Source organism: Mytilus trossulus, chromosome 9 (genome assembly GCF_036588685.1).
Source record: "Mytilus trossulus isolate FHL-02 chromosome 9, PNRI_Mtr1.1.1.hap1, whole genome shotgun sequence".
NCBI lineage: Eukaryota > Metazoa > Mollusca > Bivalvia > Mytilida > Mytilidae > Mytilus > Mytilus trossulus.
Genome location: NC_086381.1, coordinates 50,561 through 122,649, shown reverse-complemented (window position 1 = coordinate 122,649; position 72,089 = coordinate 50,561). Strand labels below are relative to the sequence as shown.

At 31.8% G+C, this 72,089-nt stretch overlaps 2 protein-coding genes across 2 annotated transcripts; both read left to right on the top strand.

Moving 5' to 3' along the window:
- Positions 1-19,928: 19,928 nt before the first annotated feature.
- LOC134683466 (solute carrier family 4 member 11-like) lies at positions 19,929-64,560 on the top strand. The gene is made up of 18 exons (XM_063542783.1): positions 19,929-20,021; positions 44,580-45,043; positions 45,337-45,374; positions 46,786-47,020; positions 47,631-47,715; positions 50,308-50,431; positions 52,612-52,821; positions 53,460-53,544; positions 55,404-55,526; positions 56,481-56,594; positions 57,156-57,362; positions 58,688-58,868; positions 59,437-59,543; positions 60,246-60,420; positions 61,528-61,701; positions 62,447-62,639; positions 63,184-63,353; positions 64,067-64,560. The coding sequence occupies exons 2-18, from the start codon at positions 44,602-44,604 to the stop codon at positions 64,125-64,127; spliced, it is 2,724 nt and encodes a 907-aa protein (XP_063398853.1). The 5' UTR covers positions 19,929-20,021; positions 44,580-44,601; the 3' UTR covers positions 64,128-64,560.
- LOC134684250 (uncharacterized) lies at positions 38,401-42,595 on the top strand. Its single transcript, XM_063543508.1, has 2 exons — positions 38,401-39,264; positions 39,862-42,595. Exon 2 carries the CDS (start codon positions 40,935-40,937, stop codon positions 41,715-41,717), a length of 783 nt encoding a protein of 260 aa, XP_063399578.1. The 5' UTR covers positions 38,401-39,264; positions 39,862-40,934; the 3' UTR covers positions 41,718-42,595.
- Positions 64,561-72,089: the final 7,529 nt, after the last annotated feature.

The window sequence follows — 72,089 nt, the reverse complement described above, 5'->3', positions numbered from 1 at the left end:
CATGTAGTCGTACATGTAATTGCTACCGGTTTAGGTTTTTTAAATGTGCAGACTTCGTTTCTTTATAGATACGTGTGTGTAAAATTCAGAATTTCTGCATGTTATTTATTACATGTATGGTATCATGAAAATTTAATCAATGGTGTTTTGTGGAATCTTTCAGTTACCTGGTGAACTAACAAGTAAATTATTTTCAATCCTTTTCATACAGTGAAAGTTTACTACTGCTAAATCGACTATTCAATTTACATCGTTTTTATTTGTTTAATATAAAAAAAGAAGATGCGGTATGATTAAATGAGACAACTATCCACAAAAGACCAAAATGATAATTAAACATATTCAACATCACTTCAAGATAGATTCCTTTATCAAAGATGCCAGTTTTAATTGTTTGAAGTTAGACAGAGAATCCAGAAAACTGGTAATCCTTGTCAATTAAAATAAGAATCGCGCGCACCTTCCCAGAGAGCGATGATTGAACTCCCACAAATATTTCAACCAGAGACAAATAGTTTGTATTTGCATCTCATGTCAATAGCAAATATTTCTCTGTAAATCTGCTTTATCCATCGTTTATTTGTCTCTCATTTGGTTTTGGTTTGTTTCCCTTATGGGTTTAAAGTTTGATATCTTTAATTGTTTAACATATATAGGCTATAAGATTTTCTTGAGTATATATTTTCGTCTTTCGGTATGCATGTGCTTTGATTTGAAAAAAATACTTTGAACTTAAAATGTTCGGATTTTCAATTCGTACGTTGACGAATAGTAAACTAGTCAAACATTTATATCTTCTTCTTGATATTTGTATGCCATGTTTTCTCTTAGCAATCAATTAAACAGATATAAAAAATGATTTATTTGTATTAGCTCTAAAACAAACAAATGACAGTTCTAAAATAAACTCATCATAGATACCAGGACCAAATTTTATATATACGCCAGACGCGCGTTTCGTCTACAAAAGACTCATCAGTAACGCTCGAATCCAAAAGAGTTAAAAAGGCCAAACAAAGTACGCAGCTGAAGAGCATTGAGGACCAAAATTCATAAAAGTTTTGCCAAATACAGCTAAGGTAATCTAAAGCATAACTACGTATTCACCATTCCTTGATATTGAAAAGCAAAATCAAATTCCATTTAACTAACACGGAATTTAGCAGAAATAAGATAAGAGCTTTAGCTCACCTGAAAATTAAAATTCATTAAAAAAAAGCAACAAGCCCTTCCTTGTTTAAGTAAAGAAGGCTCGCCACTGAAGCCCGAATTGAATACCAAGTTGAAAGGTCTGGTCTTCAAAATGCACATTTATAGATAACATGGAAGTATCAATGATGCAGTATTTAAGGACAGATAAAAGTACTCAAGGCGAAGTCAATTAATTGGTATCAGAAGGGCGACATAAATAAATGTATGTTATAATTTAGTCTTTTAATGAAGTGACATATGGTTTAGTTGCTAAAGGACGACTATCAGACAAGACCATCGGACATTATATAAACAACTACTGGTCACTGCATATCACTCAAGAAACAGTCCAGTGTTGTTTAACATCCACTTGCTGCCAATTAATCTGCGATAAGAATATTCTATCAATCTTGTATAAGATTTGGGAGCTAGTTTTGTTTACCGTTAATCTTTAAATCCTATTTATCTATTAATTTGTGTACTATTTCAAATTTTTCATCGGTGTGAGAAAATATTTCTCCTCACTAGTGAAATATCTATTCTTGGTAAATCATTGGTCGAAATTTAAAGTTTTCTTAGTTTCTTCTGAACTTTCCTATTGTGATATCATGAAAATTCAACCATACGCGATAACGTCATATTACAAAATACACAACTTGAAATCTTTTAAAAGGATGGATAAAAATCATTAGAGAAACATATTTCCCCACTATAACTCGTGTATTGGGATATTTCTTCACTCTCGACAGTTAAATTTTAATTATGTTTAAAGCATAGCAAACTTCGCGCTTTAAATATTAACATTTCACTGTCTCGAGTGGAGAAATATAGTAAGACACTTGTTGCAGTGGTGGAATCTATTATCTAATCGTTATTCAAGATCACACAAAAAAAAGATACTTAAAATTTTGATATGGATACTGTAATTTGGTCATGCACAATCTTCTGCAAATTTTTGTATATTCCATGGAGGTTGAAAAAGTTATTGATATCACAAGAAATAATCTTGAGACTTAATTGAGATAAAACATAATTTCAACCTTTTTTTATTGATAAGTTTTAGTAGCGTTAACACAAGGCTGATTCAAGGGGAAATAATTTTAAAACATCTGATCAATTCTTGGCGGGAAAAAATATAATTTACTTCTGAGTTATCTCACATCGATCATCTATATAATTACTTGGTACTAACAATGACTAATGTGTGTTATGTGTGCAGTGTTTGTAATGGTTGAATCCAAACCAATTTACTGAATAAAGAAATGTCGTGCCAGCATGTTTTTAAACTGGTGTGCTGTTAAACTAGATCTTTCGAAAATTCATAATTCTTTGTCTTTCGGCGTGGACCAATGTCCATCGTACTTCAGCGTGACCATCGGACTTCAGCGTCCCCATCGGACCCCAGAGTCCTACATATGTATGTATTTTATGTAGGCATATGTAAACCTGATTTTATGGGAAACAATGTCTCAATATTCTTAGCAATATATCCTGTTGATATAAAATTTTGAACCATTGAATTCTAATTACCAAATGGTTTATTATAAGTTATCTACGTTCATATCCGTAGATATGGATATTTTAACACCCTGAAGTACATGTACCCCAGTACACCATGAGGCGTAGCCGAAGGGTGTACAGGGTACTGAAGGGTGTTAAAATATCCATATCTACGGATATGAACGTAGATAACGAATTTACCCCCGGTCTTAGTCCGAATCGGGCGAGTTTTATGGAAATTCGGGTACAAAGTGTAACGCGAAAACAACGTTTTTTTCATTATCTAATTTTTTTTTATTGAAATTTGGAAATTTAACATATTTTTTACGGGGTGTAGGGTACTTACCTTTGGTACCTTTGGTAGAACCCTACAGGTAGTCAAATATAAGACGTTTTTAATACGGACACAGAGAAACTGGATTGAGTCAAATTTGGCGCTCAATCGGTTGTGAGCGCTACGTCATAGATGGTGTGACGTTAACGTTAATTTGCATAGCTAGGCCAGTAGTCCCATTCCTTGAAAATGTGGCAGTCAAGTGATGTATTTAATGAAATGAGTGTAAATGATCGGCATATTAGAACACAATCGTTAGTGAATTAAATATTTGATTAAAAACATCATGGATAATCTACATAATTCAATATTTCACAAGAAGCAATCATGGAACTTAGGAAAACTTGCGTGAAGTTCCCCGGGAAAATGGTTAGCAACGTCCGGGGATATGGGTTAGCAACACCCAGGGGCTATGGGTTTTGTAACGACGTGCGTTAACCAATCAAAATCCTAGATATATACTAAGCCGGGGATAATCATCCATATATGTTAATTGTACTATTTTCAACAAAGACTAAATGTATTATATTTCTTTGGTCAAATTCAATACAATTTCAAGTAAAATTCATACAACATTGGAAAAACGCACATATATTGCATTAGACTTCGACTGTATCATAAAAATATACATATTTTAATTTAAACTCATCATAGATACTCGGATTATATTTTGCATTTACGCCAGGCGTGAGTTTCGTCTACATCAGGGACGCTCGTATCCAAAGTAGTTAAAAAGACCAAAATAAAGTACGAAGTTGAAGATCATTGAGGACCACATTGGCAATCACACCACATCTAACTGTATTTCAATTCCTGTGTTGCGTTTTGTATACTGCAACATTGTTTATTTACCAAATTGTTTACCTGATATCAACTGCGCTATAAACGATAGACTTCCAAATTTGTTTTGATAGAAATGTTCCATCTTCAATATAGTCAAGATGGAACATTTCCCCCAATACATTTCGACTGGATAAAAAACAAACGATCAGACTTGCTTTTCATGCATGACTGATTAAAATTATTGTAACATAATACAGCATTTTTCTACGAAGGTTTTACGTGATAATCGGCATAATAGTTCTTTTTCTGAGAAACCATGGTTTGATACAAAGAATGCTATGTTATTCCATTAAAAAGAATCATGACGTACTTTGATCTTGCAAATTCATGCGGATATGGTATAATCTGATATTTTTTTTTTATGTTAATCCATGATTTAAAATCCGCCTCTTTTCTTATGCCTCAATGTGAAGATAGTTGAATGAATGCACGACGACGAGGATTTTGTTTGTTTTACAAATAGGATTGCTACTTTCTGTGAATTCAGTCTCCGCCAGTGTTTCATAAAAAAACAGATAAGGCATCAGGTTCATACTTTTACTGCAGCCAGCGGATTCTTAAAGTTTTTATATAGAAATAACGTTGTGCCCCCTTGTGTCCGCCTGTGTCCCCCTATTTCATATTTTTTTTTTATAGAAATAGCACTGTGTCCAGCTGTAGCTAGCAGATTTTATAAGTTTTATATAAAAATAACGTTTGTGCCCACTTGTGTCCGCCTGTAGCCCCCCATACCAAGAAGTTTTATATAGGAATAGTACTATGTCCAGCTGTGTCCGACTGTAGCCAGCAGATTTTATAAGTTTTTTATAGAAATAACGTTGTGTCCACTTGTGTCCGCCTGAAGCCCCCCCCCCCCCCCCCCCCCATAATCAAGAAGTTTTATATAGGAATAGTACTGTGTCCAGCTGTGTCCGCGCTTGTATCCCCTTATTTCATAACGTTTTATATAGAAATACGTTGTGTCTACTTGTGTCCGCCTGTTACAGTATCCCCTCATTTCTATAAGTTTTAAATTGAAATAGTACTGTGTCCAGCTGTGTCAACCTGTAGCCTGCAGATTTTATAAGTTTTATGTAGAAATTGCGTTGTGTCCACTTGTGTACGCCTGTGTCCCCTCATTTCTAGAAGATTTATATTGAAATAGCACTGTGTCCAGCTGTGTCCACCTTTAACCAGCATATTTTATACGTTTTATATAGAAATTGCGTTGTTTCCACTTGTGTCCGCCTGTGTCCTCTCATTTCTATAAGTTTTATACTGAAATAACACTGTGTCCACCTGTAGCCAGCAGATTTTATAAGTTTTATATAGAAATTGCGTTGTGTCCACTTGTGTCCGCCTGTATCCCCTCATTTTTATAAGTTTTATACTGAAATAACACTGCGTCCACCTGTGTCCACCTGTAGCCATCAGATTTAATAAGTTTTATATAGAAATTGCGTTGTGTCAACTTGTGTCCGCCTGTGTCCCCTCATTTCTATAAGTTTTATACTGAAATAGCACTGTGTTCAGATGTGTCCACCTGTAGCCAGCAGATTTTATGAGTTTTATATAGAAATTACGTTGTGTCCACTTGTGTCCGCCTGTAGTCAGTAGTTTTTTTATGTTTTATATAGAAGTAACCTTGTGTCCAGCTGTGTCCGCCTAAATCACAAGTCTTATAACACTGGACTTCTGTAACCACTACAATAGACATTGATTGTTTATCTGTTTATATAGTTACATTCATACGTGTCCATGTATCCCCGGACACAAAATGCATGCTAACTTTATTTTGCACCGAAAATAGGACAATATATCTTCTTCTAAAACCATCAACATACTGATGTTTACTTTCCGGCGCATGCCTGGTATAATTTTGCAAATTTATTTATTTATAAATATAGTTTAACATAATGTATTCCATATTTTTGTATATATTTGTTATATTAATAATCTTTACAATTTTTCTTTGTTTTTAGATTTTTCGTTTTTATTTAGATTTTTTAAATATTACATTTTTTATTTTTTATTTTTTATTTAAGATAAGGTGTGGATAATTTTTATGTATAAAGGAGCACATCGTGCGTGAGTGCATCCTTGAAGGTTTCTGTGGTGGTGTTTTTTTGTTATGACTGAGGACAATTTGTTCCAGTCTTTAATTGTTTGACAAAAGAAAGAAAATGTGTAGCTGTCCTTGTTACATTGGATTTGTATGTAAGCATTCTTGTGACGGACTGACTCTTCTGTAATAAATTATGTGAAGGAACGGCAATATTTTCGTTTGTAATTTTGTGAAACATTATTAGCCTTGTTCTTAGCCGGCGTTCTTGTAATGTTTGCCATTTCATGGTGTCTAGCATATCAGACACACTGCTGGTGTTGTGATGTCTGTTACATGCATACCTTGCCGCTCGTCTCTATACTTTTTTCTAATGATCGTATGTTTTCGTTTGTATAGGGGTCCAATACAGTACAGCAGTATTCTAATTTGGGTCTTATGATGGTTTGGTATGCTCTTTCTTTAATTTTTTGTGACTGGACTTTGAGATTTCTTCTGATAAAGCATAAAGATTTGTTTGCTTTGGCGGCTGTTTGTTGAATGTGGGTGTTCCATTTTAAATCTGAAGAAATTGTGATACCTAAGCACTTAGCATGTTTAGAGGGTATCACCAGCCCAGTAGTCAACACTTCGGTGTTGACATGAATATCATTAAATTAATGTGGTCATTTTATAAATTCCTGTTTACAAAACTTTGAATTTACCGAAAAAACTAAGGATTTTCTTATCCCAGGCATAGATTACCTTAGCTGTATTTGGCACAACTTTTTGGACTTTTGGATCCTTAATGCTCTTCAAATTTTTACTTGATTGGCTTTATAAATATTTTGATATGAGCGTCACTGATAAGTCTTATGAAGACGAAACGCGCGTCTGGCGTACTAAATTAGAATCCTGGTACCTTTGATAACTATTTACTGAATCTAATGTGTGCCCATACATTATACATGTTGTAGTTGAAGTGGTTGGGAATTCTCTTTGTTGTTAGGTTCATTATGTTGCATTTGTCTGGTGGAAAGACATGATCCAGTCTTGCTCACATTGTATGGCAGCTTCTAGATCTTCCTGAAGCTTGAGGCAGTCGTTTTAAGATTTCATATGTCTGTAAATTATGCTGTCGTCTGCGAAGAGTCTTATTTTTCTATGTTTGATGTATTCCGGAAGATCGTATGTAAATGAGGAAGAGTATGGGTCCTAGCACTGTACCCTGTGGCACACCTGAAGAGATTGGTATTTTTGAAGATGACATGTTTTCTAAAAGTACTGTTTGAGTTCTGTTTGAAAGAAAGGATTCGACCCAGTTTATGATTTGATCTGATATGCCAAAGTATTTCATTTTATATAGTAATCTTTTGTGTGGTACCTTGTCAAAAGCTTTGGCAAAATCCATGATTATGAGATCTGTTTGTATGTTTGTGTCATTTTCTTCGAATAATTCATGCATCAGTGAGATTACTTGAGACTCACATGATTGCTTTGCCCTAAATCCATGTTGTAATTCATACAGTGTGTTATTGTTTTCAAGATGTTGCATCATGCTGCTTGCAAAGATGTGGTAAAATAATTTGCAAGCTATGCATGTTAATGATATAGGTCTGTAATTACATGGGTTGTGTTTGTCCCCTTTTTTGAATACAAGTATGACGTTTGCATGGTTCCAGTCAGATGGTACTTTACTAGGCCTGTTTCTAATGATCTGGTGAATATTAATGTGAGGATGTCTGTACATATCTCAATGTTTTGTTTGAGTACTTTGCCTGCGATGGTATCAGGACCAGTGGCTTTATTAGGGTTTATGTTTTTAATAAGTTTATAAACACCATCCCTAGATATTGTTATGATTGTCATTTTGGAATGAGTACTTGGACCTTTATCTGGAATGTCAGTATTTGCTTCAGATGTAAAAGCTGACTGAAATTGTTTGTTCAGTATGTTCGCTTTCTTTGAGTGCAATGTACCTTCACTTCTTAGAGGAGCTATGCCGGTATTTTCATTTTTGTGGCTTTTAATATAGGAATATAGCTTCTTTTGTGTGTTTTTAAAGCATGGTTGTTCTGGTTCCTTTATTTCAATATCAAAGATCATATTTTCTATGTATTGCCAGTAAGAGTTCACTGGTCCTCGTTTCTTTTTGGAGCTTGGTTTTAATTTCTTGATATTGTTTTTTGTACTTGGGATTTCCTTTTTTCTTTTTGTATAGCTAAACACTGAGACTACTATCATGCGTTATAGTAGTCTCAGCTAAACATCATACTAATTTTTACAGATTTATGATTCTACACAGTCCACACACAGTCCCTCTTTTAGTTATATCAATACAATCTTTGACTTCGAATTTGACTTTACTTATTTGAAAGGCAATGATGTATAGAACAAAGCAGTTGTTCAAAAAGCATAAATAGTCTATAATAAAAAATGACAAAAATAAAAATTAACCTAATAGAAGTTTCTGTTACATTCCGGAAAATTAACTAACCGATTCCCGATTTGAGTCTAAATTACAAAATTGCGGCAAAAATGAAAAAAAGAAAAAGAAAAATGGTCATGATTTTTTACTCTCTAGTAGTAGTAGCTGGATGGAATTGCTTGACAGTGTCATACGATCCTATCGGGCTTGATGGTTTTAAGAATTGTCACAGCAACCTTTGCTGTGTCTTGGAAAGGGGTCCGGAGGGTAATTTCTTGTTTGCATGCTTTTTCCTTTCAAATTTGAATCCAGAATACACTCAGTGATCCTCAGTTAACAAACTAATTAGTAATAATCTATTTGAAATCAAAACGCAATAAGAAATTCCTAGTTATATGATTTATAATTTTCTGAGTATAAATAAGGCAGCAATCATTTGTCTTTCTAAGGGGGGGTGGGGGGGATCTATGGATTTTTTTCTGGACAAACAGAATTAATCTATTTTTTGGGGACAAGTCGAAAACAATTTTTCTCTTTCAATTTGAGCATTACATATACATGTAGTGGCAGCTGAGGGTGAAATAGACAATTTTTTTTTATCTCAGGGTAAAAAACAAATGATTTTTTTCTCCAAAAAATGGAAACAAACCTTTTTTTCCCCAAAAAATCCATAGCCCCCCCCCCCCAGAACATCAAATGGTTGCTGCCTAAGTTCATGAAATTACATTAATTAGCAATGTATGGTTGATGGCTATTTGTTTTATTTACAACCAGTGCCAGTGGCAAGTATTTCAGGATATTCACTGATTCAGCTTAATAAATACCTGAAGTATCTTTAAGGTTTATGCTGTTGTAGGGAACAATATATTTTTTTTTCATAAAATTTTTAGTGGTATGAGTAAAGTGTATCAATATTTGAATATGTACAAGTAGTCCGAGATTACTCTGATGTCCAACGGCTGTTTTGCCAGACAAGCAATTTTCCAATAATGAATACAATTTGTGATATATATGTCATTCCAGAGTTATTGGACTTTGACAATCAGAGAAATAAAATACATGTTTTATACCACTAGCTATATAGTATGCTTAGACCATATTTTTGCAAACTTTACGCTATTGTTTCAAACCTTGATTTAAGTTGCTTTTAATTTTGAAAATTTCCTGGTCTTATTGAAATTTTAACAGTCATTTAACAGTATTGTCATGCGTTTACTTTTCTACATTGGTAAGAGGTATAGGCATGATAGGGGGAGGGTTGAGATCTCACAAACATGTTTAACCCCGCCGCATTTTTGCGCCTGTCCCAAGTCAGGAGCCTCTGGCCTTTGTTAGTCTTGTATTATTTTAATTTTAGTTTCTTGTGTACAATTTGGTAATTAGTATGGCGTTCATTATCACTGGACTTAAGTATATATTTGTTTAGGGGCCAGCTGAAGGACTCCTCCGGGTGCGGGAATTTCTCGCTACATTGAAGACCTGTTGGTGACCTTCTGCTGTTGTTTTTTATTTGGTCGGGTTGTTGTCTCTTCCACAAATTCCCCATTTCCATTCTCAATTTTATATTTGGCAAAATATGTAATAGAGTATCTTCATACACACTTCTCTACACAGTGGCATTGTATAAATTTGCTTCTTATTAAATCATTTAATGCCTTCTGAATATCTCTTTTTTTTTTTTTACACAATTTCAATATACAAGGGTTTTTGGTATGCAAGTTCTTTGCATAGCTGTTTATTATTCTACTTATAATAATAACACTTAGAAATGCTCTATAGCCAAATCCAAATCTTATTTTTTCAACTTTTGTTGGTCAAAAGAATATAATTGAGAAGAACATAATTGTATGTACAGTTATAATAGAAAATGAATGAACTAACATAACAGAATTGAACAAGTTGATTAGTTATATTTGTCAGAAATTAAGTCATTTAATGAATTTTATTGCTTAGGTTTTTTGTTGAGCTTGCGACTTGTCGCAGAATAAGTCGCAGAAAGTTTGACACAGGGAGAGTGATTCAGTGGCAGAATTAGCATGATTAGCTAATTTCCTAAAAGCTTCATATTTTAGTAGATGAAACCCCTGGATGCTTCTTACTTTATATATGTTACAATGTTTCAGTTAGTCACATGTCCAATGTCCTTGACCTAACTTTCATAATTCAGTGACTACTTGAAAAAAAAGTTAAGATTTTTTGTAATGTTTAATTTCTCTTATTATAACATGTATAAGTAATCATGGTAATAGGATAACTATATTTTAGATGTGTGTACCACTACCTTGCAAGGTCTTCATGCCCGTCAGACAGTTTTAACTTGACCTCTACTTCATTTCATGAATCAGTGAACAAGCTAGGTTAATAGTTTTGGTGGTCAAGTCCATATATCTCAGATACTTATTTTATAATAAGCAATAGGTCTAGTATATTCAGTGTACTGGAAGGACTGTAAGGTGTTCATATGTAGCTGGCAGGTGTCATCTGACATTGACCTAATTTTCATGGTTCAGTAGTTATAGATTAGGTTTTGAGTTTTGGTCAACTGTATTTGGTGTATGGAAATATTTTATTATCTATATAATGATATATGTCAGTCCCAAAGTCTTTATTTGACCGTGACCTCATTTTCACGGATCATTACTCAGTGTTAAGTTTATGTGTTTTGGTCTGTTTTTCTTAAACTATATTAGCAATAGGTCAACTTTATTTGTTGTATGGACGAATTGTAAGCTGTACATGTCTGCCTGGCATGGTTCATTTGACCTTGACCTCATTTTCATGGTTCATTGGTCAATGTATACTTTTTTTGGTTTATGTTAAGTTTATATGTTTATATGTTACATAAATTTTGTAATAAAAAAAGCTTTATATTTAGGATTATCAACATAAATTCAATGAATAGTTAAGAAGGCGAGACATTTCAGCATGTACACTCTTGTTTTAGAAAACATAATTGTAATCTGACAAATTTACCTATGATGATGTGTGGGTGTTTAGAGTCCGACTATCCTGTATGGATATCGCGGACTGTAGCAACCTATTCTATAGACTGGAGTCTGTCGATCTTTTTGCCTTCATTTTTCTCGGACTGCGTCTACCTATTCAGGCACTATATATATATATAATTAAATTTTGGATGTAAGACATCTTCTGATTGGCTGACGTTATTTTGTTATGAGCCCATAGACATAATTTAATCAACGTTTTTTCATGGTTTTCTACGGTTTAAAATGGAATTGAGAATTAAATTATAAGAAAAGACTGTAATTTGGCTACGCGCCTTATTCAGTGTGCACCAAATTTTTTATGTTTTTTCTTTATAGACAGAAAAAGTGTTACAGTCATTCCTCAAATATTTTCAAGTATGTATAAAAACTATGAGTTATTTACCCCTGACTGTGTTGTAGCGTGCTTATGTCCTGAGTTTTTTGTTTTATTTACTTGTAATTCTCCCACAGTTTTCAACTCAGATCTTTGAAAATTCATATATTGCATGTGGGGCCTTGGTGGCCAAGTGGTCTAAGTAGTTACTACTGTAATTACTAGCCAGTCAACACTAAGGTTATGAGTTAGAACCCTGCTCGTGTGGGTGCACTCACCTCAAATCATAATTGACTAATGATTGTCAGTTTTCCTATCCAAGGTCGGTGGTTTTCACCAATAAAAAACTGGACGCCATGAAATAGCCTTAATGTGGTGCTTAAAAGTTGCATTAAAACACCAAAAATCAAATCAAATATATTGCATGTATACATGTATACATATGAGTGCACCTGATTACAAAATAATAATTAAGAAATCTTCCTGAGGGCTACTTTAGGCTTTCATACTCAAATTTTGTTTCTCTGCATTATTTACAAATCTCAGGTTTAGTGTTAATCAGCATTGGTATTCTTACAGTTTTTTTTTTTGTTTTCATGTATAAAATTTAGTTGACAGATATACTTAAGCTGCATGTTAATTCAACAGGTTTATCCATTACAAATTGTAGTCATGGTAGTTATAAGAATTAAATACAAATCTGTAACACACATGCAAATACTTTTGATGGAAGTAAAAATACAAAAATCCTTTTGAAACATGATGAAGCCATAAAAAATTGATGAGCATTTGATTTTAATTCATTCTATATTCTTACATGAAAACTTGTAATGCTTATGAAACATAAAGGTCCATATGAAAATAAAGCAATATGTGTTTTCAAGATAATGCAGCTGCAGAGGGACGGATAGGCAAATACTTTTCACACTAAGCATACAACATGTTGATTACTTTTCTATACTATTAAACGAGAAGACCTCATTTTTGGTGTCGCTTCTCTTCTTTCCACAATAAATTAAGCATCATTCCTCTGTGTCCTATGGGTACAGTGCATAATCGCATTTGTCATCCATTCATATGATTATTCAGATTGAGTTATTTTGGGTGAAAAACGAGAAAAAAGACGTCCGGATATATGTTTCCGTCATTGGGCGAAATTTTAAGTCAGATTAGACTTCCGGTTTGCGTTTTTCTGTATACTTTGAACATACATTAATACTACTACAGTGTATGTTCTGTCTTATATCCGTCATTGGACGAAATTTATGTCAGATAAGACCTCCGGTTTGCGTTTTTCTTTTTACTTTGAAACAAATACATATACTGCGAATAAAGTGTTACAGTATTTTCTGTCAGATATCATTTTCAAGTTTACTATCCACGCCGGGCGGTCACAGGGTTTTTTTAATAGAGAGGGTCTGAATAATATATCAATGACCGCTGTGGATCAATTATTAAACTGAGAATTGACTGTAAAATGAAAATACACTTTCGGGACGTCTGGAACGGGTGTTTTTAAGATCAAAATTTCAGGCTGATTGACCATTTCGGGATCCGGGATTTCTTTTTTCGAATTTCGGGATGTAGAGATATTTAATTTGTATAATAAATTCAGAACCTCGGGATTTCATGTTGTTAAGCCCGGGATATTGGGATCAGGACCCCTCCGCAGTGGCGGATCCAGAAATTTTCATACGCAGGGGCCTGTTGACTGCCTAAGAGGGGCACGCTCCGGTCATACTTCAGTGATTCCCTACAAGCAACCAATTATTTTCCAGAAGAGGGGGCGGGCCCCCTAAATCCGCCTCTGCCCCGACTCCCCCTTTAATGAATGTTCATAATATACAGATAGTGCTAAAATTATTCATGTCGGTCATTAAAATTAATAGAGAACAAACACTTATCCTGTCCCAAATTACCTATAACTTTTGAAACCTTTTCTGAAATTCTCAAGTCACTAAATGTTTTACAAAAAAGAAGATGTGGTATGAATGCCAATGAGACAGCTCTCCAAAATGACACCGAAATTAACATTTAAAGGTCACCTTACGGCCTTCAACAATAAGCAAAAGCCGATACTGCATAGTCTGATATAAAAGGCCCCGAAATGACAATGTAAAACAATTCAAATGAGAAAACTAACAGCCTTATTGATGTACAAAAAATGAACGAAAAACAAATATCACTGAACCACTGAATTACAGGCTCCTGACTGGAATGTTCATAATAATGTACACTAAATGTATGTTCATAATGAAATTAATAGAAAAAAATTGGAATTTTGGAAATAATGGAGGAGGGTTAAAAAAAACATGTTCCTGTCCCCAAGTACCTCTGACTTTTGATACTATTCCTGAAATTCTCAAGTCATTAAATCTTTTACAAAATTCTTCCTACAACACTTTACATCCTTTCAAATACGCTTTGAATGCCCGCGATTTCGCGGGTGTGTTCTAGTAAATATAGAAATAAGGAGATGTGGTATGATTGCCAATGAGACAACTATGCAACATATGATAACAGAGTTTAAATAAGTAGATATAAACAATAAAAGGTCACAATATTCATGATATTGTTGATCATGTTGATTAATTCAAATACGCTGGATAACTTTTTTGGTGGATTTCAAGGGTACAGGATCCGGAAAAACACGAATTTTAATTTTCAAATAATTACAATTTTTTTTTAAGGAAGGACTTGGCCAAAACCACCAAATTAATTATCCATGTATATATATATGCTAGTTTTCTTCAAACCTTGAAAATCTGTACCCACGAAAATAAAATAATCCACAGAATGTTAAAATTGAGAGAAACCCATACTGTATAGCAGGCTACACAAGGTCCTGACATAAACAAAAATGGGAAGGAATTTAAACTAGAAAACTGACAGCCTAATTTTTATCAAAACAAGGATAAGGATTATGAGAAATCTAGTAACACATTATATTTATATAGTGGCCTAATACTGAAACGTATTACTAAGGGCTGACAAACACCTGCTTATGGTTCTAAAGACTTTCATTTATTGACTTTTTGTTGCTATGAAAATGAAGGATTTTTTGTGCTGTATATTTTAACCCCTATATTATAAATCTAATAATCTATTTTCAGGTATTTCCGTAACTTATGCAGCAATTCCTATATGCTTAAGATGCATGACGCTAACTATACAAATAAGAAGTTGTCGAATACCGGTAAGTGTTAAAAAGACAACTCTCTTTTCAATAATTATACCCCTGCTTTAAAAAAGATGGGGGGGGGGTATACTGTTTTACCTCTGTCTGTCCGTCTGTCCGTCAGTCAGTCCGTCCCATGAATATTTTTCGTCGCATTTTTCTCAGGAACTACAATACAAGGATTTCTGAAATTTGGTTTCAGGGTTTATCTAAGTCAGCTATACTGTGTGATGCGTTTTCAGATTGATCACTTAAAAACTTCCTGTTTACCGAACACTTGTATGATTTTACATCTGATAGCCAAGTTGAAAATTTTCGTCACACTTTTCTCAGGAACTACAATACAAGGATTTCTGAAATTTGGTTTCAGGATTTATATAAGTAAGCTATACCGTGTGATGCGTTTTCAGATTCATCACTGGACAACTTCCTGTTTATCGAACACTTGTATGATTTTACACATGATAGCCAAGTTGAAAATTTTCGCCACACTTTTCTCAGGAACTACAATACAAGGATTTCTGAAATTTGGTTTCAAGATTTATATAAGTCAGCTATACCGTGTGATACGTTTTCAGATTCACTCGACAACTTCCTGTTTACCGAACACTTGCATATTTTTACACTATTTATATTATCCACTTCTCAGGAACAACAATACAAGGATTTCTGAAATTTGATTTCAGGATTTATATAAGTCAGCTATACCGTGTGATGCGTTTTCAGATTCATCACTCGACAACTTCCTGTTTACCGAACACTTGCATATTTTTACACTATTTATATTATCCACTTGCGGCGGGGGTATCATCAGTGAGCAGTAGCTCGCAGTTTCACTTGTTCATGATGCATGAAGCTAACTATACAAATAAGAAGTTGTTGAATACTGGTAAGTGCTAATAAGACAACTCTCTTTTCAATAATTCATGATGCATGTTGCTAACTATACAAATAAGAAGTTGATGAATACTGGTAAGTGCTAATAAGACAACTCTCTTTTCGATAAGTCATGATGCATACGAGGTTAACCATAAAAGTATTTACACTTTTGGTATTTAGCTGTATTTGTCTCCGAATGACCTTATATCACCTCTGAATAACCTTTTGACGTCAAGCAACAATCACTTTTTAGTCAAATGTTTTGAATTATAAAGTCAAAGTTTTCGGAAACCTGTGTGATGTTATGTAATGGCGGACAAATTTGCATACAAGTGTAAATACGTCTATTATAGATACAGCCTTCAACACAGAGCCTTGAATTACACTGAAAAGCAAGTTATAAAGGGCTCCAAAATGATCTGACCATTGTAAAACAATTCAAACAGGAAAACCAACGGTCTAATCCACATAAAAACTTAGAAACACCTATACACTTCCATGACTACATAGACAAACAACAACTACATGACTTTTTTTAACATAATTTAAATGTATGTATTTTTTAGTGCCATCTCTTTACACTGAAAATGTCCAGAACTGCTAGAACTGGGCAGAATAAGTCTGAGTAAGTAAGACTTAATTTCTTTAAGGTCAGATAATACAAGATGCATGTTTCACATTACTGTAACTTCCCTCTTTTTGCACCTCCCTATTTTTGAACTCAAAAATAGCCTACCCTAAAGTTTTTTTTGTAATTTTTCAATAAGCACAAGTAGTTGTTAAAGTCAGAATGTCCCCCTCATAGACTCAAGGTAAAAAAAATTAGTAAAATAAAAAAAAAATTATACCTACCCAGAGGCGGATTTAGGTGGAGGGCCCAGGCCCGGCCCGGGCCCCCCTTTTTGGGAAAAAAATTGGTTGCTTATAAAGGGAATCACTGAAGCGTGACTGGAGCTGGCCTCCTCTTAGGCAGTCAGTGGGCCCCCACTAATGAAAATTTCTGGATCCGCCAGTGCTACCTACCCTGTTTTTCTTTGAAGATGTAATAGAAAACATACATATTATTTTTTTTGGGCCTAAATATGAAAATATGAAATGAAGATAAGAAAACAACATTTTATTAGGCTGACCAGGCCAGATTGTTTTATGGCCCCAACTTGGTGACTGATTTTGGTTTCATTACACCACCACGGGTCAAATTTTACTAGAATGGTTAGTAGCTGATATTTTTTGTCCCTGTCTACCAATCAATATGTTGTCTAATATCAAATTAGAAAGATAGAACAAATCTGTTTGAGAATGCAAGGATTTTTTATGTCTCATTTCCACCATATTTATTATCTACACTAAGTCTTCTTATAGGAATTACTGGTAATGCAATCAATTTCAAATGGCAATATTTACGGGTACCTATAATTGCATTTCTGCCTTTTATAAAGGTTAGAGTTAGACTATAGATACACAGCATAAAGAATTGGAATTGCATTTACATATAATTCATTTTTACTGAAATGAAATGGAAAAATGACTCATTCTTGGAGTTACTGTCCTTGAATGATGTGTTTAGATCCATGAAGAATTTAACAGCTAGGATTTTCCTCAAAATTGTAAAAATTAAAATCACATTTAAGACAAAATCGCAATAATAAATGCACAGAATAATTTCTGAATTTACTTGTATTCAACGCCTTCAAAAAAATGTTATGGAAAACAAAAAAATATAGTTTTATCAAAATTCAAAAAAATTGCTTTCTGATATATGTGTCAAGTACAATATGCTTACTCAATTAAATGACACCATATAGTTATTATCTCCCTTTTATGATATTATTTGCTCATTTGTTTACGTTTTTAATTGAATCTTGAGAAATGATGACAGAAACTGTAAACAATAAAATTGGTAAAAAAAAAAAATGCAAGATATGTCAAAATGTCAATAAGAGTTATTGCCCTTAAACATTTAGAACTTTTATCATGACAAATATTATCATTGACATTCCACAGAAACTGTAAACAGCAAATTTGAAAAACAATGCAACCATTGGTTGACTATTTTTTTGTTTTTACCTTTTTATGATCATCATAAAAGTTAAACAGATGGACAGAAACTTAAAACAACCAGAATTATCATCATTAAACATGAGTTGATAGTAATTTAAAATAAAAGATTTATTGGAATAATGGAACATTCTGGCATTGCCATATTTGAACTAAAAGTTTAAAGTATTATATATGCCACTGACAACTAGGTCATTAAAATTGTATGTGAGAAAATTAGTAACACGTAATATTTTTATAGTGGCCTTATTGAGACTAGGCCTGACAAACACCTGCTTATGTTTCTAGATACTTTAATTTATTGACTTTTTGTTGCTATGAAAATGAAGGATTTTTTGTGCTGTATATTTTAACCGCTATATTTTAAATCTAATAATCTGTTGGAATATTGGACTAAATAGTATAAATGGGTTAAAAAGTGGGAATTGTAACTTGATTTATCGGTAAAAAAGTATTAAGATTCAAATATTGAAATTGGGAATGCAATTATTGAATAGTTTGAAAATATAAATAGCAGACTAACACATCCGCAATCATTGACAACATCAAAAACATTCAGGTTAATTAACACTGCAGTTTAAACCATTGATTTTGTTTGCCACCATTAAAGGAAGGAGTTACGCCATAACTCGACATTTGAAATTCAATAATGTTGCTTTGATTTTGTAAACGACAATACTTAAAGTACTAGCCTGTAGATGACAATCTTGTCAGCCCACTATAAAAAAAACTCTAATTAAATTGTAACAGATAACTCGAAAACATTTGAAAATCTTTACCATTGCTAATTATACTTGTGAAATGAATGAGGAAAAAATGTCAAAGTAGTATGATTAAAGACAGCTAGAAATGAATAATGGCAAATGTGAAAGAGACCTTTGCAATCATTTCTTGTATCAAAGATAGTACGTCTTGACAATGAATAATAGCACAAGTTTTCATTTTCATATGTGTTTAAGCTTGGTGCACAGAAGCTGCATAGAGATAAATAGAAAGATCATTTGTTAGACTTGCCTTAGCATTTTGTATAGATCTGTTCAGAATATTGGCACTGGATAAGAAACTTATCAGGAACAATTTATTAGACAGTACTATCATTTTGACATATTTTGGAATAACCTGGAAGAAAGTCGATTATCCCAATAAATACTTAAATGTGAAATCTTTGGAAGCTCAAGGTAGGAAACTTTAACGATCAAATTTAATATATTTCTAGAAGTGATGAGAGAGCGTTATAATTCAAATTACATTCTATATTATTCATGTGTTTTATAGGTAATTCTGGATTTGATTATTTAGCTTTAACTTTGATATATTTTATTGTAATTTTTAATATTCATAATATTTATGATTATGGTTCAGCTAGAGTTTAATTAGATTTTTAATGATTTTTTTCTGTAAATGGATCATACAATATATAGATAAGTCATGAGTTATTATAATATGTGGAACTTAAAGTACAAATAGATTGGAATTTTTAATGATGTAATTTCTTCCTTCATTTATAAACATAATCAAAGTAATATTAGTGATTGAAATACATTTTTCATTTTGGAATTTTTAATGATGTAATTTCTTCCTTCATAAACATAATCAAAACAATATTAGTGATTGAAATACATTTTTCATTTGAACAGCTGTTTTTCTCCATAGATAACTGGACTGAAATGATGGGTTAAACAAATGTTTGAAACATTAATGTGCTCAAACTATTCAGATTTTCATAATTTGAAACTGATTTTTATGCTGTTTCTCATTAGAAAATAGCATATTTCAAAGATTAATGTGTACATGAAACTGATTATAAAATTATATGAACTATGTTAAAAACAATTTAAATCTCTTCATATATAAGTTATCTTCCAGCAAATATGTAGAATTCTACTTCTTTAAATAATCAGGTTTTAATTTATTTTGACAGTTGTTAATTTCAGAGATGTTTAATTTCAACTTGATGAGTTTTCGGTGATCATGGTGATTAGTACTTTACAAATGAAATAAACATCATTTCACCATCATATAAACAGAGCTGTTGAACGAATAGGATAAAGATATAATTACCCGGTAGTAATTTACATAATTACTATGGTTCTGTTGTATGGTAGACGAGTGTAATTTACAATGCTACAAACAGAATAATTAGTTTCATTTTAACTCTTTAATATATTGTGGTAATGTGATGTGATACATCTTGCTATTTTTTCTTTGGTTTTACAGGTGTTTTACTAAACGTAGATTATCTGTTTGTATCATTTGGAAAAGTCTCAAGGTAAGAACTTAGATTTATTACAAAACGAAAAAAAAATTAAATTAGACAGAAATTTTGCTTAATAGAAAGAATGAAGAAATTAAGACTTATGAATACTGAAAAAAAGGGGGGACAAAGATTAGATAATGTCAGGAGATTTACATTCTAAAATTCCCTTCATCATGTTCATTAAAAAATTAAAATGCTGAAACAAGTGAAATAATAAAAAAACAGATGAACAATTTAGTAATTTTATAAATTTTGTGTACTGATGTTTGCATGTGTGTTTGTCTTTTTCTTTTACAACCCAGAGTTCGCGAAAACTTTTTTTGATCCGTCAGTCATAGGACTGACAAAGCAAGATTATATGCCGGTCCTACAAATTTTTTGCTGGTCCTACAAAATCTGTCAATTTTATCCTGAAATAAAATCAATAACTTATTTCAACGGAAATTAACTTTATTTATTATATAAGGTTCCACCGCCGATCGTTTGCCAGGAACAGCTCCTTGAACAAATTTGATAGGCCACATGTGGCTCGCCGCCTTGGTCAGTTGGTTTGTTTATAATAAAAATCGGAAACCAGTACTGGAAATTACCGGCAGGTACATCTAATGACCAATGAAAAAACGATCCATCTGATAACCGATGTAAAAAACGTGCCGACATAGGCACTGCAACGGCCGTTTTTGCATCGGTCATCGGGACCGTCACAAGTGGACAACATACTGGTCCGAGCCTCATTTTGGCGGTCAGGACCGACAGGACCGACGGTTTTCGCGAACTCTGACAACCATGGCATTGTTATTTTATTTTCAACTTGTGAGTTTGAATTTCCCTTTAGTATCTTTCCCCTCTCCTTCATGTCCTTTGTGTTTCTGAAAAAAAATTAACGAAACGAATTTACCATACCGTGATCAGTTGATAACAGTTATAGAAAGTTAATCAGTGAAGTTACAAAAAAACCCAAAGGTAATATAAATTACAATGGACGTACAATGCATCTTATCCATAAAAGTATAGTGTCAATATCTCTTATAATCTTTTGATTCATATTTTATCATAATTTATCAGGAACAATTTATTAGACAGTACTATCATTTTGACATATTTTGGAATAACCTGGAAGAAAGTCGATTATCCAAACAAATACTTAACTGTGAAATCTTTGGAACCTAAAGGTAGGAAACTTTAACGATCAAATTTAATATATTTCTTGAAGTGATGAGAGAGCGTTATAATTCAAATTACGTTGTATTTTATTCATGTGTTTTATAGGTAATTCTGGATTTGATTATTTAGCTTTAACTTTGATATATATTTTATTGTAATTTTTAATATTCATAATGTTTATGATTATGGTTCAGCTAGAGTTTAATTAGATTTTTAATGATTTTTTTCTGTAAATGGATCATACAATATATAGATAAGTCATGAGTTATTATAATATGTGGAACTTAAAGTACAAATAGATTGGAATTTTTAATGGTGTAATTTCTTCCTTCATAAACATAATCAAAATAATATTAGTGATTGAAATACATTTTTCATTTTGGAATTTTTAATGATGTAATTTCTTCCTTCATAAACATAATCAAAACAATATTAGTGATTGAAATATATTTTTCATTTGAACAGCTGTTTTTCTCCACAGATAACTGGACTGAAATGATGGGTTAAACAAATATTTGAAACATTAATGTGCTCAAACTAATCAGATTTTCATAATTTGAAACTGATATTTATGCTGTTTCTCATTAGAAAATAGCAAATTTCAAAGATTAATGTGTACATGAAACTGATAAAAAAATCATATGAACTATGTTAAAAACAATTTAAATCTCTTCATTATAAGTTATCTTCCAGCAAATATGTAGAATTCTACTTCTTTAAATAATCAGGTTTTAATTTATTTTGACAGTTGCAAATTTCAGAGATGTTTAATTTCAACTTGATGAGTTTTTGGTGATTAGTACTTAACAAATGAAATAAACATCATTTCACCATCATATAAACAGAGCTGTTGAACGAATAGGATAAAGATATAATTACCCGGTAGTAATTTACATAATTACTATGGTTCTGTTGTATGGTAGAGGAGTGTAATTTACAATACTACAAACAGAATAATTAGTTTCATTTTAACTCTTTAATATATTGTGGTAATGTGATGTGATCCATCTTGCTATTTTTTCTTAATAGAAAGAATGAAGAAATTAAGACTTATGAATACTGAAAAAAAGGGGGGACAAAGATTAGATAATGTCAGGAGATTTACATTCTAAAATTCCCTTCATCATGTTCATTAAAAAATTAAAATGCTGAAAAAAATGAAATAATAAAAAAGAAGTAAACAGATGAACAAGTTAGTAATTTTCATAAATTTTGTGTACTGATGTTTGCATGTGTGTTTGTCTTTTTCTTTTATAACCATGTCATTGTTATTTTATTTTTAACTTGTGAGTTTGAATTTTTATTTGGTATCTTTCCCTCTCCTTCATGTCCTTTTGGTTTCTGAAAAAAATAACGAAACGAATATACTTTACCGTGCTCAGTTGATAACAGTTATAGAAAGTTAATCATGCAGTGAAGTTACAAAAAAACCCAAAGGTATATAACCAGTTTTTTTTTAAAGTTTTGCAGCAGCTACATTTTGTCTTGGCAGAGAAAATTTTGGTGCATTGTGTTATAAATTACAATGCACATACAATGCAAATTATCCATAAAAGTATAGACTAGTGTCAATATGTCTTATAATCTTTTGATTCATATTTTACACCATAATGCCATCAAATGGAATTGGATAATTTGCATATAACATCATTTTATACTTTACCACTCAAAAGGTCAAATTGCTGAATATAACCAGAGCTCTCCTAAATTATTGAAAATCTTAGGCTCATTTTGTGAACAAGGGGCACTAGCTACGAGATATATAAAAAATCTATTTTTTTCATTTTTTTTTCTCAATCATTAATGAAATGCAAATAGTGAAATAATAATTTGCTTTTAGCAACCAGTATGATTCAATTTTTTTCAAAATCAGCTAAAAAACTGATTATGAATTATTCACTTGCAAGTGAATAATTCGACCTCATAGTATCTGAGATATGGCCTTGACCACCAAAACTTAACAAGGTAAGGTTTTGGTGGTTAAGTCCATCTCTCAGATACTATAAGCAATAGGTCTGCTATATTTGGTGTATGAAAGGATTGTAAGGTGTACATGTCCAACTGGCAGGTGTCATCTGACCTTGACTTCATTTTCATGGTTCAGTGGTTAAAGTTACGTTTTTGAGTTTTTGTCTTTTCATTGCTCTGCAGTGTGAAGTTTTTGTGTTTTTGTCTGTTTTTCTTTTAACTATAAGTAATATGTCAACTATATTTGTTGTATGAAAGAATTGTTAGCTGTACATGTCTGCCTGAAATGATTCATCTGACTTTGACCTCATTTTCATGGTTCATTAGTCAATCTATAGTTTTCTTGGTTAATGTTAGTTAATGTGACAGTTGTGATAAAGCTTTATATTTAGGACTATCAATACAATATCAATGATTAGTAAAGAAGGCAGATATTTCAGCATGTTCACTCTTGTTGAATCTAAAGGACTTTTAAAATGAGTAACTTTATTGTTTTTGCCCCAAAATGAAATCAATGTGAATTTTAATTGGTTATGAACTTTGTTTAAGCCAATCATGGTGTTTGCTGTATGCTTTGAAAATATGCAAAATGCATTAGATTTTGATCAAAGAATTTTTTTGACGTCTCTTATTTCTGTGTTCTATGTACAATGCATGCTTGTTACTGTCGTTTTGAAAGATTGGTTAATGGGAGTTTACCAGTTAAACCCCAAAACATGTGTGATTTTTGGCAAATTAGGCTATTTCTTATCTGTACCTTGACCTAGATATTACATATTTTATTGTCTTTTTTTGTCAGAATGTTTCACACCAACTCAATGCCACCTTTATTTGGTTTATTGTTTTAATTTTTTTTTTTTATTATTATAAATGCAAATTCAACTAATATTTCTCCAGATGTTAAATAATACATTCATTTGTAAGATATCAGTTTTTTCATTGCTTTTTAAAGGGGATTTAAATCTTTACATACATGACATAAGCTGCAAATTTACAAAAAAATCATTTTTCAAAATATTTCACATATTTTAATAATAATGATTTTTAGGAAATTCAACATATTATGACATTCATCACTGAACTAGTACATGTACATATATTTGTTTAGGGGCCAGCTGAAGAACACTTCTAGGAGTGGTATTTTCTCGTTGTATTGAAGGCATTTGGTGGCCTTTGGCTGTTTTCTGCTTAATGTCTGGTTGCTGTCACTTTGACACATTCCCTATTTCCATTCTCAATTTTGATATAACCAATAAAAATGATAAAGTACAAATAGTGAAGGTAAAAATTGACCAAATAAAATATATCCCAAACCAATGCAATTTTAGGGCTTTTTGTTGTTTTGCACTTTTACCAAACATTTGCCAAATCAAAACAATCACAAGATTAAAAAAACCTCAATTAATAGGCATTTTTTTGTAAAACAGAGAAATTTGCCTGAAAAAGCAAGTGTTATTACATTAAGCATATTGAATTATGAAATGATTCTGAACCGCAATTAAATTTTTGTCATGTTGCAAAGCTTTTTCAATATTCAATCATTTATGTCAAAATGAGTTATGTCTAATTCACTTTTATGATATTGATGTGTAAAAATTACGTTACAACTAAAGTGGCTCTCTGGAACTGATTTTATAATGTCAGCTTCAATCAGTTTTCTACTTTATTTCTTACCCATAATAATTGATCTATACAGAAGATGTGAAGTCAAATATGATCTTGTCTTCAAAAGCTGACTTTGTTTCAAATGTACCAGTTGTAAAAATCTCCCTGGAAATCTAAATGATACACATTACATAATGTTCAAAGATCTGTTTGATTATTTTTATTGGCTTTAAAAGAAAGATTTTTTTTATTTTAAATTGTATACAGTTTACAATTCTTTAAAGACAAATTTGATTTATGTTGTATATGCATTGGTACAAAAATATATCATAGTATGTAACTTAATTTTGTAAGCAAAAAAAAAAATTTACAAAAATTTATAAAAGTCTTTTAAAATTATTTCTATAATGAATTCGCGTCCAAATTCATTTCAAATAATCTCTAAACTCATTTATTACATGCTCTAAGATTATTCTGAGAAATTCAAAATTGATGCTGCAAATCCAAGGATGCATGTTCAAAATTACTAAAATCATACAAGGATAGAAGAGCACCACCATTACAGCTGATTTCATTGAGTGTGTAGGGAAAGGGAGAATTCTTGATAAGCTTGCTTGTTAATGCTTGTAAAGACATTATAAGGTAAGGTATACTACCCTCCTTTTCAAGTAGTCTAATAAGTCTTTCAAACAAAAATATTGGTTATCTGTCGGACTAGTCTTCTCTTCAAGGAGGAAAGTTTACCATTACCTAATAATGACTTCACGGTTCAGCTAGCATGCAAGCTAACCAAGGATTCTACCTTTCCCAACACACTCAATAAAATCAGCTATAAATACCCTGTTGTGATACCAGCAAAAATTTGAAATAGATGAAAATGACAAAAAAAGGTTGTAAGCTAGGTATAATGCTTCTGCAGCGAAAATGCATATGACGTTTAGAGGTCATGTGACGATAAAATGTGTCAAATTCTTAATCTTTATATGATTCTTATCTTAAAGTTAACACGGGAGAGACTATCAAAGATTAGTTGCCATCAACACCAGTTCACCAAATGATATAAAGACCTCCTCTTATGAAGTGCCGGACTTTGAAAAGGCTCATTTGAATTTGTGGCAGTGTTGAACTAGTTTTGTTGGATCTCTGCTCTAGCTCTTCAATCTTGATCAGCTACTGAAATGATAAAACTTAAAATGAAATAAGAACAGGAAAACCTTGTATTGAAAATATATTTTGGTATAATAGATTACTGAACTTTGATAAAAAATACCATAACAAAAACTGGCATAAATAAATGTATATTTACAGCAAACTTAAATCAGATTGTTTGTTTTATTGTTTGAATTATTTCATATACATGTATTGCTATGTGATGACATGCCACAGGCAAACCCAGCCATTTTAAAAAGGGGGGGGGGTTCCCAACCCAGAGTAAAGGGGGGTTCCAACTATATGCTCCCATTCAAATGCATTGAACGGCCAAAAAAAAAAAGGGGGGGTCCAACCCCCGGAACCCCACCCCCCTTGGATCTGTCAATGCGTGCAGTAAGCTATAGTTTCTTATATATAATAATATCCCAAAACAAAACCAGCTGCAATGAAAGAACAACAATAGTGTAATTACATCTTTTATAGATAACATATTAAGTTACAAAAGAAAAGCAATGTCTTAACTTGTAAGCTATATGTTAATACATATTAGAATACAATTCTTGTGTGTTAAATAACACTTTTCATTAAAATCCTGAAATCCTATTTATATTCCATCAAGTTTTGACCATTTTTTTTGCCCCACCTACGATAGTAGAGGGGCATTATGTTTTCTGGTCTGTGCGTCCTTTCGTCCGTCTGTTCATCCGTTTGTTCGTCCGTCCATTCGTTCATCCGTCCGTTCGTTCGTCCGTCCATCTGTCCCGCTTCAGGTTAAAGTTTTTGGTCAAGGTAGATTTTGATGAAGTTGAAGTCCAATCGACTTCAAACTTGGTACACATGTTCCCTATGATATAATCTTTCTAATATTAATGCCAAACTAGAGATTTTACCCCAATTTCACGGTCCACTGAACATAGAAAATGATAGTGCGAGTGGGGCATTCGTTTACTGAGGACACATTCTTGTTTTGGTTATATATTCATGTTGTAAAAGAAGTCAATGTGTGTAATAGAGTAGGAGGACTTAATTATCCTTTGCTTTTAAAGCTTAGAATTAATGTTGATAGAAAGATGTATATCTAAATATAAGGAAAGGGAAATAAAGTTCAATGCCAAACACCAACTCATAGACATTAGGACACAATAAGATGTGTTTAAATATATATTAGTTCAAATATTCCAATGAAAACTTATTTTTTTTACGATCTAATTATGTAATAAATCCTTGAAATACATAATGTTGAGAAATCTTTGCATATTGCATGTCTTGTAAGAACATGAAGAACATTAACTTAATAAAATGGGTTTCTTTATCACTCTATATGTTATTTTAGGGTTCAAGTTTTCTAAAATAAAATTTACTGCTTCATCTTAGGAACAAGATAAAACAAAGCAATAAAGCAGCTGTTGAACATGAAAGTTACACATTCTAGTTGTAGTTCATTGGCTTGATTACACAATTATTTGTATTTTAATGTCTACAGAAATTAAATTATTTCTATCTTTAGCCTACATTTCAATTTATATGCCAGCCTCAATTTTGGACATATTGGTTTATTCAGAAATTATTGTGTGCATTTATTGTTGGATTTAATCACAAAGAGGAGTGGGGAATAAACTTATGGTCACTCTTGGTTTTCTGCTGCTGCTCATTAAAACCCTTAGGCCAAAGTTTGGCAGGATGTTGAAAATTTGCAGCCTTATCTGGAATTTAGAATGGGAATTTAAATCTGATACTTTGCATGGGTATAGAGAGAATAAAAGTCTGAAATTTAGAATTTTTAAAGTTAAATTAATAATAAGCTCATAGATGTGTGAATATAATTTTACACAAAAACCCATGCAGTTGCTCGGAACATTGATAAAGAGATGAAGTCATCTGATTTTCATATCTTTTGCTCTCTCACATATGTTCTTAAAGTGATCTAATGAAATTGGAAGTTTAAGAGAAACCATTATATGGATAAGTAAATAAATTGCCTTTGATATAAGTCTTTAACAGACTTGACCATGGATCCAAGATCAATACCCGCAAATGCCAATATCTTATGTCGGTTTGTCTTCCTATTTGTCAATCTTACGTGGAGAAACTTAATATCTGACGTTTAATTTGGCTTTTGACTGGGAACGAATATAATTTTGTGTGAAAATTACATCCTTCGGTAATCTGATCATCATATAAAACTTGTAGTGCAATATTCCGTACACTTTATTTCTCATCCTTAAAAACGCTGACACCATGTTGTTGTGACATTTGTGTGTATTTATCTCAGGTTTAGAAGTTATTTCCTCATATAAGAGGGTCAGAAGTGGATGGCATCAAAGAGAAAAATGATTAAAATATACCAAATAAAGGACAAAAAAAGAAAGGAGAAAAAAAAATCAAAGAAATAAAGAATACAGATTATAAATTAAAATGGGATGAAAGACATTAAAAATAGTGAATGATGTGCAAAACTAATAAAAAATAATATAGAAAAATGACCCTTAATTAAACTTTATAAGTAAACAGAATTTGAGGAGTCAGAAGGACTCATTTTGACCCTCGCAAAAGATGACAGTATTGATCATAGAATAAGGATTGGTTTGTAAGTATCATAAATGGTCACACATACAAAGCTAGAGATGATACAATAATGATGTTCTATAGACTTGACTCAAGACCAAAGACAACTATTACTCAGGGAGGCTTTATTACATTAAGTACCAGTAGTACCATGTGAGGCTCATAATTGTCTATAGGTTTTAGATTTAAGTTAAATGATGCTACCAATCCTTTAAAAGGGTCCCCTATTTCTTATTTTTGTATAATTAAAAAATTCCCAAAAACTACGAAAGGTTATAGAGAGGCGTAAAAAAAGGGGGGGTGGGGTATCTGCAGGGATGAACACGAAATAAAATTGCTATGAACGAAAAATTAAAAAGTTCTTGCACGTTGATCTTTTTCCAATTTCATGAAACATGGTGAATTAATTTAAGAGCCTTTTTCATGGCTGTACGTGATATAAAAATGGCAAAACAGGTTGCACGAAAATATCCCTTTCACAACCCTCTTTATACATCAGGTTGATAACTAATTTGTTTTTTTATTTAAAGCTTCAATCATTAAAAGACAATTTCTGAAAAATGCATTGCATACAAAACTTGCTATCTTTTTTTTTTTTAAACAATTAGGTAAAAACACATTATTTTACATAATCAGTGCCATTATATTGGCAGAATAATTAAAAATGAAAAATGTATTAACCTTTGAAAACTAATGTTCTTATCATAAAAAATCTGGGAAATATTTAGGTCTTTAGGTTTTTTTCCCTCAGATATTTGGCAATATAACAAAACTGTCTGTTTAAATTCATGACCTTTATAGTTTTATAATCCTCCCCCAACTTTCTGGTTATTAGTTAAAAAATTTCCTATAAATTTTGGGCAAAACAGATGGGGAAACAAGTCAAAGTTATGCAATTTAAATGCTTACCTTCTAATATGTTAAATTTAGACATTATGAATTTATAATTTTGATTACAAACTTTATGTTTTTTGCATGACTTATTATGAAATAGATTAATGACACTAAAGAGTTTACAATAGTCTTTTTTCTATTATAAATGATTTTCCAGCCATTAAAGAGCACCCTATGAGATGGTTGTAATACAGTGCATGTGGCAGATCTGGTGAAAAAAAAGGGGGGATGAAGGGGTTGGAACCGCCCTTTTTTGGATGATCAATGCTTTTGAACATATAGATGGAACCCTCCTGTATCCTGGGTTAGATACCCCCTTTTATGAATGGCTGCATGGATCCACTGCTCGTCATACCTCTTTTGATCAGGATATATATTTTTTTAGCATAGAATACCAGGGACTGCAAATGTCATGTACTTACTAATTCAGCTCACCAAACTTTTTAAGGTTACACAGAAGAGTCTCCTAATACTCCAAACCATAATGAGGGGCCTGATGGTGGTGGTGGTGGTGGTTTGGAGGGGGGGTCTCATCACGATTCACGAGCAGATTTTTTTGTCAATCAAAATTCACAGAAAATAAATTTCCTTGATCACGGTTCACGAAAATAAAATAAAAAAATCTGTAGAAAAACGGGCCAGGATAGCGAAAATGTGCCGATCATGAAGAACAAAATAACCCATCAGACCCCTCCATAATCCCAGCCCTGTCTTGGTTACATCCCCTGTTTTCTTTTTTTTTTTTTTATGGTAAAAGTGAATCAAAGATGTAGTTGAATTTGTAAAATTAATTTCTAATTAGATAATGACTGACATTAGAACCCACATATTAAAGCAAATGTACTATTTTTGAAACTTTAACATGAAAGAAATTATAATTACAAACTAATAATATCAAATGAAAGTTGAAAAGAAATCTGGATATTTTTCAAATGTAGTTTCTTTGAAAAATAAAAAGTACATATGTATGCAATTTAGTGAGTTGTTGGGAGGTAAATTTATAAATTCCTCAGTGAGAAAATCTCAATTTTAGATGTCTGCAAGAAACCAGTTTGATCTCTATGAAACAAATGATTTTATATACATTTTTTTTCAAGAATCTCTCTCATATAAAGGGAACCGTTTTATGTCATTAATCTAAAACTGAAAAGCTGCCAATATTTAAAATTTAGTAATTAACCATGCAAGGTTGTATGAGTTAGAAGTACATGCATATCTCTTTATAGAATCATAATCTTAATGGAGAAAATGTTTGTATTTTCGGTTGGTACAAGTGTTGTTCAATATATTTTAGTATTTTGTGTTGGTTTTTTTGCTGACTATACCTTATGGCCTTTCTCATGGTTGAAGGCTCTAAGGTGGCCTATAATGGTCACATGAGCAAATACCCAAGTTTCATTTGAACTCTGGTGGAAAATTATATCATTGACAATCACACCAAATTTCATTATTTATATATAAATATTTTAAAACAAATTTCTAAAGTTAATATTGAACAAAAGAACAAAATTTTATAAACATCTCTTCCTGATATTATATGCTATTTGAGAAGTATCTTTTGTTTTTTTATTTAGTTTTATGTATACATGTTTTGTTTTGATTGATTACAGAGTAATATTCTTTCTTAAATAGATTGATTTAATACCTATATCCATTCCAATTGATTTACATACTGACCCAGGTTGCATCATTGACATGTAAATAAAATCATCTTTTTTTGCATTTTATGCATTTTATGCACCTCTGGTTAGCTTTAAATCCTTTCATATCATGTATTTTATTTAAGCTTATAGAAATATTTATGGGAGAACCACTTAAGTGAGCTTAAATGTTATGTTCATGATGTCTGTTTTAAAGAATAAGAGTATGTAATTTACAAGATTTACCTCAATGTATACAGAAATAAATCTTATTTGGAGGAGTTACAACAAAAAAAGAAACAAATCTGCTTCGTTAATTAAAATTCGTTAGATAAGAGATTTTTCTTGATCTGAACACAAGCAATGTCAGAAACTTCTGACATTTTACTGTCATGTTTTTGATAACCTAGTATTTTTCATTGGCTCGATTTACTAGTAGAATTATTGGCAGAGCATCCTTTTTCCTTCAGATTTTATGAACCCCTTGGTATGTGAAATAGCTGCATGATAAATGATTACGAATCTTCAGATTTTAAATTTGTCAATAACTGTCAGCTGCTTGTTTAAGCAGACAACATGACTTGGTCTGATTCAAAATAAGAAAACATCTGAGGTTCTATATATAGGTTTAATTTAAATTCTAATAAATTTTTTGTTTCCTACAATTTTATTCGAAAACAAATGAAAACACAGATTTAGAGATTTTGATGCTTTTATAACAGCTCTTATTTATTTATGAAAGTGTCATGATTAGGATCAAAAGAATGGTCTAAATATGACATTTCTTTAATGGATCATACCTTTTCAAGTCATGAATAATGTATTGGAATAAGAACAAAAAGAGATGCATAATAAACTTTAAAGGGAATTCAAATCTGGAAAGAATACAAATATCAAAAGACATTCATAGGATTATCAAAATATGGGCTTCAACAGTGGCGGATCCAGCGATTTTAAAAAGGGAAGGGGCCCAACCCAGAGTAAAGGGGGGGGGGTCGTGCCAACTAAATGCTTCCATTCAAATGCATTGATCGTCCTAAAAAAGAGGGGTTCCAACCACTGCCATCTGCCACTGCTCTATACATGTATATCTCCATTCTCAATTTTACACCATATATCATATTACATGGGAAAATTATATATATTGGACTTCTAGATCTACATCTAGGGCATTGGTGGTCGAGTTTTCTACCTACTGTATCATTATAAACCTGTCAACACTGGTTGTAAGTTTGGACACTACGTGTGGTAGGTGTGTTTGACTTTTCTACCTATTGTATCATTATAAACCTGTCAACACTGGTTGTAAGTTTGGACACTACATATGGACAGTGGTAGGAGTGTTTGAATCGATTCCTTATTAACTTGCAGTGAAGTGAGAGTTTTTTTTTTGCTCAGTAATAAGAAGGCCTTGGTGTTATTTTGAGATGAAGACTAACATTAAAAACATAGTTCCTTTGCTTTATGTGTGTTTTTTTTTGGTTGTGCATTTACCAAGTTTGTGTTATGGATTGATACCCCATATTCTTTGTTTTTCTATTAGGATTGTCGGTTTTCAAACCAAGGTTGATGGTTCTATCCCTGGCACTCTGGCTTCCTTCGCCAATCAAAACTGACTGCCACAATACAGTCAATAGGCTATTTGCCAATTCCCGTAATTGACCCTGTAATTAGAGATCCCTCTTTCAGTTGTCTCCCTTGTAGGACATTAATTTTCATTGATAATGGAGAGCTAGCAGAACGAGCAAATTTACCTGTGCGTAATGTGAGTAATTTTTGAGGTTTTCAAAACTTTTAATTACATTAATTTGTTGATAATCTAAAGACTTTTGACATCTGAAGTTATTTTTTATAAAAAAATTAGTTAAACCACCGATACATCATTTTCAATTCATCATACTTTGCATTGGCAAAAGCCAATTTTGTCCCGTATGGAACCAGTCTAGGATATACAAAGGGAAGTAATTTGCTTAAAAAGTGTGTAATAACAGAATCAAATCGGTAATTGGCAAATGGACTATTATGTGCTGATAACTACAATAATCAATAAATCTTAAGACATATATATATGCAGACTAAATTAAACTATCATGCATCTCAAATACTTATATGTTAACAAAGTACATCTAACACATCATATTTAGAGAGTGTTGTCTTTATTGATCTTCTATTAACACCTTTAAAGTTCCCTAAGGAAAAAAGTATGGTGATACATAGAAAACCACTTGAGAAGTGTATAGAACTACATTTAAACTAACTATATAGACATCACTAAATCTCTTACTTTAATATATGTAATTGAAGCCAAATGCAGGATATATATTTTGAAACTTATTGATATTAAGGGGGTTCACGGGTCTAAATCATTTATATAGGATTTCTCTATATTTTTCTATAAATGAATTTTATCTTATAGTTAACAGAAAAATAAAATAAAAATGTGGGGTCACCGTTCATATGAGCTCACAATCTGCCTTCGAAAGAAGCATACATTTTTGAAAAAGTGTTTTTTTTCTGTTGAAGTGATAGGAAAAATAAAGTTAATATCGAAATAAAAAAAGAAATTAATTACAGAAATTGCTCAAATTTTACAATAATTTAGTTTAAGTACAGCTTATATGGAAATTATATTAAAAAATATAGGTCACCGATGAGTTGAAAAAGATATTTCAATTTTAAAGCCAAAAAATGGCATGTTTCCACCAAAGGGAGATAATTTGGAACTTTTTCAATGATGTATACATTTCAAAAGTCATCTGGGGCCAATACGAATTGATTGTTTTGAATGATTTTTGTACCATATGATAAAGTAGCAACTAAAAAAGGTAACAAATAAAATTTGTAATGAAAAACAAATGTTTTCTGAAATTTTTATACCCTCGAGCCTCCTTAAGCTTTCAAATTTGATTTAGATAATAAAAGGTCTTGGACCCTTTTAATTTCAATTGTAGCAAAGGTCCTTCTTTAATTAAGAAGTCAACTGTTCTTTATTAAACCATCAATGGAATAAATTTGAGTTCCTTGACCATTGTAATTGAATAATGAAAAATCACCACCTCAGTCTCCTAAAAAGACAGGGTCCACCCTTATTAAAACCCCCTAAAGCCTGTAGTACTTGCCCACAATAAATATGCTATCAGTTGAATATCTGATGGAGTTGTTTGCTTTATTTTTAACCTTAACTTGACAGTTTTTCTGACCAAAAAGGACTGAATGATTTATATTTTAGTGGTTTTTTTTTTGTTTTTTTTTTTGTCAGAGTGGGTATATATAGTATGGGAATTGTGGGAATTATTAACAGAATGTTTGGTGGAAAGCCATACACCTTATCGCTAATCCCGGCTGACCTGGCTGCTTGAACTTTTGACGCATTACAACAATCGCTTTTACTTTATGGCTTCAGATATTTTGTTTTATGACATCAAAATTTTACGGAAACCTTTGTGATATCCAGTAATGGCGGGCAAATAGTGATAAGGTGTATTGTTTTAGGAAGGTATGTATGTACTGACATACAGAATCACATAATACAATGTACAAATGTATGTATAGTGCCAATTTAACTACCTCAAAGTCGGAAGATTAAGGTCCTGCCTTATTTTAATATTGTCAATTTTAAGTCAAGTGCTATTAATAATTCACTATTTCTTGTTTATTTTGAACCTTGCCCTTTTGAAATCTTAGATTATCAGTTAATGGGAAAATCAAACCCTTATATAAAATTATTGATCAAGACATTAATCTAAGGACACTCAGAAACATAATGAGGTCTAAAACAGTATTAAGAAATCATTTGATACCATTAAATTAGTCTTTAATTGACTTCAAAACAGTATTGAATTCCTACCAGGTAATGTGCCATCACATTCAATAATATGGAAATAAGTAGCAGGATTTTGCTTTTAGATCATTAATCTTTGCATCTCCCTGAAGAGAGAAAAAAATATTTATGTGCAAATTATGACTTCTAATGTTACATAGAATTGCTTTATATTTCACTAAATTACAACGTGTTAATAGTCTCACAATTTGTTTGAGAGCTATAAAATATTGTCTTCTTGGCACGGAATCTTAATAATAACAAATTACAGGAAAAAAAAGGTATAAAGGCGTGGTTGATCAATTTATAAAGGTAAAAATAGATTAAATGTTATGAAAACATTGCAATGTTTTTGTCTATACTTAATTCTTTATTCTAGCTGGCTTTGGATTGATTTTGCACTAAGACAAACTTTTAATGAACTGTACATGCTGTATGGTATTGCTTAGCTAGGATTTATCAAGGGATATAGAAGTTTTATATCATGTTGTTCTATGATGATTTTGTTTTCAATATCAAATTGTGTGGATTTTTGATGATTTAGCATTTAGGTAAGGCAAGTACAATGTACATATATATTATGCATTTAAGGCAAAGGAAACAATTTAGGGGTACATCAGTTAAGAAGGTAACAATTTATTAAATTACTGTAATTCAAAAATATTTCATATATATTTAGACAATGAGTAGAAATTTTGTAAAATGCCTAACCCGTGCATTAAATGGGTTAAGGCCCGTTAATTGAAATAAAATAGGATAAATTGAAAAATCTAGGCAGTAAATCAACACTACCAATTTACCAGAAAATGTAAGTATGGAATAAAATCTGAACTTTCCAAGTACATATTTAACAGGGTTTTTCAAAAGGGCAACAGTTTCTGTGCAATAACTTATAATGAACTGTTGACCAATGCTTTTCAAAATATAAATACATGACGTATGTGGTTTAAATACTATATATGTAAAAAAAAAAAACCAACCAGAGGTTAAGCTTAATACAATAACCATTCACTTTTACCTTTCAGGAGTTATGGTCATTTATATATTGGAAAGTGGCAATTTTTGTCAATTCCATTCAATAACATATAAATTCTTCTACTAATGGTTTTCAAATTATGATAATGCCTTCACTGATGTCAAAATGGAGGTCAATTTCAATTACTTTTAGTCTGTTCAGGAGAAATGGTCATTTTTGCCCTTTGAGGAGTAACTGTCCTTGATCATGATATATTTGAAAATAGGCATAGAATGCATGGAATATGACAGGTCAAAAATGCCTTAGAGCCCCTTTTAAAATTTGCTGTAAAATTGACAGCTCATTCCTCAATGTTTCTATTGAATAAGGTTGGTGATGATGTATTTATCTGTTATTATGAAAAGGAGGAATTATGTAGTATGCTAGCTTGCCAATACCTACCGTGCAAGGGCTGTATAGCAAGTCAAGGTCGTTAAAAACTTCCATCAAGGTTGCTTGTCAATGAGACAACTACTCTCTAGAAATTATAGGCAACCATACAACCTTCAACTTTGAGAAAAACCCATAGGTGAAAGTGACCTTTCCAAATACAATTTAAATTCAAGTCTTTTAGTCCTAAAAAACTGTGTGAATATTTATTTAGATGTCCACTTTAAATTTGCTGCAAAATTCAATTGTCTTTTAATATTGATGTTGAACTATGTAATTAAGAACTGCAAGATTATACTTACAAGAAAAGAATTTTGTATTGAGTTTTGTAAATTGGATTACCTTTGTTTGTCTTAATGACTTTGTTAGCTCAAGGACAAAGGTGAATGCTCTGCTGCGAATTTGAAAACCAAAATATCAAGTGTCAATGAACTGCATGTAAACATTGTATATGCTCCTTTTATTTATCAGATATCTTGTATCTACAGTTAATTTCTCTGACCTATGATGTAATATCCTCTCCAAAGTTGTAGGAATATTGTATAATACAATAATTTAAAACTGATCATCATCTGAAAGGCTACTTCAGATATTGGCTAGATATGAAAACATAATTATTTTAGTTGTTGATATAAATACATGTCTTTTATCTATGATGAACTACTTTTTGTCGAGCCTGCAACTTTTGTTGCAGAAAGCTCAACATAGGGATAGTGATCCCGCGGGGGCGGCTACGGCGGCTACGGTGGCGGCGTTAGCTAACTTCTTAAAAGCTTTATATTTTAGAAGGTAGAAGACCTGGATGCATGCTTCATACTTTGTATATAGATGCCTCATGTTACGAATTTTCCGTCAGTCACATATTCAATGTCCTTGACCTCATTTTCATGGTTCAGTGACTACTTGAAAAAAAAGTTAAGATTTTTTGTAATGTTAAATTCTCTCTTATTACATAAATGTATTATAAGTAATTGGATAACTATATTTGGTATGTGCGTACCTTGCAAGGTCCTCATGCCTGTCAGACAGTTTTCACTTGACCTCGACCTCATTTCATAGATCAGTGAACAAGGTTAAGTTTTGGTGGTCAAGTCCATATCTCAGATACTATAAGCAATAAGTCTAGTATATTCGGTGTATGGAAGGACTGTAAGGTGTATGATGTCCAACTGGCAGGTGTCATCTGACCTTGACCTCTTTTTCATGGTTCAGTGGTTATAGTTAAGTTTTTGTGTTTTGGTCTATTTTTCTTATACTATATGCAATAGGTCTACTTTATTTGGTGTATGGAATGATTGTAAGGTGTACATGTCTCGCTGACAGGTTTCATCTGACCTTGACCTCATTTTCGTGGTTCAGTGGTCCAAATTAAGTTTTTGAGTTTTGGTCTATTTTTCTACTACTTTATGCATTAGGTCAACTATATTTGGTGTATAGACATATTTTATGATCTATATCTCTGTTGCACAGGTTTATTTGACCTTGACCTCATTTTCAAGGTCCATTGCTTAGTGTTAAGTGTTTGTGTTTTGGTCTTTTTTTCTTAATTTGTAAGCAATTAGTCAACTATATTTGTTGTATTGAAGAACTATTAACTGTACATGTCTGCCTGGCATGGTTAATCTGACCTTGACCTCATTTTCATGGTTCATTGATCAATGTTTGGTTTCTTGGTTTATGTTGAGTTTATGTGACAGTTGTAATAAAGCTTTATATCTAGGTCTATCAACATAATATACATGATTAGTAAAGAAGGAGAGACATTTCAGCGTGTGCACTCTTGTCTAGTATACTGTCTAAGCCTAAGAACTTGTATAGAGCCTATAGCATGCTCACCTCTATTATTAGGGCATTGAGGTTAAAACCATGTACCAGATAAAAACAAAGCTTCTCCAATTTAACCATTATAATCAAGAGTAAAGACTGGTTAGTTTGTAATCAATCTATAGCTTATTATTTTAAACAAGAAGCAATTTGATTATAGCTTATACTATACTCACAGGTATCGGTATATCAGAAAAATGAACAAAAATTCATGTAAACCATAACAACATTTGAAATACAATCAAAGGCAAAACTATGAAGTATTCATTGTAAATAACTTAAAGGATTGTCCAAATTTTTAATGGGGTATGCATGAAATATTTGTCACTGAATAATAAACAGTTTATTTAGTCTAGTCTGTCTACAGAATCAATCTAAACAAATTGCAACAGAAAAGATTTTTTATATATCATATGAGATTATCATAGCACATTACTGTTACAAAAGTCTAACAAAATCGTACGGTCGGAAATTGGTGAAAATTGAAAATAAAAATATCGGTGATGTGCCTGCCGATTCATGTCAGAAATGGTCCGCCATATTGACAAAGGGAGAAGACTCTTGCATATGTGAATTTATAGAAACCAACTGAGAAGCTGATATCACTGAAAGAATCGTTTACATAAATTTATGTTATAATAAAAGTATGCTGGTAAGTGTTTTTTTAACATACACTTATGTTTTACGTGTATTTAGATATTCGAAAATGCGTCAAGAAATGAATTAGACATACGAAAGTTCTTGACGCAGGTCAAACGACAAAGATCACTTAATGTTTGTTTATTTCAAAGAAAATAAATAAATTCAACTACCTTTACATAAAATCAATTAAATTTAAACTAGTAAAGTCCAAAATATAGCAATAAAAATAATTTAAAGGGACGTAGTAAGACTCATCCCTAACGAAAATAAAAAAGTATGGAACGCCAAATTAACAAAAATGGACAGAAAAAATTGCAATTTTGTCGATTTTGAACTAATTACTATAGCCAAAGCATTTATTCTTATCTTCTATTGCATTTTCTTTAAATAGATAATTTTAAATAATTGTTTCCTTCCTTTTTTAAATGAATTATTGTCGAAAATAACTATTTTTAAATTTTATTTCAGCTTTCACTTGAAGAAACCTATATATGTCCGATTTAGCGTCATGATTTTACTGGAGCTAACCACAGTCACTGTGCTAATTGTTAAGGACACGGATAATTTTTAAATCAGGTACTATATTATATTTTTCTTCATTGCCTATTTCATTGAAAATATTTTATCACAGTCAGGTACCTTGTTCTAGCAAAAGTCAATTCAAACCAAATTCAAATTCAAAATGAATGGTCAACTAAACAAATGAACGGAATAGGTTACAATAAAACACAATCGAAAATTTCCAAGTAGGGAAAACATCGAGCATAGTATACTTTTTTTTAATGCTTTACAATAAAATTGTACTTAAGTTCAAGATGCTCGTTTTTGTGTGTACTTTGTATAGTTTGTCTTGTTTGTCTTAATGTCCTTTTCGTTTTCTCGGACATTATTTAAGCCTATTGATTCAACTTTTCTTGTCACCCTTTTCAAATAATTCATTATCTTCAGTAGTGCTAGAATTCATAAGAAGTTAAGAAATGGACAAATGAATTATAGCGTATAGACACACTAAAAAAGAAACATCACACAGACAAGAACACATTATTCATTAAGAGTCGATGTTGTTTATTCTTTTTGTTCTGAATAATATTTTAATGTGTATTGATATGTTATATGACATATATAATGATTAAATATGTAACAACAAATGATTTGTGTACTATTTCTTTTCAGCTACATCTATACTATGGAGAAATGTATTGTGTGCCTAAAAGATGACCACCCAACAACACTGATCAAATTGCGACAAAAAGGTTGTCTTGGAATCATCAAAGCTAGCCAGGAAAGAGGAGACTGTTTGTCCGCATTAGAGGGTAATTTTGTCCATCAACTCTGCAGGAAAACATATACCAATCCAAATGACATAAAGAAATACAAAAAAGAAAAACTTGTTCTGAGAGAAATTAATACAAATACTCCAAAATTACGATCAAAGTCCCATTTTGATTTTAAACATCATTGTTTATTCTGTGGAAATGAAGCAACAGACGCCAAGAAAAAAGACAAAAATGTATTTCAGGTTCGAACTGATGATTTTGAGAGTCGCATACAAGATGCTTGTGATCTTCGGAATGATCATTGGGCAGCCGAGGTTCGCGGAAGACTGGAGAGCGTAAGCGACCTCCATGCAGCGGATGCTGTTTATCACCAGGCATGTAGTGTAAACTTCCGCACGTGCAAAACCACTCCTGTATTCCGTTCCGTTCCCATATCACCAGACGCAAAGCCTGAAAACAAAAGAGGAAAGCCAGCTTTGCAAGAAGACGGCTTCTACAAAATAGTCGACTTCCTTAAACATCGCGCATGACGACGAACAGATTTCCATATCAGATCTTGTTGAAAAAATAGACGAGATATGTGATGGGAATGCTTATAGTCAGATGTATTTAAAGTAAAGATTAAAGCAACATTTCGGAGACGAAATCATTATTACAGACATACCTGGTAGAAAAAGTGTTGTAACTCTACGTGAAACCGTGACTTGTATTCTTCAGGACTATTACCAGAGACCAAGCAATTTAAATCCAGATGACGAAAAGAGAGCTTTCATCAGAGCAGCTGCCAAACTGATAAAAAGCGACATCCGATATGTAGATACCACAAAGTCTATCTATCCAACTCCAGCCAACATTGCATCAGTTGATAATAATCTATCATACTTACCCGAAAGCCTGCTGTTATTTCTTTCTAATAAATTTTCTGAGAAAGACCCATCGGTGAAAATAGCTTCCATAGGACAAGCAGTAATGCAAGCCTCACGACCTCGAGCACTTATAACACCGCTTCAACTCGGTCTAGAAGTACAGGTGCATCACAACTTCGCTTCACGATTTCTTGTGTCCACATTGAACAGCTTAGGATTTTGTTCCTCATACTATGAAGTTCAGAAGTTTGAATCAAGTGCTGCAGCTGTACAAGGAGTTGACCTTCCAGGCGATATAAGCAACAGCTTTGTACAATTTGTAGCAGATAATGTTGACCACAACACAAGAACAATAGATGGCCTCAACACTTTTCATGGCATGGGCATAATAGCTGGAATAACGCCTGTTACGAAGAGAACACAACCCATTCCTAGAATAGCTTTTTCTACTGACAAAATAAAGATTTGGGACATAACAGAGACAAGGAGAAAAATTGATCCACTTGTTTGCAATATTTTGCCATTCATTCACGCCTTTAGCGGATGCGACACAACATCTCGTATTTTTGGTCAAGGCAAGGGCACTGTTTTCAAGAAAATTAGTACTAACATTAAACTACAAGATCATGCAGCTGTCTTTTGCCAGGAGTCCAATGTTGAGAGCATGCATAAAGCAGGAGAACAAATATTTGTTGCATTATATGGAGGGTTACAAGATGTTGAAACATTAGATATGCTGCGTTACAGAATATTTGCCTCTAAAGTTTGCGTTGGAAATATATATGTACAAGTGCACACTCTCCCACCAACATCTGACGCTGCTAAGCTACATTGCATGAGAGTTTATCATCAAACGCAAGTTTGGATTGGGAAAGGTGATAAATAAGATCCAAAGGACTGGGGTTGGCATGTTGAGGACAATAAATTGCTTCCAATTAGAGCATTACTACCACCGGCTCCCGAAATCTTCTTAGGATAATCCGATGTAATTGCAAATTGAATTGTGACACAGAACGATGCTCATGTCGTAAACACGGAATAGACTGTTCCCCAGCATGTGGGGAATGTCGGGGAATGAATTGTTCCAATACAAGTAACATTACAGAAGCCGATGAACTTTACGATATGTGAATGCATCAATATGCATGTACATTGCAGAGACATTTAACCATACATTAGAAAGACTTATATCAAAATTGTCTGTTTTTTAATCAAAACAAAATCAAATAATTTCAAAGATAAATTTTTCAGAAATTGTATTTACCATTCTAATACTTTTTGATGATAACAAAAGTAACCAAGTTAAAACAAAGTAATCAGTTATTGAACAGTTTAGGCAATTCATAATATTAATTCAATGAATGTTGTAACAAATCTAACATTAATACATTTTATTTAGAAATTTATTTCATTTTTATTTTGGGGAGGGGTAATTTGGGGCTAATTTCGATGACAGATAAATAGATTTTCAGTAAAACTACTGTTTGTTTTCTATTTCCTATTCGCAAATAATTGTACATAATTGTGTTTAATGTTTTTATTTTAAAGCTGCCTCAAAATAAAACGTTTGAAAACAGCCATCTATGAATCTCAAATATATCGATTTTTTGGCATGTTTTGGTGATTTTATCATTAAAAGTGTTAATTCTACCAAGAAGTTTTAACTCTGGATTGTAAATTTTACTTCGGAAATGTTCTTTGTAGTTATTTTAGTCATCTTAATTCGTTTTTGACATTTGATTGGCTAACATAGTGCTAAAATTCCGATTTTAATTTTTTTTTCACAATTTTCATCGATTTTTGGTTAAAATTAATGTTTTTAGCCCAAAATGGGGATTTCCGATCGTACTATTTTTCTAGACTTTTATTATATGATTGTGTCATGCTTTGGTATTATAAAACTGTTGAAACCATTTCTGTTGCAATTTGTTTAGATTTATGCATTATTTGCCGTAGACAGACTAGACTAATTCTGTGCCTTCCAACATTATAGCCTACAGATATTTGGATAATATGCATTTAAATATTTTGAATATCTTCTGTAAAATTTTTTATTATCTGCATGATGAATTAACAAAGGTAAATTTTGAACTGTTTTATCTTTGTTTTTTATCTATGATCATGATGATAGAGATGATGTTAAGATTTCACTAACTTGTAATTCTTTATTATCTGATTTGAGAATCAATTCCTAAAAATCAGCTGATATGCTGTAATTCAAAAGTGCTTTACACATCTGTTAGAAAAATTACTGAAGATGAAGGTTTATATAGCCTCCCAAAAATAAATACATTAATTACGTAAGTCGAGTTTCATTTTACCGTCTTTATCAAAGAAAAGAGCATATATCTTCCAAGATTAACTTTTCCTAAGGCATTTGATCTAAATTTACAGTCTTAATTTCTACAGAAACAGATTTGAATTAAGAATATCATTTTCTTAACACATCATTTAGAATTTCCTGTTTACACATGCTGGTTATTGTGCATCAATCAACATGCAGGTATATTCTGCATCAATCAAATTTTCTTTGAAATGATTTAAAAAAAAAATTGTTTTATAGTACTTTATAGTTCTTTATCATGTGAAGGTTTTTCCATAGCAGGGGAAAGTTCATTCTTTAATTAAGTCTGGCCCTCAATGCATTAATTATAGATTGGTACAGACAACTGTCAGTCTGACCTTTCATATATTTTTCTGTGCAAAATCTACGATAAAGAAATGAAATGAAAGCTGATGGAAATATTTATTCAATAGTTCGAGACGTCTGTGACAGTCTTCATTTTTTTATCAAATTGTTTTTTTTTTTAGGGTTTTGCTATAATAGCAAACTGTTTTTTTTAATACTTTAAAGTATAAGAGAGAGGTTCATTTGCAATAATTTTAGTCAGTTTGAAATGGGTCTGGCTTTGCTTCAGAAGATTATTTTTTAGAGTAGCTGTCTTATATATATGTGAGGATAAAAGCATGAGACTTTCTTGATTCATTTATTTTTGTGGGTACCAATTTTGTGGATTATAGAAAAATTAAATTGTGGATACTTGAAATGTTATTTACAAATTAAAGTCTACATGTATACAATATTCTATAGAATATGTGCACTTCATTTGTCAATGATTAGATTTGTACTTACCTATAAATATTTCATGCAGTGTGTCTCATTTCACCTTGACCTTAAACTTCAAGTTGAAAATATTTTTTTTTACATTTAAGTTTTTTGAACATATAACTTTTTGTCCTTGGAATAGTGGAATAGTTATAATATCATACATGTATATGACACTAAATGGCAGTATCTAAAGGTGATGTTTTGACTACCACCAAGAACTACCACTGACCTTGATCTTTGACCTTCAAGTTCAAATGATAGTATTTTGTGTGTCCATATCAAGCCTAATTAATGTATTCTTGCAGCTTGCCATGGCAAAACATTTCCAAGCAACTAAGGGTTTGCCTCCTTTGTTTGAATCATTGCCTATTATAGTTATAGTTTATAAATATCTCAAAAATTGAATCTGATCCCCATATTATTTATTGTATTAATTGTCTTGATAAGACCTTTCCAGTTCACTATAGGTTTACTAATTCAAATTGACTTCCAGAAATGAAAGGGAGACATTTATGTTTTGGTTCACAAAAACAGTTCAACCTATAGATACACTCTACATTTTCTATTCTAACTATGATTTTGGGCTTTATATATAGTCATAACAGTTAAAAGTTATATTTACCATTTTGTATTTTGTAGGTTGTAGATATTTTTGTTGACAATGGATTCTTCTCCAGAAGAAACTACAGTAGAATTAGAACAAGTATTTATTGTGACACCAACAAGTGAGAGAACTCCGGAAATTCAGTCTGAATCATCAGCATCATCACCACCTAATACACACAACGGCATAGAAAAAAGTGGACATCTTTATTTCAGTAAAATAAATCCAAAAGTTTTAGATCTAAAACAGAATGGCCGATTGTATTTATCCCCATCTGACAACTCTGTCGATTCTGTAGGCCATTACAGAAAAGGAGGATATTTATCTCCCCTTGATACAACCAGTGATGATGAAGGCGGAGGGCGGAGAAGACATAAAAGTGAGGGATCCGTTCAAGTTGCCCCTGTTAGACCAAATCATCTGATTCCAACTAAGAAGAATTCTATGTATGAAAGTCGTAGTACTATAAGTGGAGTAAGATTTGATGATCCTTTTATTGGTAAGTTTATTTTTAAAGGCAAGTTGTTATAAATTAAATAGTCAACAGCAAATTATATATATTCAAATCTTATGAATTGATAAAGGCAATACTAATCAAGGAAAATTATAAACAAAACCTGATGGAATCAATAATGTGCATTCTTTATATCCTTACATTTTAAAATAGATTGTATTAGTTTTCAAAGTATATCTGTTATATAATTTTGTTCAACATTATGTTTAAATGTAGATATATTGTTATTAATTAAACACAAATAACAATTTCAGTTCTTAATATTTTGAATATTTCAGATGAAAATGGGCACACATTGATGTATTCAAGGCATGAGGTAGGTTATTAAATAGAACACATGTATGCTGTGTTTAAAGTGAAATTTACTGTGGGTTCATATATTTTGCTGGGTATCAATTTTCATGGATTGCTGAAAACTTGCATATTCCTTGAAATTTGATTTCCTGGTTTTACCAATCTATACAAAATCTATTGAGAATATATATGCTATTGATTGAACATTTAAATTTTTAGTTCACATGCACTCACAAAACCCATGAAAATTGGTTTGGAATAATAATGAATCCACAGTGTATTAATATATATTCAACCCAGTGATAACATTTGTGATTGCAATAATCCTTCAACTTTTCACCCAAATAATTGTGTATAAATTGTCTTTTCTTTGCTTTAATTATTAGTAGTTTCTGCAACTTGATCTATTCAAGTGTTCAAGCGACTTTAGCTGTCAAACTCATATCACCAATTTGACTCAAAATCCCATGTTTGGCTTACAATATTCATAAACGTATATCCAAATTAAAATAAGTCTTAATAAAACAATTAACAAAATACGGACTTGATAATATGTATTCTATGTTGTGATGTTATGCTATTGTTTCAGAAAAACGGAAAAGGTTTGGATCCATTAAAACATTTAATCCTGCTGCAAATGTTTGCACCTGTCCTAAGTCAGGAATCTGATGTACAGTAGTTGTCGTTTGTTTATGTAATATATACGTGTTTCTCGTTTCTCGTTTTGTTTATATAGATTAGACCGTTGGTTTTCCCGTTTGAATGGTTTTACACTAGTAATTTTGGGGCCCTTTATAGCTTGTTGTTTGGTGTGAGCCAAGGCTCCGTGTTGAAGGCCATACTTTAACCCATAATGGTTTACTTTTTTAAATTGTTATTTGGATGGAGAGTTGTCTCATTGGCACTCACACCACATCTTCCTATATCTATCAGCATTTCATGTGTATTTTTGTCAAGACACCAACTTATTAACTATTGATTTGACCTTCAAAGACTGCTGACAAAAACATTAATGCATTATCCATGGTCAGCTTAGAGGTTAAATTGAATTCACATGAAAAGGGATTCAATGAGGTCGAATTATTCACTTGCATCAGCTATATTGCAAAGTTCATTTTGCCGAATTTGAACCAGATTGATTCTTAATCAGTTAAAAGCAAATTATCATTCACTAAATCACTTCATTAATGATTGAACAAAAAAAATATCTATATTAGTATATATCTTGTAGCTAGTAAAAATGCTCCTCTTACCAAAGAAAAGATTCTAAACACCAATCACATTCATAAAAGAATTATTTGTACATTTGTCAGGAGTCACCTGACCTTGACCTTATTTTCATGGTTCATTGATCAGTAGCTAAGTGTAATTTTTACTAAAGCTCAGAGCTACCATGTCATTTCAACATGCCCAATGACTTTTCTTTTTTTCAGAAAGTGCCACTTAAAGATTTCTCTATGGAATACAGAGCCTCTAAAGATATAAAGAAATTTCTTGATAACTTTGCATTGATACTGGATCTTAATAAAAATGGTGTGGATGAAATCATTGATGACATCGTCAAGAAAATATTAGAAATGAATGAGGCAAAAGCTGTTTTTGATGAGTCTAAGTTAGAGAAAATAACTTTGGACCAAGTCAGATCAGCACTTTTCACACATGACCAGGGTAAATATTTTAATTACAACATATTGAAAATTTTGTTTTCATCTCCTAAGAAAATTGCAAACTATTCCCACATCTTCTCTTGATCAAAGTATTTAAACTTTTGTCAGATCCTTTGTCCGATTACAGAATACTGTGGATTCATTATTATTTGTTGGACACCATTTTTTGTGGATTTTGTGGGTATAGGTGAACCACGAATTTAAATGTCCAACAAATAACAAATTTTCCGTAGAAATGTATTTGGAAATTGGGAAAACTACGAAATCAAATATCTACGAACAAGCAAATTTTGCTCAATCCACGAAAATTGGTTCCCACAAAAATAAATAAATCCACAATATACAAACTAAGCTCAGTGTTCTAAATTCACAACAGAGATTTATGAAGATCTCATGATTAAAGTTCTACAAGTATATGACATCCTTACATTTTTGACCTTGAAATTTGGGGTCTGTCTGTCTGTTGTCTGTTTTTTTCTTTTCTATGAAGAGTGAGGGGTATTCTTTGGTTTACTCAAATTTCAAGTTTTATATACATGTAGGTGTCACTTCAATAGATTTAATATGTGTTGCAATGTTTTTAAGTGTAATCTGGATACTTTTCTTAATAGTTCATATGTTAAGCAGAACACTACAATGTACCAGTATATCTGTTGGAGGAGGTTTTGACTACGACCAGAACTGGATATGTGCTATGTAAGTATACAATGTACTAGTATATCTGTTGGAGGAGATTTGACTACGACCAGAACTGGATATGTGCAATGTAAGTATACAATGTACCAGTATATTAGTTGGGGGAGGTTTGGACTACGACCAGAACTGGATATGTGCAATGTAAGTATACAATGTACCAGTATATCTGTTGGAGGAGGTTTTGACTATGACCAGAACTGGATATGTGCAATGTAAGTATACAATGTACCAGTATATCTGTTGGAGGAGGTTTTGACTACGACCAGAACTGGATATGTGCAATGTAAGTATACAATGTACCAGTCTATCTGTTGGAGGAGGTTTTGACTATGACCAGAACTGGATATGTGCAATGTAAGTATACAATGTACCAATATATTAGTTGGGGGAGGTTTGGACTACGACCAGAACTGGATATGTGCAATGTAAGTATACAATGTACCAGTCTATCTGTTGGAGAAGGTTTTGACTACAACCAGAACTGGATATGTGCAATGTAAGTATACAATGTACCAGTATATATGTTGGAGGAGGTTTTGACTACGACCAGAACTGGATATGTGCAATGTAAGTATACAATGTACCAGTATATCTGTTTGAGGAGGTTTTGACTATGACCAGAACTGGATATGTGCAATGTAAGTATACAATGTACCAGTATATCTGTTGGAGGAGGTTTTGACTACGACCAGAACTGGATATGTGCAATGTAAGTATACAATGTACCAGTATATCTGTTGGAGGAGGTTTTGACTATGACCAGAACTGGATATGTGCAATGTAAGTATACAATGTACCAGTATATCTGTTGGAGGAGGTTTTGACTACAACCAGAACTGGATATGTGCAATGTAAGTATACAATGTACCAGTATATCTGTTGGAGGAGGTTTTGACTATGACCAGAACTGGATATGTGCAATGTAAGTATACAATGTACCAGTATATCTGTTGGAGGAGGTTTTGACTATGACCAGAACTGGATATGTGCAATGTAAGTATACAATGTACCAGTATATCTGTTGGAGGAGGTTTTGACTATAACCAGAACTGGATATGTGCAATGTAAGTATACAATGTACCAGTATATCTGTTGGAGGAGGTTTTGACTATGACCAGAACTGGATATGTGCAATGTAAGTATACAATGTACCAGTATATCTGTTGGAGGAGGTTTTGACTATAACCAGAACTGGATATGTGCAATGTAAGTATACAATGTACCAGTATATCTGTTGGAGGAGGTTTTGACTATGACCAGAACTGGATATGTGCAATGTAAGTATACAATGTACCAGAATATCCGTAGGACGTTTTGACTACGAACAGAATTGGATATGTGCTTAAAGATAAAAAAGGAAAGATCAACAATGATTTGACACCTGTCCACTAGTATAGACAGCACATTGATCTGTTTAGCTGTTTTTAACTGTTAGGTTGCTGCTCTATTGATATATAGCTATGGAGTTATTCTTATTCATGAAGTTTTGTGATTCATTTAAAAGCTGTTGACTTCTAGAGGTCTTACTTGATGTCTCTTTGAATATACTGTTAATTCAGAAATTATTGCATGCATTTTTATTATTGTGTTTGGTCATTTTAGACTAAAATGCAATTTTAATATTTGCGATATTGAGAAAAAATCCTGTTTAATTATACATAAAGTTCAAATTGCGAGTTTAAATTTATAATGCAATTATATAACCTTGTCACATTATTCATAAAACTTTCTGAATTAACAGTACCTAACATTTCCTTTTTATTCTTACATTAGAATAATCTGGTTTATTGTTTATGTATTATCAGTACAAGAAACGTTCATTAGAAAACAGCAGAAGCTATATATAGGTAACCTTTTAAACCTGTATTTTTTCACATCCTTTGTGTTCTTTGGTAGTTGATAACTGTCTCATTAGCAATCATACCACAGATATCTTTTTTAATATAATAATTTTGCATACATCTCAAGAAATTAAATATAATGTTGTTTATCATGTTTATACTATTGGAATTGTATCAAGTAGGTTTTATGAAGAACTCTTAATGTTGTAATTTAATTGTACATGAATTTATACTCATCAAAACATATATCTGCTTTTATGTTATTTGGCTCAAATTCAAAATATTGTTCTACAATTTGGATACGGTGTATTCTAGAAGGTCACAGGCCATACACTTAACTCTGACCTAGCAACAGATGCATTGAAAGCTGTCCCTATGAAATTTATTTGCATGCCCCACCTAGCAGGCATAATGTTTTCTGGTCTGTGAGTCCATTCATCTTTTTATTGGTTCTTCCACTAGTCTGTCCCGCTTTAGATTAAAGATTCTGGTTAAGATAGTTTTTGATGAAATAAAAGTCCATTCATCTTGAAACTTAGTACACATGTACTGCATGTTATGATCTTTCTTATTTCAATGCCTAATTATAGTTTGATCCCAATTTTACGGCCAAATGAACATAGTCAATGAAAGCATCCATATACTTATAATGGAAAAGTTCTTGTTAAGTATATTTAGACACTAAAGGCCCGGTTTATTGCTTATATGATTCACTAGTATATTATAGTAAAATTTATCCTTTGTTTCATAGGGCAAGTATTCCATCCATACAGACTAGACATATTGGAATAGCACGACTGAAATATCCAGCTAATCTAGGCATCAGTAGTGAAGAGGTTTACTTCGTTATTGTGGTTCTCACTCCTATAAAGGAGGTAGGTTTTTTTCAATTGTATTTACAGTTGGTGTACAATTAGTACCAATGAAGATCTTTTACACAGAGATTACTAGACTGTGAAGGTCAATGGTTTCTTCCTTATACTCCAGCTTCCTCCACAAATAGAAACTGGCCGCCACGAAATAGCCCAAAAGGGGCGCTTAAAATTGGTGTTAATACAGCAATCAATCAATCATGTACTTAGGGCAATGATTTACTTTTAAAAAGAAATCACAAATTTTATTTAACTGAAAAAAGTACATAAATGACATTAAATATAAGCTGTGTAAGATAGAAACTGACTATACAAATAATTGTAATAAGATCTGTAAACCTCTTATGGACATTAAAAATCTCTGTAATATCTGTACCTGTTTAAAAATTTAGCTGCTATATTTTAGAACCCTACAAAAACACACAGAAATCATATTTTATTTCCTATTAAAATTTTCCAAAATCATCCAAAGTCTTATAGATATATACATGTACTCATGCACTTGCATTGAAGGTCCCTATCTATCTGACATAGTTTGTATCTTATATAAGAAAATTAATTGAAATAAGAACAGTACGGAGGTACTAATCCTTCAATGTATAATTATCACAATCAAATTTGTATGCAAATTTCACCCGCATGATGACAATTGATTTATGATAGAATACTGCTTTCATCATGTTCATTATAATTATATATCACTACACTAATCTTCTGAAGTTATATGCTCAAAGCTTTACCTTGCGATCAAAGATAAATGCATTGAAGATTCGTAAAAATAAGAATTTATGCTGCTCTTGTATACGTTACATGTAAATAAAACCAAATTAATGAGGAGCCACGTTTTTAGCAAGAAATGTCTGCATGCTTTATGCAGTTGTGATTAATTACTTGCTTTTAATTCCATCATAATGTTTTAAGCTTTCAATTCTAAGATAAATTACATAATTTTACATGTTTTTTTCTTCTTCATGTTTGTCAGAATAGGAAAAGATGATAATTTAATATCATTTCATACTGGCAAGCAAACTAATAAAATAATAGGCTTAATGATAAAACAAGACACACAGAAAGACACACTATAAATAATTCATTGAAGTCATTATTGACATAAGTGTTTAATTGGTTTAAAACAAAATTAAACTATTTAAAATTCAATTTTCTGCTGCAAATTTCAATTTTGGATAAGTTCATTATATGTTTAAAGGATATAATTGTTGTCTCAGTATGAGCCTCCTTTAATTAGGAGCACCACCATGAGTTATGGTGTATCACCTGTTGACTGTAAAAGATAGTTTTACTGCCTCACACATGCTGTTTAATGGGAAATTTTTATGTTACCATATGAGAACTAAAATTTGTAAGATGTGTTAAGTCCTTAAAATGACAGAAATGTAGAATTTGATTGGAAGATCCATAAATTAAAGAGATCACACAAGAATATATCAGCTGCTTTAATTAAACAATGGAGGTCTAAACAATGAAAGCTTATCACAAAGTGTAGCCAACATTGACAAATATAAAAGAAGAAGATGTGGTAGGATTGTCAATGAGACAACTCTCCTCAAGAGACCAAATTTCATAGAAATAGATATACATACTTATACTTCAAAAATGAACACAGCCCATACTGCATAGTCAGCTATATATAAAAGGCCATGAAATCACAATTTAAAACAATTCATACGAGAAAACTAACAGTATTATTAATGTACTAAAAAATCCCATTTCAATTTGTACCATGTCATGTAAAGCAAATTCTTATCAATATATTTATTTTTCGCTTAATTTCGAAAAAAAGATATGCATGTCTTGTCTAGATGAATGTAATGAAAAAAGAATTAAATTGTTAAGATGCTATGAAGCAGAACAAATATCAGTAGGAATGAAACAACTGTTGCCTGTAATTTAGAATTAAAGAAAAAATTGTACTACTGTAAATTCAGAAATTATTGCGTGCATTTATTATTGCGATTTTGTCAATTTCAACTTAAATGCAATTTTAATTTTTACGATTTTGGGAAAAATCATGCTTTATTCAGTTAAAATATTGCAAAATTTGAGTTTTAATTGTTGCGCTTACAACTCTGTCGCATTATTCGCAATAATAAAAACCTTGCAATAATTTCTGAATTCACAGTATTTTATTGTCTTCAATTATTAAAAGTTTTCACTACTTTCAGAAAGGAACGAAGAATGAGCTGGAAACAGGACGAACATTTGCTACATTATTTTCTGATGTTTATTTCCGCCTGCAATTATTGGGAGCTAACACTGAAGAAGAATTCAAAAAATTACTGGAGGATCAAACTAAAGAATTAGCAGACAGACAAAGAATGTCTCACACAGCACATAAAATACCAATACTGGCTAATGAAAAACCTAGTGAGACAGTAAGTATACATATTCTAGATATTGCATTCAGTAAAGTAAGATCTACAAACACATCACCATAGCCAAAACTCAATATTGCTATGAATCCATCTGTGGCCCTTTAGTTGATATGCACATAGACCAAAGTGAGCGACACAGGCTCTTAAGAGTCTCTGGTTTATTATATTTTGAGCTGACATACCTTTGAAGATACTTTAGAAAATTAGGGGAAAAAATCATAATGTTTGAATGAACTTTTAGTAATTTAATGAACCACAGCTTATCCTTAGTTATCGGACCACAGATGAATTATCACGTTGTGATTGGTTAAACGCCGTCACGTGGTGACCCCCTATGAGACCGTATGGGGTTAGTAAGTTTCATATGGGGTTCATGACGCGTTAATGGCGACGTCATCTATTAATGTTGTTGTGTTTCATTGCTTATTTTTCAAGAAAACGTCGTAGAAAAAGTCCAGCGGCCGATAAATTCGTTATACGGTTAACTACTGACCCCCTACGGATCCATAGAGGGTGAATAAAATTCATAGGGGACTCGGCCTCCGGCCTCACACCCTATGGATTTTACTAACCCTCTATTGATCCGTAGGGGGTCAGTAGCGAACCATATAACTTATAATATTATGCTTATTTTTCAGAGAAAATGCAACTGCAGGCTGTTTCAAGGAATAAAAGAAGATTTAAACAGAAGATTGCCACATTACATCTCAGATTATACTGATGGTAGGCTTTATATTATAGAGATGACTTATATATAGAAGAAATACTTTTTTCTAAAATTTTTACTATAAAAGGCTTAATTTAAAAAAAAAAAATGGCATTCCACATTAAGTACCTGGAGACATTATTTGAATATAATAAAGGATGATGGTCTTTTGAATTGAAATTATCTAAAAGTATCATAATAAAAATCAAAAACTACAGTTATAGAAGATTTGTAATCACACAGTTGGCATATTAAAAAAATATCAACGCAGTTTTATGAACCTTAGAACGAAAATGGAAAGCTTTTTTATGGGGGCAATTGTAAGCAATTAGTAGACTAGAAGTATATCATGGTCGTGTTGATATTAAAATTTCAAGCATAGAATATCAGCATTATTATAAACAACTTACAAAAAATCAATACATATCAAATCATTTAAAGATAATGCTTATTTTACACTGTATAGTCGCCGTCAGCTGAAATTCGTAGCGGTTATCAATTAAAATAATCTAAACTATCAACCACGTTCACTCGGGATATAGTTTTTAACATTCCATTCATAAATCCCAAAAAGAAAAACCACCACTGACCTACCTTTTAAGTGATTGCACTGTGATAATCCTGACCTTCACATTTTCCAAGACTATTTTCAATGGTGGAATCCGCCATTGTTTTTTCCGGAAGTGTTCCCCTGGAGTTCAATTTCATAACATTTGCATAAAGCGCGGGAAACCGTATCACATCAATGAAAAGAACATTTCAGGAAACTGCGTAAATGACGAATTTCACATGTAAACAAATGATCCTCATAGAAACGAAGATGGCGGAATTACAATGGAAAACATTCTGGAAAATGTGAAGGTCAGGATTATTACAGTGCGATCACTTAAAAGGTAGGTCAGTAGTGGTTTTTCTTTTTGCGATTTATGAATGGAATGAGAAAAACTATATCTCGAGAGAACGCGGTTGATAGTTTAGATTATTTTTACCGATAACCGCTACGAATTTTAGCTGACGGCGACTATAAGTGATATGCTCTCAATCTATTGTAGTTTTTCAAAATTCTGACCAAATTGCAACTTGTTTTATCAAACCAAATTATTCAACTGGTCAGAAAGATTTACAAACTGTTATAGAAAAGTACAGTAAAGTTGGAAACGTCAAGGTGAAAAATAAAGCGTACTTGCAATCCTTTTAGACTTTAATTTCATGGGAGATAATCTGAAATTATTGATCTTTTGAAATATTGATCTTATCTCCCTTTAAAAATTAAAATTAAAAAAAGTGAATATTTATAGATTATCGTTGATCATCTCAACGAGATTGATTTTCTCAATTGAGCTGGTACAGCGAAAGTGAGAAAAGCAATCGAGTTGAGATGACCAATGATAATCTGTTTATCGCTATTTTACCTATGGCGACGTTGTCAATTTCATGTCAATTTCATTAGCAACGCCACATGGCCTCCTTAGTTTCTAGCGATAATGTTTCCATCTCAAGCGAGAAGCATGATATGAAAATTATCACAAAAAAAAGATCAAAAGAAAAATGCTCAAAATAGCGATAAGTAAGGTTACAGATTGATTAAGAGAAAGCTTTGTAGCATGATTAGGAAAACACAGAACCCAGCTGAAGATTGATTAAATAGTTTTACATTTCAATTGGAACTAAACAGAAAAAAAAGTTTAATATTTTCTAAGAATATATATAAAAGGGAATTTAATAGGCTATAAACTGTTTTCAAATGTTATTGGTTTTGATAATTGTTAAATGCCTGACAGGGTCTTAAAGTTGCTTACTTCTGAATCAGTTAGTCTCTAGTTGTCTCTTTGACAGTCATACCAGATCATCTTACATTTATATTTACTTTATGTAGGGTTTACTGGAAATAAAACAATACAGAAGACGATATCTACAACATTGTTCCTGTATTTTGCCTGTCTGATGCCATCCATTGCTTTTGGTGTACTGAATAATGAAAATACTAATGGTGCTTTAAGTAAGTAAATTGAAAATTTTAAATCTGAAGATACATGTTCTCTGCACAACGTTTGTTAAAAAGAGAGTAGGCACCAAGAGGGCAAGCCTAAGCCATAGTTCCAATAAAAAAACAGACAACACCATTGCTCTCATGGTATCATGTTTTTTTCATCGGTTTATCTCTCCACTAATTGAAAGCTCATTATCAAATTATAAGAAACAATTCAAGATATGATGCAGAAGTAATTAAGATAATCACATCTTCTGATACCATAACAGGAATTTGTTGGATCGTTGTCTCATTGGCCCTTTAACCACATCTTATTTATATAGTTTTAAAAGTCATGTTTTTTTAATGCAAAGATTAAATAGCCTTTAGAAATTAGATTTGTAACATTTTGAGAGAATTTTTTTATCCAAGGGGAATAACTCATTAATTCAATGTTTTAGTTGTGAATATTTTCATAGTATTGCAGTTTTCTTTCTATAATTTGATAATTGATCTACTTATATTGATTATTAAATAAAAATGAATTTTGAAGAAATAGAATTTATAACCATGCAAAGATTCAGTCTTAAAATGAAATATAAAAAGAACATGATAAAATCTTTTGATTAGAATAATAGTGCAATGCATTTTATCATGGAAAAACAGATCTAAAATGAACACCACTACTTCCTTTAAAAAATAAGCCTGTAAATAACTAAACAAATTTCACTGCTGTTCCTTATATTCCATGTGACCTCACAGTCAATAAATGACTGAACAAGCATGAAAATTGTTCTGACATTACACATATTTAATGATCATAATGATAGTTTCTGTAAAATTATTAATATTTTGTCTATGTGTGTGAAATGATGCTATATTTAATTATTATTATTATTTTTAAAGACATATTTTCTGTGACAGCTTTGTGACATTCATGTGTAGCACATATAAACATAATTGTAAATAGGTTTATCTTTTCAGATGTGCAGAAAGTGTTGTATTCCCAGGTATTTGGTGGTTTGTTCTTTGCTGTATTCGGAGGAACACCACAAATTATACTCCTGACAACAGCTCCTTTGGCTTTGTTTACAAAAAGTAAGTTTTATAAATTAACCGCTACTATTAAAGTAATCTTCAATAAAACCAAAAGGAAAAGGCAATTGTTCAGTGAAAAACATGTTAATGTGTGTAAATCTAGAGGTTTTGTGAATAAGAAAGTTGCGATATTTGCACAAGCTTGAATGAAAGATTCAGTGAAAAATTCTAAAATAGAATTAGAAAAAAATCATAGGCCAGGCCTTTCAGCCAAAAAAATATATATGTGCTTGAAACACCAAATCCATTATTTTGATTGGTTGATTTCTTGATGTGTGTACGATAATTGTACTCTAAAGTTTTATGACTGTAAGTCCTGAACACTGATATATCTAAAATTGAAACTTTCATTAAAATTACAAACAAGTCTCTGAAGTTTGTGTGTCAGATTAGTCCATGCATTTTGTCTAGAAGATATATATTTAACAAACTAAATAACCATGAATTTTACACAGTTTTTGTAATTCATATTACTAGTATTAAATCTTCCTATTTGCTTTTCTTCTTTAGGACAGTAGATTTACTGCATGTTTATCCTATCATTTAAATTTTCTGTTTCAGTAATATACAGTATTTGTGAAGACTTTAGTTTGGAATTTATGCCTATGTTTACTTGTGTTGGACTTTGGAATAGTTTTTTCCTGTTCCTTTATTCATCATTTGGATTAAGTAAACTTATGCAGTGGTCAACAAGATCATCAGAAGAAATATTTGCTTTATTTATATCTATAGCTTTTATTGTGGATGCATTGAAAAATACTGCACAAAGTAAGTAAATAATTATGGATCATTATACTCACTGTTGATTCTTTGTGAATAATAGGCAGGTGTCATCTGTGAAATGGGAGGAGGTAAGCAAACTTTTAGCTTACTTTACTTTATCTCTTAAACACAAAAAAATTTATACATGTACCCAAAATCAATGATTATACAAACTCATCTTTTAAATAAAATCTGCCTGATTGGTCTGATATGAGTTTCCCCCAAAACCTCATTTTCTTTGCTATATAATCAAATGTCGAATAAGCTCTACTCATTAGCTCACCTGGCCCAAAGGGCCAAGTGAGCTTTTCTCAACACTTTGCATCCGTCATCCGTCCTCGTCCGTCGTTGTTAACTTTTACAAAAATCGTCTCTTCTGAAACTACTGGGCCAAATTTAACCATACTTGGCCACAATCATCATTGGGGTATCAAGTTTGAAAAATGTGTCTGGTGACTCGCCAAACCAATCAAGATGGCTGCCATGGCTAAAAATAGAACATACGGGTAACATGTATATTTTAGCTTATAACTCTGAAACCAAAATTGTTTATCAAGACAACATCTATCTGCCCTGAAATTATCAGACAACCTGTTGTTGGGTTGCTTGCCCTGAATTGGTAATTTTAAGGAAATTTTGCCGTTTTCGGTTATTATCTTGAATATTATTATAGATAGAGATAAACTGTAAACAGCAATAATGTTCAGCAAAGTAGGATCTACAAATAAGTCACCATGGTCAGTTGACCCCTTTAGGAGTTATTGCCCTTTATAGTCAATTTTAAACAATTTTCATTAATTTTGGAAATTTTTGTAAATTTTTACAAAATATTTTCCTCTGTAACTAAAGGGCCAAGTTTTTTTACAGATAAAGAAAATTGTTAGTAGCAAGAATGTTCAGTAAAGTAAGATATACAAACACATCACCATCACCAAAACACAATTTTGTCATGAATCCATCTGTGTCCTTTGTTTAATATGCACATAGACCAAGGTGAGCGACACAGGCTCTCTAGTTTTATTCTGTTCACAAACGGAATAAATTCTAATTGTTTGTCATCATTTTTCATTCTGGTAATCAGTTATACAAATCGTATGACTTATAAAACATGGCAGTCTGTCTGTCAACAGAACAGGAACAGAGGTAATTATGCATAAGCTTTACTGTTTGATAAATTTAGAAAAATGATTTCGAATTCATTAGTATGTTGATTGTCTTACTGTTTACAAAAAATATATGATTTCTACTCTGAAAAACCTGTATGCACATGTATATACCAGGAATCATTACAAATGGGCACTTTAATCATCCACGTAATTAAATATTTTCAGATTTTGCCAACCATTACAACATTCCAGCATGTAACAACAGTAGTAGTATTACTACTAACACATCAGTTAATGTTACAACGACGATAATCACAGTCTGTGAGAGAGATGTTAGCTTGTGTTACTTAATATTACTCTTAGGAACTCTCTGGTTAGGAGTTACATTATACAATTTTACAAAAACGTAAGTTATTTAACAAAAAAGTAATGACTGTTAAATACATAGAACATAGTATTAAAATCACAGGTCTTTCAATAAGTGTTTACACAAGATACTTTTCCCCTCCAAACAACTTAATAGTATAACCTGAATTGAGTACCAGTCCACATAAAAATTTAATATATCCTGATTTAAAAATTCTTCAAAACATATATGGATTATAACCTGGTACTGCAGACACGTTTCTTCTTCACTCAATGGCACTCTAATCTCAAGATTTGGAAGGCCAAAAACAAATACTGAGTTGAAGGGTGCTGAAAAGCCAAATACATCTAAGACTATCTGCACAATGAGTGCAAGTCCAATGAATTAGCATTAGCTCACAACACAATTTGTTCTTGATATCCTGATCACAGCTGTTTTTGATGTGATTTTGGAAGATGACAGTAAAAAGCTGCATGTTTTTCATTCTGCATGTTCTGATTAGTTAAACTAATGAATGCAATTTAAGATATATAAAAAAATGTGATTTTGGACAATTGGTTTTCTGGAAAATATTTTGGTATTAACCTTCAAATTTTTATTATTTCAGACCATATCTTAATGCAGGAAAGAGAGAACTGCTGGCAGATTATTCTCTTCCTGTTTCTGTTATTATTATGAGTGTGTTCGGTGCTTTAGCCTTTAAAGATGTCACACGTTAGTAATTTCTATTTCAATGAAAGTTAGCTATAGTGAAGCAAGGTTTTAGCAAACTATATAGATATAAGAAGATGTGGAATGAGTGCTAATGAGACATTCACCATCCAAGTCACAATTTGTTAAGGAAATATTATGATTATAGGTCAAAGTATGATCTTCTACACAGAGACTTGGCTAACATCGAACAGTACGCTATAAAGGACCCTTTCTGCAAAAGATGTTTTTGTTTAAAATGTCTGAAATGAAAATTTTGATGCAAGAATTATGGGGGCAATGAAAATCACTCATGGGTTTCCAAGATATTTTGCAGGTAACAATTGTACTACATGTATAAAACTTAAGAAGTCATAGATCATGTAGATATTTTTGATATAGATAATAAGCAAATTTTGCCGTAATATTTAATTATTTTTTTTGGCCATTGATTATAACCATCTTTCACTTAGCAAAACAATTATTTTTTGTGACACTCTTACAAGTATTTAGAGACTATTGACAGTAATTTTTTCAGGATTACATGTATAACGATTTCCTGATACCTTTTTGTAACGACTTAATATTTGACCTGATAAAACAACAACAAACAAAACACATCCTTGCTATGAATGTTTATACATCAGATGCTCTTGCTATTTTAAAAGTTACTGCCCTTTGATTTTTGTAAGAAGTAGAATAATACTAATTGTTTTTATGTTTCAGTGATAAAGAGTTTCCAGGCAGGACCTTTGAGGTCAGATATGTTCCAGTTGATGCCGTTTTATAGTCTTCCTGTTGGTGCTGTGTTTGGAGCGATGGGACTAGGATTCTGTTTATCTTTACTGTTCTTCATGGACCAAAATATTACAGCAGCTTTGGTAAATGGTCCACAGAACAAGTAAATACCTTAAGTATTATAGAAAACAAATGATATGAAGTATTATCCATCCATGACACAAAATCAGTAAATGCACAGAAAAATAACACACAACAAGCAAATTTAAAGGAACAGCGATTTTATTGCTGTTCTAGATCTTCATTCGAAAATAATTTAATTTTGGATGTAACTCGTCTTCTGATTGGCTGACGTTATTTTGTTATTAGCCCATAGACATAATTTAGTCATGTGACCGTAACGTCATCAATGTTTTTTCATGGTTTTCTACAGTTGAAAATGGAATTTAGAATTAAATTATAAGAAATGACTGTAATATTTTTTCTGTCTATTTGAAATAAATAAAAAATGTGGTGCACACTGTTAAATAACCTGCTGTGCCCGTTATTCAGTGTGATCCAAATTTCTTATGTTATTTCTTCATAGACAGAAAAATTATTACAGTCATTCCTTAAGTAACAGTGAGGCTTTCAACATTGAGAAAAACCATTCTCACCCCACTGCAGTTTTAATATGGCCACTAGCACCTGGTTGGCCAACAGGCGAAATGCATTGCAAAATATAGTCTATAGGACAAATCTTGATCTTGATATCAATGCTTTGGTAATATTCACATTATATGAAAATAATTTTTTCTGATGCATATAAAAAGGTGATTAAAAATGACAGCAGAGAATGTTATTTTGGTGAACAGAACCAAGAAGCAAAAAATGTATGCCTTTTCCTTTGGTTATTTAAACAAGAAATATCAACTGTACCAGTATGCTTTCCAATGCTGTAGCAAAGGGAAGTAACTCGAGCTTAAATACATTGATAGAAATTGATGCATGATACAGAAAAAAACAAAAGAATCTTTTCAATACATTGCCATTTTGTCAGGTGTATATCAAATGTTAAACTGCAAAAGTAAGTAATGTAGGAATAAATATCTATTTAAGATGAATGAAAGGAGATGTGGGATATACATATATAATGAAAATGAAATTAATTTCAAAATATCCTTTAATTCAGTTGTAATTAATGCTAAATAAACCTACACAAAACCACCAATTTGAAAGTGGTTGGTGTTATACTAAAGTGAAAACAGACTATTATTTGCCTACATTTCAGAATGAAGAAAGGAACAGCATATCATTGGGATCTGTTGGTAATTGGAGTAATCAATGTGGTCCTTAGTTTACTGGGATTTCCATGGGTACATGCAGCACTTCCACATTCACCATTACATGTGCAAGCTCTAGCTGATGTGGAGGAAAGAGTTGATCAGGGACATATTTATAAAATGTATGTCTTTTTTTATGGTTTTTTTTTATAACTACACATGAGCACAAGGATAGCCTGCATTAAGTTTTCTGTTGCTAGATGTAATACAACCATATCAAAAGTTTAAGGAAACATTAGGAATAGTTAACAGCCTCTTCCATTTGTATGTTATTTTAAGTACAGATGTAAAATCTAATGATACAAATCTACACAGTTTTCATCTGTAAAATTTTTAAAAAACTTTATACCAATTTTCTTTGATTGATGAAAACTTGCATTTTTGTGTATATATGATTTTGTGGCTTTGCCAAAATTTACATACAACCCTATACAAATTTTGCTGTTTGTTAAAGATTTTAGTTTGTGGTTCAACTAAACCCAAGAAGTCCATTAACATTGGTATCCAATCAATGATAAAGAATCAACAATAAAAACCCTGCTCACAAAGTTTTGGTTGGTATATATAGGAATTGCCCATGTATATCCATCTGTCTGTCAGTGAGTCTGTATGTCTGATTGTCAGTTCAACTTCACCTTAAAAGGCTTGACAGATATTCATGAAATTGTTCACAGTTACAGAACATATTATAAAATATAACTCTAGTTCAACATGTCAAAGGGGAGATACTCAGATTTACTTGTATCATTACTCTATTAGTTTTAATGTAGGGGCTCATTCACAGTGCTTGTTATTACTGCTTTGTGGACCATAGATATTTCAAGTTTTCTTATATACCACTTATATATTCTTTTTTTCTTTGTACAGACTTGTTAGTGTAAGAGAGACAAGAATAACAGCAATATTTTCCCACATACTGATTGGACTCTCCCTACTGATAACTCCAGTACTATCCTACATCCCTACTCCTGTGTTATATGGACTCTTCCTGTATGTTGGAATAACCTCTCTGTATGGTAATCAGATGTTTGAAAGAATTATGTTGCTCTTTACTGAACAGGTAATTAATCTATTAACAATTGTTTTGAAGATGAATTTATTTTATGTGGAGATAGCAGTAATCATAAAAAATTGTAGTCAATATAGCTAGCATCTAACTTTTATAAAATGTCTTGATCCCTTTCTTATATTTGGTACTTAATACATTTTATTGCAACACTAGAAATGATAAATTAATACATTTTTAAGAAGTCTTGTTTGGTTTATATTCAATGTTTCTATCATCACTTTCTAGTAATATCATAATAATGTAATGCATACTCAGATTTTCATAGATTACCACAGCAAAAGAGACCAATGATAATCTGTTTATTGATTATCTGCCTATGAGGACATTGATGTTTACTTTGACAACAACACAATTGCACCCTTCTTTTCTAGCCATAAATTTTTCATAACACTCTTCTGTGCTGCTAAAAGAAATTATCAGTCAGCAAGATGAAAGGAAAATTATGTAAACTAGCGATAAATACATATATATGTATATGTAAGTATAAAATAGCAATGTTTCAGCGTGTAATGTTATTTTTCCCATTTAATATTAGAATGCTTATCCACCCAACCATTACATCAGAAGGGTTCCCCAGAGAATGATGCATCTGTTTACAGTACTACAGTTACTGCAGCTATTGGTTTTGTGTGGACTAGGATTTGCACCGTATCCATATCTGAAAATGTTCTTCCCAGTTCTAATATTTCTGCTGATTCCTTTGAGGTAATATTTAAAGAAATGAATAAAAAATGCTTGAATTAAACTATCAAATGTGCTTTTACGGTAGCAGTTTTTACTAGTCATTCAATATTCAAATAAGAAGATGTGGGATTGCCAGTTGGACATATCAGAGACCAGAGTTGAAATCCATACCATCATCTGGTTTAGTAATAGAAATACACTTTTATATGTCTGATAATATTTCACAGGCCACCAGTGGTGTGAAATACATATAAACTCCAAATAAATCATTAAGTTTTACCTACTTCCAATGAGCTTTAAAAATAAATTCTTAAATGTTTCAAGGTGGATTCAAACACTGCTTTGCCTTCCTGTCCATCAACAGTAAACAATAGATGATAATTTAATACTGGTTTTTTTTTCAACTGCAATGTAGTTTTTCATTCCAGACCTGTTCTCCATTAAAAAATTGAAATATTAGCTGATTGGGTTTAAAATTATCTACCTATTGTATTAGAGGCTTGATATTTTGCAGTCTGAGAGTTTATCCATCTTTTAAACAGGCCAACTGTCTGTACCGTTGTTTCAGGTTCAAGTTTTGAATAACTGACATTTACCATGAATTTGTGTTTTTTTAAATTTTAGAAGCATTGTGATATGAACTTTTTATATATTACAAACTAGTATCTTGACCTAGAGTTCACAGTATATTCAACATTGTCTTATAATTATGTCTGTCATGTCTTCTTTTACAGACACAAAGTGATCCCTCATCTTGTTGACCAGAGATATCTGAAAGCTATGGACAGCCATTAAACTTTATATTCTGTTGATCAGAATATTGACAGATTATTATACTGATTTTTATCTTGTTTATATACTTGTTGATGTTAATTAGTATTTAGTGTTTTGTTAATTTTGTATGCAGTGTGTAGAACTATTGATTTTGTGTCTTAAAGGGGGGTCTCATTAGGGGGTTCCAATCCTGGATCCCCTTTACTGTTTTGTCAGATTCCCGTATCCCGCTTACACTATATATGTAAGCAATTCTCATTTTTTTGTCATTTCCCAGGTCCCGCAAGACCTCATTTCCCGTTTTCACTCCACAATAATTTGACTTTCACGTGTCACGCTTACAAAAAATTGGCAATCCCATGTCACGCTTAGACCCCAATGAGACCCACTTAAAGAGTTATTAGGGTTTTAAATATTTACATGTACATCAATATAAACAGGGATAAATGCAATATGCACCATTATATGCAACAAAATTGCTTTGCTTGTTAGGTTTTTTTTGGTTGATATAAAGACTACTTAAAATATATGCTCTGATCTTATTTTTTTACAGGAGTTATGTCCCTTTGAAAAACAAATCCTATAGAAAATTCACAAAGTACTCTCTAGTCTTTATTTCTTGTCAGAATTTGATGAAATTCATAAGATGATACATGTTTTTGTAAAGTCATGAATAAGATACAAAGAATAGTGTTATCAAGTATTTAATAGGAGTTTTTATCTCTGGAAATATCAATGCAATGAAGAAAATTGTAGAAAATTGCATAAGTTTAGTGAACAGCACAGTTTTTCAGGATTCAAATCTGTTCGAAATGATTTATATTGAAAAAATACATTTAGGTTGTCTCATCATCTCATGCATTATTATTTTTTCAGGATATTTTTGAAAAGATGTAATAAAAAATAAGGCTTACACATAGTTAAATACTTTAATTCAGTCACCAGACCCTCGATCTCACGGGTGTGTTCTAGTATATATATGATTGTAAAATACTACCTGAGAATATTTATGTTTATGGGTAGATAATTGAAATTCAATGTGCCTGTCTTATCTTTTTGTTAGTTCACTGTGGTTCATAGTTTTATTGTTTGAATTTATTCATATACATGATACTTTATTTAAAATCGTTTTTTGTTACAATGATATTGGGCAATTATGTTTATGTTTAGTTAAGTTTTTGTAGACATTTAGTTTCCTATTTTATAGATTATTAAAACAAATATTGATCTTATTATACATTTTTGGTTGATATTTTTTTTAATAGATAGTAAAATTACTAGTCATCCTAAAGTAATTTTTGATGCTTTTGCATCAGTTGTTAAGTTTATAGTTTTTTTAGCGCACCTGGCCTAAAAGGCCGAGTGAGCTTTTCTCATCACTTGGCGTCCGTCGTCATCGTCGTCCGTCGTCTTTAACTTTTACAAAAATCTTCTCCTCTGAAACTACTGGGCCATATTATACCAAACTTGGCCACAATCATCATTGGGGTATCTAGTTTAAAAAATGTGTGGCGTTACACAGCCAACCAACCAAGATGGCCACCATGGCTAAAAATAGAACATAGGGGTAAAATGCAGTTTTTGGCTTATAACTCAAAACCCAAAGCATTTAGAGCAAATCTGACATAGGGGTAAAATTGTTTATCAGGTCTAGATCTATCTGCCCTGAAATTTTCAGATGAATCGGACAACCTGTTGTTCGGTTGCTGCCCCTGAATTGGTAATTTTAGGAAAATTTTGTTGTTTTTGGTTATTATCTTCAATATTATTATAGATAGAAATAACTGTAAACAGCAATAATGTTCAGCAAAGTAAGATTTACAAATAAATCAACATGACCAAAATGGTCAGTTGACCCCTTTAGGAGTTATTGCCCTTTATAGTCAATTGTTAACCATTTTTCTTAAATCTTAGTAATCTTTTACAAAAATCTTCTCCTCTGAAACTACTCGGCCAAATAAATCAAAACTTGGCCACAATCATCTTTGGGGTATCTTTTTAAAAAAATGTGTGGTGTGACCCTGCCAACTAACCAAGATGGCCGCCATGGCTGAAAATAGATAATAGGGGTAGAATGCAGTTTTTGGCTAATAACTCAAAAACCAAAGCATTTAGAGCAAGATGTTTATCAGGTCAAGATCTATCTGCCCTGAAATTTTCAGGTGAATCCGACAACCCATTGTTGGGTTGCTGCCCCTGAATTGGTAATTTTAGGGAAATTTTGCTGTTTTTAGTTATTATCTTCAATATTATAGATAGAGGTAAACTGTAAACACAATAATGTTCAGCAAAATAAGACCTTAAAAATAAGTCAACATGACCAAAATGGTCAACTGACCCCCTAAGGAGTTATTGTCCTTTATAGTCAATTTTCAACAATTTTCATTAAGATTTGTAAATTTTTACTAACATTTTCTACTGAAAATACTTGACCAAGTTCATTATAGATAGAAATAGTTGTAAGCAGTAAGAATGTTCAGTATAGTAAGATGTACGAATACATCACCATCACCAAAGTACAATTTTGTCATGAATCCATCTGTGTCCTTTGTTTAATATTCACATAGACCAAGGTGAGCGACACAGGCTCTTTAGAGCCTTTAGTTTCAAATATATATGTTTATCATATTATAAACTTTGTCACTATAAATATTAAAATGCTTGAAGAATTATATTGCAGCTGCTACCAACTTAACAACAATATGTTGATAAATATTTTTTTTTAACTTTTTTTTTCACAAATCTTCCGTGAATACTATATTTGTGTTAACTTTTCGCAAAATCTTGTTATGTAAAGCTAAATGTTTTCTGTGTATATGTATAATGTATAAATTTCAAGATAAGAGAAAAGAAAGAGACGCCATTCACATTAGAAAATTCACACTAAAGAAAACTTGAAAATCTGGAAAAATGTATTTATTTCTATTTTTTATTTCGTTATTCACTATTCTTTTTTTTTCCCTTTGCAATGTGTGAGGACATAGAAATTCCGGTACTAAAACTGTCTGTCTTTCTTATCATATAAACACTCTCACTGGTACTGTTTTTCCTTATCTTTTTTTATTAAAGCTGGTTTGTTTTAGTATTGTCGTGTTAAAATTGACATATATGTTTTAGAAAATTGCTGTATAAGCTTTTTCAAGCCTGACTTGTAGGGTTTTTATGAAATTTATAACCAAAAATTTATTTATACAACCAATGTTCGCAATAAGTTTGAAAACCAGAGCTGATCAGTTATTTTAATGTTGTTGATCAAATGCTTAACATCCAGTGGCAAATATTCCATGCATGTTCAGAATGATCTGAAAGTGTATCCCCTGGAAATTCAGATTTTTAAACAATAATAGTGCACATTTTATCATGAGCTTACCATTTTGATACACCCCTCTAAGACAGGGCGTATTATGGTATACCGTTGTCAGTCCATCTGTCTGTCACAATTCGGACATTACAATACAACACTTCCACCAACTTTTATGAAACTTTTTGAATTGTTTATATCTATTGACATAAACTCCCTTTCCATTTTTATAAATTTCAGATTTTTCGTTTCCATATGTTATGAAGTTTTATCCTTAAAAAAAAAGGTGATTTTCGAGTTTTCCGAAAATATATCAAAAATGCTTCCATCAACATTAATGAAACTTTGGTAAACTGTTTATATCTATTGACATATGCTCCTTTTCTATTTTTATAAATTTGCAGACTTTACATTTCAGTGTTATGAATTATTATGCTTAAAATGGGTGATTTTCCAGTTTTTGGACTATCACTCATAAACACTTATTATAATACATAATTTTATAAAACTTTGGTGAATTGTTTATATCTGTTGGCTTAATCTACCTTTTAATTTTTATAAATTTCAGATTTTACATTTTCCACTTATGAATTTTTATACTTAAAAAAGGGGGATTTTTCCAGTTTTTGGACAATAAATCAAAAACACTTTCACCAAGTTTTATGAAACTCTGGTGAATTGCTTATATCTATTGATGTACGATCCTTTTTGACAAAATGTAAAACAATTCAAATGAGAAAAATAACAGCCTAATTAATGTACAAAAAAATCATTTAAAGCATAAAGATAAGCTAAAAAGGCAACGGACATATCATGCACTTATTGCAAAGCTCTTTGTTTTTATTTGGCATACCTATTTTCTGAGTTTAAATTGCTACAAAATAAAAAAATCACCAACTGACTTTTGACTATGTTCGTTTGAGTCTTGTAAGTTGTGTTCATTGAAAGTTCTTTGATTTTTCATACTAGTGTTTCTACCAAAAACAGGTATTTCACAAACACACCCAAGACTAACTATCATTAAAATTTTCGAAAAAGGAAATGCGTACAATTGTTTTGTTTATTTGTAAATTGTTTATTGAAGAATAGTAGTGATATTTTATTTGGAAACTCATTGGCTTGTCAAGGTAATAAGTGCAATAATTTACAATCAAATGTTTTTAGTTTTTGTTTATGATCAGTTATTTGTTGTTTATTTTTATTGTACAAATATATTTATATAGATGACTGTTAGAATAAAACTGTTTGTATTGAATATTGACTATTGATGTTATGTTTCCATGAATGAAACCATAAATGCATCCAGGTCCTTGATTAAAAAATTTGTATAATTTCTATTCATGAGACCATGATACACTGCATCCAGGCTGTTAGTTGCAAAAACTTTATTGATGTTCAATTCCCATAAACAAGACCATGATGCTCTGGTCGAAATTCTAGGCCCTTGATTATGACGACATTGTGGATGTTAAATTCCCATGCATAAAACCATGTCAAAAGCACTGCATCCAGGACTTCAGTTGTAAATAAAAACTTTATTGATGTTTTATTCCCATAAACTAGACCATGAGGCACTGCTTGAAATCCAGGCCCTTGATTATGATGACTTAGTGTATAATGTTTCAGCTATCACAAATAGACCCTCAACGCACTGCACCCATGCCCTTAGTGTTAATGGCTAATATGAAATGCGAGATTCCGTTAAAGTAATACAGATTTCACAATATTCAGGGTAAAGGTAAAGCAAAGACAAGTGAACTTGGAGTATAAATAATCATTGTCAAGCTCAACATAGGAATAGTGATCTGGCGGCGTTGTTAGTTAACTTCTTAAAAGCTTTATATTTTTGGTGCAAGGCCTGGATGCTTCATAATTGGCATAAGTTGCCTAAATATTTTATAACGTTTCAGTGTGAAGTATCTTTATTGCCCTTGACCTCATTTTTATGGTTCAGTGACTACTTGAAAAAAATTTAAAAAAAATTGTAATATTAATTTCTTTTTAATTAGGAATAATAGGAAAACTGTATTTGGTATGTGCGTATTATGCAAGGTTCTCGTCCCAGTCTAACAGTTTTCATTTGACCAGGACCTTATTTCATTGATCAGTAAACAATATTTAGTTTTCATGGTCAAGTAAATATATCAGATATATAAGCAATAGGTCTACTATATTTGGTGTATAGTGTATGGTGTACATGTCCAACTGGTAGGTGTCATTGGACCTTGACCTTATTTCAGTGGTCCAAATGATTTGGATACTTTTAATGCAATAGGTCAACTTTGGTGTATGGAAATTATTTTTGATCTTGCAAGTTTTATTTGACAATGACCTCATTTTCATGGTTCATTGCTACAGTTTTGTATTATTGTCTGTCTACTATATTTGTTGTAAGGGGTATATGTCTGTCTGGCATGTATCATCTGACCTTGACCTCATTCTCTTGTTTTTTTTGTCAATGTTTATTTGTTTTCCGGGTTAAGTTTGTTTCTTAAATACTATAAGCATTAGGTCAACTATATCTCATGCATAGATTGATTGTAAGGGGTATATTTCTGTCTGACATTGTTCATTTAACCATGACCTGATTGTCATGACTCATTGGTCAATGTTGAGTTTTCTTGGGTAATTATGTTTCTTAAAAACAACTAGCAATATATGTCAACTATATTTGGTATATTGAATGATTGTAAGGTATAATTTTTTTTCATGTTTGGTTAATCTGACGGTAAATTCATTTTTGTTGGATCATAATAAGTTTATGTGATAATAAAATAAAGCTTTATGTTGAGGACTATTCACATCAAATCAGTGGTTATAGTTAAGAAGGTGAGTGTGTGTACTCTTATCGTGATAATTAGCTTGTTGAAAAAGTATGCTCAGGGGTCTAGTCTTCCTGATGTATGAACTGTTTGCCACTGGATGTTATAAATATGTAAACTTCTTAAATTTATTGTGAAAAAACGTGTTATAATAGTCTCAGGTCTACCTTGTATTTAGTTTTTCCTCTTGGTTAATATATTTGAAATATTAGCTGCTCAGAGTTTAGCAAACAACACATATTCAATCAATCAATCAATCAATAGAACCAATTCTTCAGTTAACAAGCAATTTTAAAGACTACTTTTACAATGACATCACAGATATTTTTAAAACAGATATTAGATTGTTGCACCTTGCACAAGTTATGTAATTTGTGTGCCAAATAGGATATCCTTATGTTATATATATGAATATCTGTTCATATATTTCATTGACAACTTTCAGGAAATGTTCATGGATAGGATGTATGGATTGTTATGATCAATTCACTATTATATTTTGAATATATATCAAAAGGAGTGATAACCTAAACCACTGAACCATGAAAATGAGGTCATTAGGTCCCATGAAAATTGCCACTTGGACATGTACACCATATATTTATTATGTACCTCAAATAAAGTAGACATCGCTTATAGTATCTGAGATATGGATTTGACCACCAAAACTTGACCTCACCTCATGGATCTTTGAATAAGGATCATATTGAGTGAAAATAGTCGAACGGCACACAGACCTTGAAAGCTACGCACATACCAAATATAGTTTTCCTATTACTCATAACACAGCAGATATCAAGAATACTAATAATCTCAACTTCTTTCAAGTTGTTACTGAACCATGAAAATGAGGTAAAAGGACAATGCACATATGATACGACAGAGGAAATTAAACTTCAAAACACAAGATATCTATATATATATTCAAAGTAGTCTTCTACCTTCCAAATTGTTTAGTCTTAAGAAGTTTGTTAACCTTCCTGCAAGGCGAACGGAAATATATATAATATATAATATGATTGGCAAGCATTCTGTGATTATTGCATGAATATATAGTCCCCTACCGATTGAGAATTCATAGTATTCAAATAAAATGCTAACTTGATCCAGTGGGTTGATGCAACTTGGAACTTTTATTCCCTGAGGGTATCACCGTCAAAATTTTTATTTTGAGCTGACAGTCACTGATGAGTCTTTCAGACATTCAGAAATTCAGAGTACTGACAAGACACACATAATATAAATAATTAAAAACACAAAGCACACACATCATACCACAGACCAGAAAACAAGAAATAACATTTTAACATGAAATGAAGAGACAGAATACCTGCACAAAAATGACTTTTTTCCACCATTATATAACAACTATCAAGTATCTTCAAGATTGAAATTAAAGAAGTTTGTGAGGGTTCCGCGGCACCTAGTGTCTCGCCTACTTTTTTTGTTAATCACAGGCTCAACAAAAAAGAGTAAAAAAATGAATAAAATTATTCCTGTTGATACTACCTTTTGATTGTAAGAAGCTTCTGTCCAAGTTTGGTAAAAATCCAAGAAAAGTTTATGAACCTAATGTTTTAAAAACTTTAACTGCAGACTGTATCATGTGTATGTAATGTTAACTGGAAGAATAACTAAGTCCATGTATAGGTAAAATACAGATACAAAGGTACAAAATTTTAACAAAATTTCCTTCTAATTACTAGCCTTTGATCATAAAAAAGCTTCTGTCCAAGTTTGGTACAAATCCAAAATGGTATAGGAAAGTTATCAAAACAAATTTAAAACTTGAACCACAGAGTGAATGTAATGTTTCCCGTCAGAAAAACTAAAGTCCATTTATAAGAAAAAGACGGAAAA

Bases quoted from the DNA above. Each gene is read 5' to 3' on its own strand.
- LOC134683466 (XM_063542783.1), top strand. From the start codon at position 44,602: ATGGATTCTTCTCCAGAAGAAACTACAGTAGAATTAGAACAAGTATTT. The intron at 47,716-50,307 runs GTAAGTATACAA...TTTGTTTCATAG, and splicing joins CAGAACTGGATATGTGCTAT to GGCAAGTATTCCATCCATAC. The intron at 56,595-57,155 runs GTAAGTTTTATA...TTTCTGTTTCAG, and splicing joins TTTGGCTTTGTTTACAAAAA to TAATATACAGTATTTGTGAA.
- LOC134684250 (XM_063543508.1), top strand. From the start codon at position 40,935: ATGCAAGCCTCACGACCTCGAGCACTTATAACACCGCTTCAACTCGGT.